The sequence below is a fragment of the Dipodomys merriami genome, unplaced genomic scaffold (genome assembly GCF_024711535.1).
Source record: "Dipodomys merriami isolate MVZ:Mamm:240054 unplaced genomic scaffold, mDipMer1.0.p SCAF_71, whole genome shotgun sequence".
NCBI lineage: Eukaryota > Metazoa > Chordata > Mammalia > Rodentia > Heteromyidae > Dipodomys > Dipodomys merriami.
Window position 1 is genome coordinate 5,798,257 of NW_027206302.1, and position 70,207 is coordinate 5,868,463.

Genomic DNA, 70,207 nt, shown 5'->3' on the forward strand with positions numbered 1-70,207 from the left:
ACACAAAAATTAAATTTAAAAGCACACTTCTGGAGACTCAGAGACACTGAGTATGCTCCCCAACAACTGAAGGGAAAACATCACTATCAGCTGTAGAATTCCATACCCAATTTACTCCCAGTATCTTCCTGTAAAAGCAGAGATCTCAGCCCTCTCAAACAGGAGAGCAAGCTTTCCTTTCATCGGTGTGATTTTCTGTTGGAATAAGTGGAAGGCATAGATGATGTAGGCTGGAGAATCGAGACCTATATTTCTAGCCATTTCAGAACAACACGATGGAGTTAAACCCAACAACTGTTATAATAAATGTATAACATTTCATAGCTTATAAATAATATCATTTGCCTCAAACAAGAGCCACTAGTTTTCCCTTTTTACTAGTTGCAGGTTTACTCCCCCCCAAAAAAAAAACTTTTCACAAGAGCAAACTGTAGAAATAAACATATTATATTTTTGTATGGAAGTATTCATATTTGTTCCCGTTACGTGTGAATTGCCCAGCACCACTCACATTGGGAATTAGGCTCAGCGTAGGGACTCGAACCCTTGTTCTCCCGGCATCCAATAGTACCTGGGCTTCCTCCAGAACCAAAGCCCCTAAGAAACCATGTATCAGAGGTTTGGGGTAAAAAGGAAACTCATGGGTGGCTGGCCCCGCCCCTCTCTGAAGCCCCGCCCCGGCCAAGAAGGGGTTTCCATGGTGACGGCAAACAAGGCCCTGACTGGAGGGGCCGCTGCTGGGCTGCTACCCCGGCTGCCGCCATGATCCCCCCAGCGGATTCCCTGCTGAAGTATGACACCCCAGTGTTGGTGAGCCGGAATACGGAAAAACGGAGCCCCAAGGTAAGGGCAACTCTCAGGAGGTTGACTCAGCCTGGAAGTTCCCATGCAGAGAGGTCGGGACCCTGAGGGTCGGGAATCTCAAGGGACAGGGATGGTAGTGACTGGCAGTAAAAGGAATTGCATCTGGGAAGGAGGGTGGAAGAATGATCTGAGAAGCCCGAATGTAAGTGTGACCCAGAGGACAGATATAGGTTGAAAGAGCTATCTCAGGGAGATGGATGGAGCTCTGCTGCTCACGGTAGTAGCCATGTCCATCAGATAGTGATTTTCCCATCACAAGAGGGGTGAGAGAGGAGGCCTAGACCACTCATGTCAGTGACATCTTTTTTTTTTTTTTTTGCGGGGGGGGGGGGCGGTTTGGAACCTGAGACCTTTCATAGCCTCCGTCAGCTCTGAGACATTTCTACTGGGAAGAAGAATGGGGAAAGTGGGAATGGGGAGGGATGGCAGAGGAGATGTGGAGCAATCCAGAGTGCCTCAACTATCATCTACCCTCAGCTGTGCCTTCCTCTCCTTAGGCTCGGCCACTGAAAGTCAGCCCTCAGCAGCCTGGACCCTCAGGCCCGGTCCCACAACCACCCAAGGCCAAGCTTGGAGCAACTTCCTGTGTCCCAGATCCTACCAAACAGGCAGAAGAAATCTTGAATGCCATCCTTCCACCAAGGTAAAAAAATAGGAGTAAGACTCAGGCTTTTGTGCTGGGTAGGTGGCTCAGTGGTAGAGTGCTTGCCTTGCATGCATGAGGCCCTGGGTTGGATTCCTCAGTACCACATAAGCAGAAAAAGCCAGAAGTGGCACTGTGGCTCAAGTGGTAGAGTGCTAACCTTGAGCTGAAATGCTGAGGGATAGCGCCCAGGCCTAGAGTTCAAGCCCCATGACTGAGATATATATATATATGTCCCACAACTGAGGAGTATGGGGAGAGACAGTCTGTCACTGTGCCTGGCTCTAATTTCCTCATAGTGTTCCCTAACTCCTGCAGGAGAAGCTTCAGTCTGCCCTTATTTTCTAATTGTCCTTAGCCAGACTCATGACTTTTGATGCCATCTATACACCGATGGTTCCCAAGTGTGTTTTTACAACACTACCCTCTCCTCTAAACTCCACTATAAATTCAATTTCTTCCTCATTGTCTTCTTCAAGATTTCCAACATTCTCAATGTGATGTGTATAAACTGAATCACAATGTTTTGTTTGTTCAACCAGCATGTCACACTATCTTTTGTCTTTTTCTAAGAGAACAGACCACCTTCACTGCTTCTTTTTTGTTATTGCTGTGTTTGTGTTTGTGTGTGTGTGTGTGTGTGTGTGTGTGTGTGTGTGTGTGTGTGTGTGTGTGTGTGTGTGTGTGTGTGTGTGTGTGTGTGTGTGTGTGGTACTAGGACTTGACTCAGGACCTTGTACTTTTCCAAGGCTAGTGTTCTACCACTTGAGCCAAACCTCCACTTCTAGCTTCTTGCTGGACAAATGGAGATAAGTCTCATGCACTTTACTTCCAGGCTGGCTTCAAACTTTGATCTTTCAGATCTCAGCCTCCTGAGTGGCTAAGATTACAGGCTTAAGCCACCAGTGCTTGGTAATTTTTTTTGGGGGGGAGGGGTCGGTTATGGGGGTTGAACTATGGGCCTGGGCGCTGTCCCTCAGCTCTTCAGCTCAAGGCTAGCACTCTACCACTTGAGACACAGTGCCACTTCTGGCTTTTTCTGTTTATGTGGTGTTGAGAAATCCAACCCAGGACCTCATGCATGCAAGGCAAGCACTCTACCACTCAGCCACCTTCCCAGCCCTGCTTGGTAATTTTTTGTCTCTTTTGGGGGTTATTTTTGTGCTGGTTCTGGGGCTAAAACTCAGAGACTGAGGACTGTCTGCTTTTTTGTTTAAGGCTAGTGCTCTACCACTTGGGCCACAGCTCTTCCAGCTTTATGATGAATTGGAGATTAAAGTGGTCTTTTCTGTCTGGAAGGCTTCAAACTGTATTCTTCAGATCCCAGCCTTTTGAGTAGCTAGGATTACAGGCCTGAGCTACTGGTGCCTGGCTTTATTTATTTATTTTTTCTTCTTTTTCTTGAGACAGGGTCTTGCCATGTGATTCAGGCTGATTTTAAACTCATAATCCTTTGGGTCTGACTCCTGAGTGCTAGAATCACAGGCATGTACCACCCTGACTATTCCTTTCATTGCTTTTGAATTCTCACACAATATTTCTTTTCCTTTAACAATTTTCTTTTACTCCAGCTTCATAGGATCTCCCAAGTCCATCTACCTAATTGTCCCCTGCCTCTGCCATCTTGTTCCTACTGTTTGCCACCTGCACTGCTGCAGTGGCTTCATGTTGGTAAACCCTGGTTCCACTCTGCTCCTGAACTCTGTCCTGAACACCTTAACCACAAGTCATATCAACAGACTCTAAAATGTAAAATCATAGCTGGGCACCAAGGGCTCAAACCTGTAATCCTAGCTACTCAGGAGGCTGAGATCTGAGGATCATGGCTCAAAGCCAGCCTGGATAAGAAATCCTGTTGCTGGGTGCCGATGGCTCATGCCTGTAATTCTAGCTATGCAGTAGGCTGAGATCTGAGGATCACAGTTGAAAGCCAGTCCAGACAGGAAAGTCTGTGAGACTCTTCAATTAATTACCAGAAAACCAAAAGTGGTGCTATGGCTCAAGTGCTGGAGTGCTAGTCTTAAGCTGAAGTGCTGAGGAACAGCACGTAGGCCCAGAATTCAAGCCCCACGACCAACCAAAAAAAAAAAAAAATCTGTGACACTCTTATCTCCAATTAACCACACACACACACACATACAAAAGCCAGAAGTGGAGCTGTGGCTCAAGTGGTAGAGTGCTAGCCTTGAACAAAAAAGCTCAGGAACAATGTCCAGGCCTTGAGTTCAAGCCCTAGAACCAGCAAAAAGAATAAAAATAAATATAATAGTAGTAATAGAATGCAGGCTGGGAATGTGGCTTAGTGGTAGAGCGCTTGCCTAGCATGCCTGAAGCCCTGGGTTCAATTCCTCAGTACCATATAAACAGAAAAAGCCAGACAGAAATGGTGTTGTGGCTCAAGTGGTAGAGTGCTAGCCTTGAGCAGAAGAAGCTCAGGGACAGTGCCCAGGCTCTGAGTTCAAGTCCCAGGACTGGCAAAAAAGTAATAATAATAATAATAATAATAAATAATAATGCAAAGTCCTTACAATGCCTAGAAGACATGACATGATGTGGCCTATGACCTATCCCTGCTCTCATCACTTTATCTTCCATCCTGTTCACTGTGCTAAAGCCAAAAGGGCCATCACACCATTTCTGAAACACCTTAATCACTTCAGGGCCTTGACAGTTACTGTTCTCATGTTCTCTTCTTTTCATTACCTGTGCAGGCATTGCTCATGTCCTTTCCTCTTTTAGAGCCCCTCTTTAACATGCTCCCTTGCCTGGCTTTATTTCTGCAGCCCTGTGTAGCACATGTGACCTTTATAAGGCTATGAAGTAGAGAAACCAGAAGTGAGTGTCATCTCTCAGATGGATGTCAAGGGAGGGGCTTGATTTGTCACTTGATTTCCTCCCATCAATAATAGCACAGAAGCTAGCTCCCTTGTCATTCTGGAACCTGGCATGGCTCTAGCATAATGTCCAAGACCCTCACTGCTCCTAACATACATGTGCTTCTTTCTGACATACCCAAGGTTTATGGTGTCTTGTGGGCCTTCTGTTCAGATCAAGCAGCAGGACTGTAAGTCCCTTCTCACCATGCTAGGAGAGTAAGATGTGGAATAGTGGTGGATTGGAGGACCTGTGGAAGATGACCTCACCCACCCAGCCCTGAGGTAGAGTCCCTGGGTGAGATAGCATAGTGGGTGTTACTTTGAAGCTCATACTCCAAGAGAGAGGGAGAGATTCTAAAGGGCTGGTAGCAGAGCTCTCACTCCTGCTCAGGCTAAGAGCTTTTCAGGCCCTCTGACATCTGTAAGTTTTCATTCTGCTCATTCTGGCTGTGTCTGTGCCACAGGGAGTGGGTGGAAGACACGCAGCTATGGATCCAGCAGGTGTCCAGCACCCCCAGCACCAGGATGGACGTGGTACACCTCCAGGAACAACTGGACCTGAAGCTGCAGCAGCGACAGGCCAGGGAGACAGGCATCTGCCCTGTCCGTAGAGAGCTCTACTCACAGTGTTTTGGTGAGTACTATACATCCTCCTGCCTCCTTCCCTTCTCCTTCAGCACAAATCCAAGCCCTGAGCACCCCTAAGTTGAAGCCCACCCCATCTCTGTCTGACTTACTCAGCAACTACTAAATGAGCCCTCTTCCCCTCCCAACCTCTCATACCAGTAGCCCATCTGACAGTCACTGTATTCTTGGAAACCTAGGTTCCTTATTCCTGAGCAGATATTTGGAGTAAGACAAGAACTTTCCACTTAAATCTTAATGTTTTCAAAGATTTCTATAATAAGCATGCACTTAAAAACAAAACAAAACAACTCTGGGCCTGGGTGCTGTCTCTCAGCTCTTCAGCTCAAGGCTAGGGCTCATGGGCTTTCCTGCCTGGGCTGGCTTTGAACTGTGATCCTCAGATCTCAGTCTCCTTAGTAGCTAGGATTATAGGTGTGAGCCACGGGCGCCCGGCCAATTGTATCATCTTTCGTCAGTTGTGGAGCTTGAACTCTGGCCCAGGGTGCTGTCCCTGAACTCTTCAGCTCAAGGCGAGCACTCTGCACTTGAGCCACAGTGCCACTTCCTTTTGCACTATTGCTTATTTTATTTTTTGTTGGTCATGGAGTTTGAACTCTGGGCTTGGGTGTTGTCCCTCACTCTTCAGTTTAGGCTAATGCTCTACCACTTGAGCCACAGCGCCACTTCCAGTTTTCTGGTGGCTGATTTGAAGATGAGAGTCTCACAGACTTTCCTGCTCGGGCTGGCTTTGAACCATGATCCTCAGATCTCAGCCTCCCAAGTAGCAAGTTATAGGCATGAGCCACTTGTGTCCAGCTTTGCAGTTAATTTTTAATCAGAAAAATTCATGTCCTATATATCCATTCATCCATCAACATTGGCCCTCAGTTAATCAACAGATACAAGAGATTTAAGAAGACGTGCTATCTTGAGTGCTGGTGCTAATGTGCCACTCAGTCCAGTCTTGCTGGCCTGTGGACTCTGATCTGCAAATCACCTCCAAGCTCCAGGGCAGATGAAGGCTTCCCTCAGCCTCAGCATGGGTGGGGTTTTCCCTCCAGATGTTTATAGAAAGATGGAGGCAAGATCTAGACCCTGGTTTCCAAATCAATCTGGCCAAAGGGACTGCTGTATTAAAATACCACCATATTCCCAATGAAAAGGTCAGATTTCTTTACTGGTATCTTGCTGGCTGTACTTCGAAATGCAGAGTTCAGTGGAGCTTCTGCATGACCAGGCTTCTTGGGGTATGGAATGTACTCTCCCTGAGACCTAAGGACACACCCAGAGCCCTTCCCAACAGGTAGGATGGTTTACAGTAGAAAATGTATACTTTCCTGCCCTCCATGTTCTCTGTTCTCCCCTTTGCACACTGGAAGATGAGCTGATCCGGGAGGTCACCATCAACTGTGCGGAGAGGGGGCTGCTGCTGCTCCGAGTCCGGGATGAGATCCGCATGACCATTGCTGCCTACCAGACCTTGTATGAGAGCAGCGTGGCATTTGGCATGAGGAAGGCCCTGCAGGCTGAACAGGGGAAATCAGACATGGAGAGGAAAGTGAGTGGGGTTCATCATGATCTATTGGCCCTGAGACTCTTCTGTCCCATCTCCTGGCCCGATTGTCCTTGCAGCACTGAATTCTGGCCTGTAGGCTGCTCTGGACCTGCACCACTTCAGTGAGGACTCTTGCTTTCACAGTCTAGCCTGGTGATCTTGTCTGAGGCCACTTTGTGCTGATCGCGGACCCCCCACTGGGTGGCAGTAGGTACTCTGACCATGTCTGGAGTTGGACAACTGTGTCCCAAGTCCTGTCCTCCCACCCCCAGGTCCTTACAACATCTTCCCACTTGGCAACTTCTCAGGATGACTGGGCATTTTGTCCTTAGATTGCAGATTTAGAGACGGAGAAGAGAGATCTGGAGAGGCAAGTGAATGAGCAGAAAGCTAAATGCGAGGCCACTGAGAAACGGGAGAGTGAGAGAAGACAGGTGGAGGAGAAGAAACACAATGAGGAGATTCAGTTCCTAAAGCGGACAAATCAGCAGCTGAAGGTAAATGGAGGAACAGGCCCCAGGTGGGAGGTACCCCGCCCTGCTTCTCAGGCTAGACCATTGGATCCAGTTTCACATATATATGGTTTTCATTTTTACTTTTGGGCATATTGGGGTTTGAACTTGGCACCTTGTGTTTGTTAAACAAGTGTTCTACTTGAGCCACTTCATAGCTCACTCAAGGCTTTAAATGGCCCACAGGCACTGCAGAGAGATAGGGAGACTGATTTGGGGCACAGGTGAGGGCTCATTCTCGAGTTCTCTGTCCCTCTGAACTGTGGAAGGGACTGTATTCTCAACTGTATTCCCCACCATGGCACTACACCCTGGCTCTCCAGTGGGCAGTTTCTAGAAGAGAGAATATTGAGAAGTGGAACGGTAGCGTATGTGGTGTAGAGTACCAACCTTGGGTGAAAAAAGCTAAGGGACAGTACTCAGGTTCAAGCCCCAGTACCAGCACACACAAAAAATGTGGAGCTAACACTCTTTAAAGCTGATCTTTGGAGCTTTCTTCCATGGGCCAGATCTCTAGTATTTTGAGGAAAATGCTCTATCACTGGCATCTACTGAAGCAGGACCCAAGGCAAAAGCAGGGAAGGCCAGATGGACGAGCAGGTGAGCAAGGAAGGCTCTTGAGAGGAAGAAACACTTGGGATCCTTTTCCAGGTGTGTAGTCAGAGGAACAGAGCTGTAGTTAGTTCTTCTGAGCTTCCTTGCTGGTGGCATGTTTTTATTCAACTGAGGCTTCTGCAGGGAGGACTGATCCACAGGTGTTCAGACCCCAGGCTTTTCAAAGGCTGAGCCTGGATTTGCATTCTCTTGCTCACAAATTTATGGCCCACTTATGATCAGCTGAAAAGTCAAGAGCCTGTGGTTCATGCCTGTAATACTAGCTACTCAGGAAGTTGAGAATTAAGTTTAAAGGCCAGACCAGGTAGGAAGTCCATGAGAATCTTATCTCCAAGTAACCACCAAAAGCCAGAATCGAAGCTATGGTTCCAGTAGTAAAATGCTGGCGTTGAGTAAAAAAACTAAGGGATGGCACCCAGGCCTTGAGTTCAAGCCCCAGTACCAGCACACACAGAGAAAAAGACTGAATAAGGCTCATGTCTGTAATCCTAGCTACTCAGAATGTTGAGATCTGAGGAGCATGGTTCAAAGACAGCCTGGGCAGGAGAGTTCATGAAACTCTCTTCTCCAGTTAACAAAACTGAAAGTGGTGCTGTGGCTCAAAGTGGCAGAGTGCTAGCCTTGAGACAAAAATCTCAGGAACAGCACCAAGGCTGTGAGCTCTAGCCCCAGGACCAAACAAAAAACAAACCATGGGGTCGAGGTCCAATCATCCATTTCAAAGTGTGAAGAATCCATTCTGGGGCTTGGTGAGGTGTGAACATTACTCTTCTAAATACACGGCCTATTTATGTTGAGCAGTTTTTCCCCTATGGCACTGGCCTTGCAGAAAGCTTACGTTCTTGGCCAGGCGCCGGTGGCTCACGCCTGTAATCCTAGCTACTCAGGAGGCTGAGATCTGAGGATCTCGGTTCAAAGCCAGCCCTGGCAGGAAAGACCCTGAGACTCCTATCTCCAATAAACCACTGGAAAACCGGAAGTAGAGCTGTAGCTCAAGTGGTAGAGCGCTCACCTTGAGCTGAAGAGCACAGGGACAGCGCCCAGGCCCAGAGTTCAAGCCCCATGACTGACAAAAAAAAAAAAGAAAGCTTAAGTTCTTGACATTGGCAGGCATAATGGCTCTCCAATCCCCAAAGTCTGACCATTTGAAAAAGGCAGCTTTGTATTAACCACTAGCAGATGACAGAGACTTTCTTGTTGCAGAAGAGTTTAACAGAAGCAAAAGTGACACATGTTCACAGCCAGATGTGACTGTTTACTCAACAGCCTCTGAAGCTGTTTTGCTATTTGCCACATGCCTTTATCTGCCACATTCTTCTGTCACAAGTCCCAGTTCCTCAGTTCCCCCTACAGTATCCACAACAAGAGCAAAGCTCAATACCTTAACATCTAACATTCAAAGACAACCTTGTAATCCCCAGGGTGAAGGATTCTTTACAAGTGAGTTATTTTTATTGGCTCAAAGCTGCACTGCAAATAAAGCACTGTTTGCAGTTCCTGAGACAGACCTACTTAAAGATCTGTCCACATACCCTGATAGTAAATTACTGCTCTGGCTGCCAGAGAAGCAGAGTAACTCCCAAGTGTCTTACGTACAAGATGGACAGCTCCCTGCTCACTGGTAGTAATTTTCTCTAATTGGGTGTCAAGTTGTCTTAGTGGCTGATAATTTGCTGTTTCCCAAAACTCTGGTCCCAAAAGAGCTCTCAGGATCCTGAACTAGCCAGCCAACTGTTTAACTTAACAGACATATTCAGGCCTAAAATCTGAGCAATGCAAAAAAACCACTATTTCAACAACTATTATTCAATTTCCTTTTCAGTGCTATTATACACTAAGCCATTAGTGTGGAAACTAGGTGCTCTTGTATCCCTAACCTAGCAAGACTATATGCCATACCAGAAGCCAGCTAATCTAGAAAATACAAAATTGGAAATTAAAGGACAAAGAACAATTGAGGATATCATTTGGAGTTTTCTTCCCAGACTTCTATCACCTTTTTAGCTATGTGCCAGGCTGCAAGCTTCAAGTATTAACAGAATTTGCTTTTGTTTTTCAGGCCCAACTGGAAGGCATTATCGCACCAAAGAAGTGATAATTTCCATATGGGTCTCAGTGAAAGCTACTACCCCACCACAGCTCTTTGTAATTAAAAGCTAGTTTCCTTAGTGAACAAGCCCTCCCCTCCTGAGATCATCACCTATGCATTTGTCAGAAGTCATGCTATTGCCCCAGTGTTGTAAAATCCCTCAGGTCTGGCAGCCAGGCTCCTAGTTGGACAAAGGAAAGTGGAGAACCCTGGTTCTAGTATTCAGCTCACAGCCACAATGGGGACTGTCAACTGAAATAGTAACTTAGGAGGCAACTGCTTTCCCATCAGCATTCTTTACCAGCCCCTTCTGGACAAAGAAACTGCTCCTGTCCCTCAAATGTTTGGTTCAATTCACCTTGTACTCTAACTTGGGTTCTCTGGCCTGTCCCTCCACTTTCATTCCTACTCTAAGGCAAGTTTTAATCTCATTTCCAAGCTGTGGTTATACTGTGTCAGCTTATCCCTATCTGCTGAGTAAACAAGATTTCGCGTGCCTCAATTTTCTTGCCTAGATTAGAAAGCAGCAGAACTCGTGGCTATATAAAAAGTAACTGCTGGCAATCAAAGTCCCAGTATTTTTGAGCTCTGCACCTCAGCTCCCCCAACCACAAATGCACTTGTATCTTGTTCTGCAAACTATCAAACCCTGATCTACACCCCCAATTAGCTGTTTTAATATACCATATCTCACATGCAGTTCTAATTACTAATTGTCAAGCTATACCCTGAAGACATCTTTTATAGACTGAGAGTAAATGAACAACTTATAACTTTATTCAGGGCAGGAAGCTGGGTGACACCCACCATTCACCAAGTTTTATTTAAGTACTGCTCTCAGCACTAAGCCAAAGCATTCCATTCAGATGGGATGCCTCAGACAGGCACTCAATATCCTCTGAAGAGGGGCAGAAGGCTCACTCCTTGGTAGAGCTTTGATGTCATCTTTCCTGTCCAGGGCTCCAAGGCTCTTTAGAAGAACTGATCCTACAGAAGAGCTGCTTTCTAAGTCAAGCATGGCCACCTCCCCCCCCCCCCCCCTTAATTCAAATTGGAAGGCACCACTTTAACCATAACCAGGTATCCTAAGGAACTTTAAGTGTTCACTAAAGTGACCTGCCTGTGCTGCCACCTTCTTGGGAAAGAACTCTTCTTTGAGATCTGCTGGTTCTATGACTTCCACAATAATGCAAGAACGTCCTAATGAGCCCACCTAACACGCTCAATGAACTGAGAAGTTACCAGAGCTTTCCCCTCATACTGTAAAGCCTAGTCCTGTGCGCATTTGTCCCAAACCTGTACTTGCAGCACAAAAGCAACAGCATTCTACAGACCACCTGTTTCTGTAGACATACTGGAAGGGTAGAGTCTCAAAGAACCCAGGACCATCTGAAGTCCCTGAAGTGCCATCGGACTGGATAGCAGACCTTAATGCTGAAGGCCTCTACCTTTGTTCTCAGTAGCACTGGTAATGGCTTCAAATTCCAAACCTCAGAACTAGTGCACTGTGGCCTTAGTAATAACAACAGAACATGAAGAAAATGAATATAATCTTTAATTGACTATTTTTGTATAAGTTAATAAAGAACTTTTTAGACGTTATTGCTTATGTCTGAATTTTTTGTGTTTGTGCTTCTGTCCCTCTGAGTCATTGCTCTTCTTCTTGTTCCTGTTTCTATTTTTCACATTGTGTGTTTCATAGTAGCGTACACCAACTCTTTTGGATCGTTGCTGTCGTTCTGCTCTCCTCCGCTGTAACGACAAAAAAAATGACAAGAAAAAAACTCCATCAAACACCAAAGCTATACACCTTAAGGGTCCTGTTTCTCACTTCTGCTTTATTTCCTGTGCATTTCCACCACAGCTGCTAGAAGCAGAGCTATAAAGGATCTGGTGGATCCTTCTACCAGATAGACTAGTTCTGAGATGAAATGCCTAGATAAATAAACATACCTCTAGATGTGTTTGTGCCACCTGCCCAGATGATACCCTTATAAGAGTTCTGCTAATCCACTGATGGGAGGAAAAATCTGATTATTGAGAGGTAGAGGAACTTGCTGCTTGGTTGAAGAAAGGCCACTGGGATGTGTCTTTGCTCTAGAGCCTTCCATCACTGTTCTCTGCTTCCTGTCCACTATGAGGTGAACAACTTTTCCCTAGCATATAATCCTGAAGCCATGATGTTCTGCTTAGTTCCTTAGCAACTAAGACTGAACCCACTGAAAATTGTGAGCCAAATTCATTTCTCTAAGTCATTCTAGGTATTTTGATCACAACTACACAAAGGGTTGCTGATACCCAATGGTTAAATCCTTTCTGCAGCATTCCTGACAAACTATTGCCCTCCCCAGAGGGGCTGCTACAGTTCCACACACATGCTACAAAGCTGCCCTTTATAGAGATCACTGATCTTGCCAACCTAGCCTGCTCTGTATTATCTTGCTGGGATGATGCAAGACAGCTCTTCCAGCCAATAGGCCTATGTTTGAAATCAGTGCTCAGGAATTCCTGAAATATAAGATGTGTACTTAAGGACTCTTGTCCAGTGAGCCACTCCCTGATCCAATTTTAAGTAACTTCAACCAGGTCATGGGATTCCTGGGATCCAGCTACAGGGCATATTTGTTTCAGAAAGAGTAGGTCTTGAGAACTAGACTTCTATTTCCTATATGTAGCTCTTATTAATCAAAAAACGTACTTCCTTTGATGTCACTGTCCTCTGAGTTTTATTTGAAGGTTCATCTTCCCTCTGTGCCTTCCGCTTTCTTCCCTTTTTGGTGGGTGCTAGACACACAAAAAACAAAACAAAACATTCATAAGGGGAAAAAAAAGCAAACAAAGGTCTTTCAAAATTTGAGTCTTACAGGGAGAAAAAGGCTAATAATAGGCCAGCAGAAAAGAGGAAGGCCAGGATGAATACAGTGGGTAAGGAAAGCAAAGAGCAAGTAGGATACTGGGAGGGAACCAGGTCAACACAGACCTTTTGGGTCATGGCAGTTCATTCTTGTGTCAGATAAATACACTCTTGCTATGGAAGCTGTAAGTAAAATTAAGGGAGTGAAAAATACATGAAACACACCCTACCCCACTTTGATTAGACTCTCTTTAGCTTCTTAAGATTAATCCTGTTACTAATGTTAAGCTAGGGGCTAGTGGCTCACTTCTGTAATCCTAGCTGCTCAGGAGGCTGAGTCTATGGATTCTGGTTAGAAGCCAGTCTCAACAGGAGAGTATGAGACTCATCTCCAATTAAGCACCAGAAAAAGACTGAAAGTAAAGCTGTGGTTCAAGTGGTAGAACACCAGTCTTGAACTCAAAAGCTCAAGGGCAGTGCCCAGGCCCCAAGTCCAAGCCTTAAGACCAGCACAAAAAAATAAATGATGAAGCCCCAGTGGCTCATGCCTGTAATCCTAGCTACTCAGGAGGTTGTGATCTGAGGATCACAGTTCAAAAGCTAGCTGGGCAGGAAAGTCGGTGAAACATCTCCAATTAACCACCAGAAAACAAAAAGTGGCGCTGTGGCTCAAGTGGTAGAGCGTTTGCCTTGAGCTGAACAGCTCAGGGATAGAGCCCAGACCCAGAGTTCAAGCCCCACAACCACCACCAACAACAAAAGATAATGATAATAAAAGCAAAGTTCCAGAACTGCCAATTTAATACCAACAGATATGCAGGTTGAAAAATAATCTAATTTATATGCTGAGGAACAGGGAAATCAGCCAGATAGAATATTATATGGAGGACAGTAGAGTTAATTTGGAAATTTAAACTCAGGCTTCCAAAAATCCTAAACATGCAAATTATTCTAAATAAATAATCTTCACCTGTATCATCCACATCTTCTTCAAATGTTCTTTGTTGTTCAGGTGTTTTCTTTTGTTCTTCATATTTTGCAAAAATCTTTTCACTTAACCCTTTGGGAATTCTGGAAGAGAAAGGCAAAGTAACCATGCTGCCTACCATTCCTCTCAACTGCCCAAATCAGGCAATTGAGAGATAGATACACATTCCCTTAAAAAACTTTTCTTAGCTCACACCTATAATTCTAGCTACTCTGGAGGCTGAGATCTGAGAATCACAGTTCAAAGCCAGCCAGGGCAGGAAAAGTCCCTTAGACTACCAACAATTAACTACCAAAAAACCCAGAAGTGAGGGGCTGGGAAGGTAGCTCAGTGGTACAGTGCTTGCCTCACCTGCAGGAGGCCCTGGGTTCAATTCCTCAGTACCACATAAGAAGAAAATGCCGGAAGTGGCGCTGCGGCCCAAGTGGTAGAGCGCTAGCCCTGAGCTGAAGAGCTAAGGGACAGCTCAGAGTTCAGGCCCCAGGCAAAAAAAAAAAAAAAGCCAGAAGTGAGACCAGCACCAGTGGCTCACACCTGTAATCTAGCTACTTAAAAGGCTGAGATCATAGGATCCAGGTTCAAAGCTAGCCCGGGTAGGAAAGTCCATGAGACTCTTGTCTCCTATTAGCCATCAGAAAATGGGAAGGGGAGCTGTAGCTCAAAGTGGCAGAGCACTAGCCTTCAATGAAAGAGCTCAAGAGACAGTACTGAGGCCCCAAACTCAAGTCCTAGGACCAACACACAAACATGAGACAATGCCCAGGACTAGTCTCCCCACCCCCAGCCTACAAGTCTCCCTCCACTCTTTGTTTATTAGCACCCAAGGAAGAAATCAATATCCAGTATTTTGTGAAGCTCCCTAGACATTTCTACAATTCTGGATGACTAAGTTTCACATACTTTTAGTAACTGAATGTGACAAAATTTAATTTTTTTAAATGTTAATGACTACATCCACCATAAAAATATTGTGCAGGTTGGCTATGTAGCTCAGGGATAAGAGTACTGGACTAGCATGCTTGAGGCCCTAGGTACTATCCTAAGCAATACAAAACAAAGCAAGGCACAGATTAGATTGAGTATGGAGATCAGATTGGGCAAGAAATTAGCAAGACTACGTCAAAAACAATGCTGGGCCCTGGTGGCTCACTCCTTTAATCCTAGCTACTCAGGAGGCTGAGATCTCACGATTGAGTTTCAAAGGCAACCAGGGCAGAAAAGTCCAGTGAGACTCTTATCTCCAATTAACTACCACAAAACTGGAAGTGGTGCTGTGGCTCAAAGTGGTAGTGCTAGCCTTAAGCAAAAAAGCTCAGGGGGAGCTGGGCGCCGGGGGCTCACGCCTGTTATCCTAGCTACTCAGGAGGCTGAGATCTGAGGATTGTGGTTCAAAGCCAGCCCATGCAACAAAGTCTGAAACTCTTATCTCCAATAAACCACCAGAAAACGGGAAGTGGTGCTGTAGCTCAAGGGGTAGAGTAGTCACCTTGAGCTAAAGAGCAGAGGGACAGCGCTCAGGCCCACAGTTCAAACCCCATGACCGACAAAAAAAAGTGTCAGGGGGAACTGGTGCTATGGATCAAAATAAAGTGGTAGAGCACTAGCCTTGAGCAAAAAGGCTCGGAGAGACATGAGGCAGGAGTTTAAACCCCACAACCAACAACATAACAAAAGGTTAGAAAAGACTGAAGAACTGCTCTTAATTAAAAAAAAAAAAAAAAAAGCAGTTCAGGGACAGTGTCAGGCTGAGTTCAAGCCCTAACACCTATAAAAAACAAAACCAAAGGGCTGGAAGGTGGCTCAGTGGTAGAGCGCTTGCCTTGCATGCCTGAGGCCCTGGGTTTGATTCCTCAGCATCACATAAGCAAAAGGTAAAAAAGCCGGAAGTGGCGCTGTGGCTCAAGTGGTAGAGTGCTAGCCTTAAGCTGAAGAGCTAAGGGACAGCGCCCAGGCCCAGAGTTCATGCCCCACGACCGGACCCAAAAAAAAAACAACAAAACAAAACAAAAAATATTAGAGATCCTATATGAAATAATAAAGTAAAACAAAGGACTAGAAGTATGGTTCAGCCTAGCAAGCTTGACGCTCTGATTCAAACACTAGTACTCAAAAACAATGACAACAAAAACACTCATTTTACTAGCAAGTTTTGGGCAAAGAAATGAAAAAATTGCAATTCATTAGATGGAAAGCTATTACCTGACTGCTGAAAACTTTTTAGCTTTGGCTTTATTTAAAAACTTCTGGTATTTAGCAATCTTATCGTCCAGGGCTCTAATCACTGCTTTGGTGTCATTTCCCACTGGCTCTCCTGGGGACTCCTGGAGAGCTCCTTCCTCCACCTCCTCCTCCTCGTCTATTGCTGGCTCCTGCTCCTCCTCATCAGAAGAAAAGCTCTCCAGCTCTTCTTCTATGTCTGATATCTCCACAGGAGCCAGGTCATCCCCAGAAAACTGAGGCACGACGTTGATTTTGCCAAAGTTCTGGCGAACCCGGGCCAAAATCTGCTGCATCTCTGAGTTGGCATCACAAGGACTGTCCTCTTCTTTTTCTTTCTCAATGACAGGCTCTTTGCTTTCTGCAGGTTCCTCTTCTTGAATGTTCTGGGAAGCATCTGTGACAACTTCCAAGGATGAGGAGGGTGGAGGCTATTGAGGCCCAAAGGAGGGTTTGAGTAGGAAGAGAAATGGAATCAGAAAACGAAAATTCAGTCTGGTACTTAACAAGGGGTTACTTCTGAATAATGTCATAATACTCATATCCTTTGGGAAATTCCAAGGATTTTAGGAGCTTTGTATGGGGACAAAGACTGTACATATTTGATACACCAACAGCCAAGTACGTGATGTCAGAAATCCTGCACTTGAAGAAACTAACTCAATGAGAGGTGGTGCGGTATGGTGGGGACTCTGAGGAGTCCTGTTAGTATTTTATATATATCTTCATGACGAGAGGCAAAAGCCATCCTAATCCCTTTGCCACAAAGGGGGCAGAGAGCACCCCAAAATGTGCCTGGGACATCCAGAGTACTGAGAAATCACTGGCTAAAGAGGGGTGACATGGGGAGCTAGTATGATGGGAAGCCACTCAGGGAGGTTTTTTTTTGGTCATGGGGCTTGAACTCTGGGCCTGGGCGCTGTCCCTCAGCTCTTCAGATCAATGCGAGCACTCTACCACTTGAGCTACAGCTCCACATCTGGTTTTCTGGTGTTTATTGGAGATAGGAGTCTCACGGACTTTCCTGCTAGGGCTGGCTTGAACCGCGATCCTCACATCTCAGCCTCCTGAGTAGCTAGGATTACAGGCGTAAGCCACCAGCTCAGGGAGTTTTAATGAACAACTGGACCCAAGTTTAGTGGTCTACACAACTCTTGGAAGCATTATTCTGTCCCTTACTCTGTCATTGTCTTTTTTTTTTTTGTCGGTCGTGGGGCTTGAACTCTGGGCTTGGGCGCTGTCCCTGTGCTCTTCAGCTCAAGGCTAGCAGGCTAGCGCTCTACCACTTGAGCCACAGCGCCACTTCCGGCTTTTCTTTTTGCTTATGTGGTGCTGAGGAATCAAACCCAGGACCTTATGCATGCAAGGCAAGCGCTCTACCACTGAGCCACCTTCCCAGCCCCCCTAGATATCTTAACTAAGGCATGACCTCCAGTCCCACCTCAGACCTCTTGAGGAGAAGAGGGGCTGGAGACTGAGCTCAATCACCAATGGCTACTCATATATTAAAGCCTCCATAAAAATCTCCCCTTAGGGCTGGAAATGTGACTTAGAGTGCTTGCTAGCATTCATGAAGCCCTGACTCAATTCCTCAGTACCACATAAAACAGAAGAAATCAGAAGTGGCGCTAAGGCTCAAGTGGTGGAGTGGTAGCCCTGAGCACAGAGAGGCTCAGGGACGGTGTCCAGGCCCTGAGTTCAAGCCCCAGTACTGGCCAAAAAAAAATTCCAAAAAACAAAAAACTAACCATAATAGGGTTTGCAATTCCAGGTTAGTGACAATATTTGTGGGCTGGGAGGTAGGCATACCCAGAAAGTAATCAGAAGCTACTGGCTCTTACATATGCCTTGTCCTGGCTGTTCTCCATTCCTTGCCCTGGGCATTGGCTTTCATTTGGCTATTTCTGCCCTTTGTCTTTTATTGCAAACTGGCTATTACTACTATTGTTATTATTTTAAATTATTGATGGTCCTAGGGCTTGAACTCTGGGCCTGGGTGCTGTCCCTGAGCTTCTTTTTGCTTAAGGCAAGTGCTCTATCACTTGAGCCACAGTGCCACTTCTGGTTTTTTTTAGTAGTTTATAACTCCCCTCGCCCCCCTCCCCCTTCCTCCCCCCTCCCCCAACAGGAATGTACATGCAGTGGGGCAGGGGATCTTGCCTGCTCTGCCATTGGAATACCTCCAGTACCCATAGAGTCTGGCACATAGCAAATGCTCTATGCATAGTTGCTGAATGAATATACCACCAACTGACTGACTTCACCTACACTGAAAAGGAAGACCTGTTCTGCTTGGCTGGCTGTGGTTTTATAGGGAAGAGAAAGGGGAAAGGATTTGATTAACATCAATTTCAAGCTTTTTTTTTTTTTTTTTTTTGCCAGTCAGGGCCCAGGCTCTGTCCCTAAGCCTCTCTGTGCTCAAGGCTAGTGCTCTATCACATAAGCCACAGCACGATTTCTGGCTTTTTCTGTTTATGTGGTACTGAGGAATTGAACCCAGGGCTTTATGCATGCTAGGCAAGCAGTCTACCACTAAGCCACATTCCCAGCCCCCATGTTAAAAAATTTAATGCTGAGGAAAATACTCAAATGCAAACACCCCACTACAGTTGCAAATCTGGAAATGGATTCCTATATGAAGGGCTAGGGTATGGCTCAAGTGGTAAGAGCAAGGCCCCGAGTTTAAAACCTGTCAGAAAAAATTATATGAACGCAAATGATATTGGCACAGTACAAAACTTGAAGCCATCTCTTGAGACTTGGCCCTAGAAAGAGAAAAGCCAAGTGCTACTGTTATGCCCTGGGACAGTCACTTCTGTGAAAGGGGAAAAAGGGACAACTGAGACCCTTCCTGACCAGTGGATGAGCTCCAAACCCAAGACCACTTTCCTGGAGCACCAACTACATGCTCTACTTCCCCATTTGAGCACACCTTTCTTGAGGGCAAGGGCCGTTACTCATTCCCTTGTTCCTATGCTGCACCCATAGTTAGTTCTAATATAAGCTTATTCAATAAATTAATCTTGGCAGTGCCTTTGTTCTCCACATGTAAGAAAAGACTGTCAAGAAGACCCTTACACTTAAAAAGCGCCATCTTTTCCCAAGGTGATATCTAAGCTGATGTCTGATGTATTTCTGCTTCTTAGTCCAATGCTCCCAAAAGTAATGAAGGTAGCAGTCCAGGAGGACACACAGCTAAAATATTACCACAAAGCAAGAAAGAAGATGCTCTACAGAGGGATGCAATCAAAAGTTACATTCCGGTGACCATGATTTCCAGTTCTTACCTGAAGGGAAGTGGGTGGCTCTGCACTGGGAGGCTTGACAAAGAAAGGTATCCGGCCCCTCTGCCAGTCATTGAGAACCATCTTACCCACAGTCTGCAAGTCAGGATCTCCACCCTGAAATGTTAGGAAATATTCTCAATTAACTTTCAGTATTTTAGTTGTCCTAGGTGCTCAACATCATTCACCTGCCAAGTTTCCCATTGCTTACATACCTCCTTCTACAACAACCTGCAGTTTATACAACATCCACTCTCCATGGACCCTGGCTCACCTTTAGTAATTTCCCAGTGCGGAAAGCTAGCTTCTCAAGAAAATCTTCAGCATTCTCCCAAGAATCAATCTTGTATGTCTTGCTAATATATTCTGGCTTTGCTCGTTCAAGAACAGCACCAATGTGATCTTCAGGAGTCTTAATTTTCTCAACTTGAACCTAGATGGTAATAGAAATCTGCAAACTATGTTGTGGTCTCGGGAAGTTCTGGTGCTCTTTGTAAGGCCAAATGAGTTTCAATATCACAGAGTGAGTGGAGCCTGGCAGAAGAAGCCTGCCTCTGGGGTGGCCAGACATGGTGGTCTGCAAGAACCACTGACCACAGACAAGGAGTCCAGAACTCCAGCTAACCACAAATTGGCTGTGTGGCTTCCACAAGAAGCATGGGCTTAAAACAATTTGTGTTACCCATTTGTAGAAATGGTTAAAATCCTGCCAATCTCAGGACACAAATACTGAGAAAGTTTAAGAACAGAGGAGGGGAATATGCACAGAATGTGTGGCCAGAGGCATGGTTATGTTTAAGGGGAACCATTTAAAGTTTCTGGCATATTCAGAAACAAGCAAGGAAATGACTGGGTTCCAAAATGACTCAACCCATAAACCCACGGAGATGAATGATCACTAAGCATCAACAGGCCCTGTTCTCCTCTGGATCCTGTGTGTAAACTACACACTGTATTGTGGGGTGACAGTGACCATATCTGTCTATGGTCCCACAACCTCCAGGTAGACAAAGTGGGAAGGAGGCTTCCTTGTTCAGCATCATGTTCCCCAGTTTCACTAGACAAGTTGATCCAAAACTGCCTTCCCAACAAGAAACAAAGGTCTTCGAGGATCCAACCCCCCAACTTCCTCTACCAAAGAAGGCAGGCAGAGGCTATTATGACCAAATACTCACAACTCCTTTCAGGACGATGTCTGTCTCTGAGTCCTCAGAGGGGTAAACCACACCTGGACAATCGATCAGGAATATCCGACGCATCAAGGTAATATATTGCCAAACCTGGAACATAAAATTCTAAGTCAGAGACATCCTGAGTCTAACACTTCAAATTCCGGAAGCTATGGTTGAAGTTAGAGCACAAAAGGGAGTGCTTGAAGAAAAGCATTCTGCTAAGTGATCCAGCTTAAGAACATACCTCTCTATACCATATAAACTAGTTTCTATCAGGCTAAGTGTCTAAGAATAAATCAAACAGCATTTCCACTTAGGATTGCACAGTAACAAAAGTGGCCTCTAAAATTACTTTTGGAAGCACAGTACTATTTTCTCTTTGCTTCTAGAGAGAATCATACTGTTCCCCTGGAGAACATTCTGTGTTCTAGGTACTGACCCCTCAATGATCAGAATCTATTCTGGGTGTCTTTTCTTAGCCTAGGCATTAAATATTCCTGTTAGTTTTGTCCATCAAAGTAGAAGGCTGGAATGACAACTTAAAATAGCCTTAAATCTGAATGTCATCCATTAAATTGCGTAGGAATCAAATAGTATACAAAGCACTCTTACCTAAGTGAGTAGAGCTGGATGTGAGTGGCTCAATCCTATAATCCTAACTACTCAGGACAAGGCTCAAGGCTGAGATCTGAGGATAGTGGTGTGGAAGCACCCAGGCAGACAAATCTGCAAGGTTCTTATATCCAGTTACCAGCAAAAAGCTAGAATCCGCTGGGTATTTGTGGCTCATGCCTGTAATTCTACCTACTCAGGAGGCTGAGATCTGAGGATTGTGGTTTGAAGCCAGCCCAGGCAGAAAAGTCTATGAGACTCTGATCTCCAATTAACCACTCAAAAACTAGAAGTGGAGTTGTGGCTCAAAGTAGTAGAGTGCTAGTCTTGGAAAAAAAAAAAAAAAAAAAAAAAGAAGGCTCAGGGATAGTGCCTAGGTCCTGAGTTCAAGCCCAAGAACTGACACCAAAAACAAAACAAAAACTGCATGTGTTAAACAATCACCCTCCATTAAATAAATATGCAGGAGAATTCTGTAAGCCAGACATACCTTTGTTTCACCTGCAATGGGAGCCACACTGCAGACTTTCTTGGAGCGCAATGTATTTATCACAGAGCTCTTGCCTACATTTGGATAGCCAATGAACCCCACACTGATCTGTTTCTTGTCCGTGTGCAACTGTGCAAAGAGAATACATATCACATACAAATACACATGAATATTATTCCTTACGGCGACGAACTGTGTTACTTTGCTAATATAAACACAGCAAAAGTGTTGACAGAACTTAATATGAAGCTTAAGACACACTGGTTACATAGCTTGAGCTTGCACATACATGCTTGTTAAGTTAGAGGCCAATCATTTCCTTAGTCATTCACATAAAAAACATCGTTGTTTGAAGATTAACTGCATGTAGGTCAAGAAAAAAGAAGGCACAGTGCCTCACTCCTACAATCTGTTACTTGAGAGACAGATTGGGAGGATAATGGTTCCAGCTTGAGTAGGAAGTTTCAGAGACTATTGCAACAATAAGCTACACATGGTAGGGTGTAGGGTGTAGTTAAGAGAATGGTAGTTTGAGGCTAGACCCAGGCAATAAGCATGAGACCCTACCTGAAAAATAATTAAAACAAAGAGGGCTGAAGTATAGCTCAAGAGGTACAGTCCCTATCTAGCAAGCATGAGGCTGACCAACTTCAGTACTGTCAAAATACCAAACAAAAAGAAACAAAGGAAGAAACAGCTTGTTAATTGCCAATTTACAGTATCATCACTTACTGCTGCAACACATTCAGAGACAAAAAACCTTAACAGATTCACTCACTGACAGCCTATGACTTGTCTCTCTCCCTCCCTCTCGTTCTCTTTTTTTTTTTTTTTGCCAGTCCTGGGGCTTGCTGAAGGCTGGCACTCTACCACTTGAGCCACACTGCCACTTCTGGCTTTTTCTGTTTATGTGGTAATGAGGAATTGAACCCAGGGCTTCCTGCATGCTAAAGAAAGCACTTTACCTCTAAGCCATATTTCCAGCCCTCTCCTTTTCTTTACATAGTACAGTTCATATTTACACTGCTGAAAAGAAGCATCAAGAAAAGAAAAGACACCTCAAATGTTAAAACTCCTGGGAAAAAGTCTCAACCTTTTTTTTTTTTTTTTTGTCTGTTGCAGGGCCTGGAAGCTGTCCTTGAGCTCTTTTTGCTCAAGGCTAGCACTCTTACCACTTTAAGCCACAGGTCCCCTTCCAGTTTTCTGGTGGTTAACTGGAGGTAAGAGTCTCAGACTTTCCTGGCCGGGCTGGCTCTGAACCTCAAATCCTCAAATCTCAGCTTCCTGAGTAGCTAGGATTACAGGTCTGAGCCATCAGTGTCCAGTAGGTCTTAACCTTTTAATAACACTCAATTACTTGGGAGGCTGAGGCAAAAAGATCCTTTGAGTCTAAAAGTTTGGAGTCATCCTGAGCAACACAGAAGAGAGCTAGAAAGAGAACAATCTTCTAACTAAAAGGGGTGGACTAAATGTGCACACATGTGCTGACCTCACTCACCAAATGCCACAAGAAAGACAATTGTAGGAATCACACACTTAAACCAGTAGAATGAAACACAGGAAACCAAAGAACAATGTAAAGAAACAAAGACAACAAAATACAAGAAGCTAAAAAGTATCACCTAAAGCCAGGCAATGATGGCTCACAATGATAATCCTACCTACTCTGGAGGCTGAGATCTGAGGATTGCAGCTTAAAATCAGCTTGGGCAGGAAAGTCTGTAAGACTCTTACACCAATTAAACACCACAAAAACCAGAAGTGAGTTGTGATTCAAGTAGTAGAGTGCTAGCCTTGAGGAAAAAAGCTTAGAGACAGTGCCTGAACCCTGAGTTCAAGTCCCAGGACTGACCAAAAAAAAAAAAGTACCATCTACTTGGCCACTACATAGTATGACTGCAAACATGAAAACATTGAAAATCCTGTAAAACGCCAAATCAAACCTGGGGAACTGGTGGGAGGACAAAAAGACTGGTGACCAGTCTGCCAAAGTAGCTGTTCCTCCCCTTCCCCTCAGCACTGGCACACAGTTATCTTCTATTCTCACAGAACCCTGGCATCCAGCTTACAGACCCCGAGTTGAAACTGGAAGATTCTTTTCTGGAGAATCATAGACCAAGAGGAAAAAAAAAATTAACTATAGTCAAAAACTATCTACAGTGTCCTACAACAAAATATTTGGTTCTCTATCTAATCACCATTACAGTGAAAGCTACTATTCACCACAGCCTAGTCCTCCCCCTCCCAACATATATGTTGTTTCCCACACCTCCCTTTTGAGATAGTTTCTCTATGTAGTCCATGCTGGCCTTGAGTTCATTATCCTCAACCTCCCAAGTGCTAGGTATACCATCATACTGGCTCTTTTTGGGAACTTTTTTTTTTTCCAGGATGTAAGTGTCCAGACATGTCTTGAACTCCTGAGCTCAGTCAATCCTCCTGCTTTGACTTCCAAATAAATGGGACTACAGGTCTATGCCTGTGTCCAGTGTAGTATCTTATTTTAAAATATGAATGGAAGATTAAGACAACCACAAATATAAAGTGTTACTGTAACAGAAAAGTCAGAAAAAAACAAAGCAAGCCAGGTGCCAGTGGCTCATGCCTATAATCCTAGCTACTCAGGAGGCTGAGATCTGAGGATCATGGTTCAAAGCCAACCAGGGCAGGAAAGTCCGTGAGACTCTATTTCCAGTTAACCACCAGAAAACAGGAAGTGGCACTGTGGCTAAAGTGGTAGAGCACTAGCCTTGAGCTAAAGTGCTCATGGACAGTGCCCAGGTATAGAGTTCAAGCCCTGTTGACTGACCAAAAAAAGAAAAAAAAGAAAGAAAAACCAAAGCAAGTTGGAAGTAAAAGAGGCAATGTTGGGAGAGAGAAAATAATGCATCTATAAAGTAAGATGAGAAGGGGTCAGAAAGTAAGGTTTTAAACAAGAGCTCTCAAAAGTTGAAGAGTATGTGGTTGAGCCTGCAAAGTAGACCAAAATGTCATATATGCTCCAAAACATATACAATTTAAAACTTAAATCAGGAGGTAAAACCCAGATTCCTCAAAGGAAAAACAGATGACAAAGGGCAAAAAGCAAACTTCAAAGAACTACACAGTATCAGAGTGTAAGTTCCACTGAATGCCTAGCTCATACTAGTAAAAAGACCCACCAGGCACAGTAATAAACAGGAATTAAAAAAAAAAAAATCCCAGCCACAAAAGATGAGGAGTCAGAATGGCCTCCGATTTCTCAACAGCAAAAGGAACCAGAAGACAGTGCAGTAGTGCCTTTACTGTTCTATTTATTTTACCTCATAGGGTTGTAAGATAAAATAAAGATGTTTTCAGAATGCAAGGTCTCTTAAACTGTTTTTTCTAAGCCCATCACAAGGAAGGAGTAATCTGGTGCTGGTGACTCATATCAATAATCCTAGCTCCCCAAGAGACTGAGATCTGAAGGGTATCAGTTTGAAGCCAGCTAGGCAGAAAGGTCTGCAAGACTCCATATCCAAAATAACCAGCAAAAAGCTGGGCTGGACATGTGACTCATGTGACAGAGTACCAACAAGGCTCTGAGTTAAAACCCCGGTACTGGCAAAATTTAAAAAATGAAGGGAGGATAAGTAAAAGGACAAGAAATCTCAGAAGTCAGATTTATAGCAGGCCTGGGAACAGCCAGTTCCTACTGGAGAGAGGGAAAAGTGCTGACTACCAGAGTGGACTACCTACTATACTCAGAAATTCTCAAGGTTCCCACTCTACCAGAGTATCTGCAGGCATATCAGTGGTATAGACACAAACAAAACAGAGAAAAGTGCAAGTAGAGGCATGGCCAAATGACAGAGCACCACCCATGAGTGAAAAAACTAAAAGAGAACACAAAGCCCTGACCCTGAGTTCAAGCTCAACTATACATAGAGTCTCAAAACAAGTAAATTAAGTCCAGGAAAAAAAAAAAAAAGCTTCTATCAGAAAGGAATCCACTCAAACTGAGTTGATCAACTGTGACTAGTGTTTCAGTCATAATAATATGAATTCTAAATCACACAGTCCAACACTGTTGTCTGTAGACAAAGTAAATGAAGAATGTGTGGAAGGAGGACTGTAAGAAACATAGCCCTGTCCAGGGTACAAGAGGCCTTCAATTCTAACCTCTCATACCAAAACAATAGTGAAAACCATAATCCTCATTCTACAGAGGAAATTAAAATTGGGAGGAGGGACAGGAGAGACCAAGAAATCAATAAATTAAATATTAATTATAGAGGCTTGAAGCTAGCCTGGGCTTCAATAGAATATCTTTTTTTTTTTTGCTGGTCCTGGGGCTTGAACTCGGCCTGGGCACTATCCCTGAGCCTCTTTGTGCTCAAGGCTAGTAGTCTACCTCTTGAACCACAGCGCCACTTCTGGCTTCTTCTGAGTAGTTTGTTGGAGATAAGAGTTTCACAGGGCCTTTTCTGCCTGGGCTGGCTTCGAACTGTGATCCTCAGATCTCAGTGTCCTGAGTAGCTAGGATTACAGGCGTGAGCCACTGGCACCCAGCTAGATTTTTATCTTTAGCAAAAAGCTCGAAGTAGAGGTATAGCTCAAGTGGTAGATCACCAATCTTTTTTTTTTTTTTTGGGGGGGGGGGGTTCTGGTCGTGGGGCCTGAACTCTGGGCCTGGGTGCTGTCCCTCAGCTCTTCAGCTCAAGGCTAGTGCTCTACCACTTGAGCGACAGCACCACTTCCGACTTTTTTCTTTTTGCTTATGTGGTGCTGAGGAATCAAACCCAGGGCCTCAGGCATGCAAGGCATGCACTCTACCACTGAGCCACCTTCCCAGCCTAGAGCGCCAATCTTGAGCATAAGTATGTACTAACAACATGGAAAGAAACACTAGAAATGATAGCTAAGAGTCACAAGTATTTGCTTCTCGGCAGTGGAGAACAGGAAAAAAGTAATAAAAACAAATAGAAAATTACAGTTACAGAGAATGGATCAGTGAGGACATGCTTGAGGATGGGCAGCAAGGCCCTCTCTGGGCTGAGAGATGAAAACTGCATGGGCCCTGAGGGTGAAGGAGCCTGGCAGGCCTGAAAACCAACAGTGAGGCACAGGAAGTGTGAGGAAGGCAGCCAGCCTCAGGCAGAGGGTGGAATTCTGTCTAGGATGTGGCAGAAAAGGAAGCAACTCTGGTCTAGGACGGTGGCAAAGAATGATGAGGAAACACTCCATAATCCCTCATAATCCAGAGGCAGAGTTTTTTACATCACTAGAACACATACTGAGTTGGACATAAAGTCATCTGGTGACAAGACCAGTGGCTCTCATACAAACTCTCAGCTATACAACTCCAGAAGCAGCAGCTGAGGTCTTCATACCTTCCCAAACTGCCGTAGAAGCTGAATGAATGCTCCTTTGCCAAAGGGATTAGTAAGACTTGCATGGAAAGCAAGTGTTGGGTATTCTTGGGAGAGAACAGCAACCCATCGTTTCTAAAGGGAGAGAACAAAACATGCTAGTAAATTGTACTTCCTTAGTTACGATATACAGAAAAATCAGAGCTAGAATTACTGTATTGTGTTTCAAATATAGTTATGTAAGGAAAAATGTTATTTATAATTCCTTGAAATATTCTTTTTTTGGGGGGTCTGGTCGTGGGGCCTGAACTCTGGGCCCCATGCTGTCCCTTAGCTCTTCAGCTCAAGGATAGCACTCTACCACTTTAGCCACAGTGCCACTTCCGGCTTTTTTCTTTTTGCTTATGTGGTGCTGAGGAATCGAACCCAGGGCCTCATGCATGCAAGGCAAGCGCTCTACCACTGAGCCACCTTCCCAGTCCCCTTGAAATATTCTTTCAAGTATGACAATGCTTGTTTTTTTGTCTGAGAAATACTGCAAAACAGTATTTCCCAAGTGCCTGCACTGCTACTACAATGGAACACAATGTGTGCTGCAGGACAGCAGCTGCAGCAGCTGCCTATCTGAGGGCACATCACTGGTCCTGCAGGGGTCCTGCAGCTGCCCTGTAACACAGCATGCTATCAGAGGAAGAAGGGCGTCCCTATCTTATCAATGGAGCATGCTGCAGTTATGTTTTCATTAAGAATTCTGCAGTGACTAGAAACCACTTCAGAAGCACAGCACTTCAATTTCTAGGAACCATGAAACATTAATACATATCTCAAGTCTACTTGAGCTAGAAGTGGCCTTTATCATTTGTTTTGAATTAGCTCTGTACTTACTGTTGCCCAGGTTGGAACAAGGTCACATTTGTTGAGCACAAAAATGAGGTGTTTCCAGGGTTTTTCCTTTTTCAAGTAAGCTTCAATGTGAGGGGAACGGGTACCCATTGGATCTCTAGCATCAAGAACTTGAACTACAACATCTGAAGAGTCTATTACCTGCAAATTTAAAGAGATAGAAATAGTTTGCTATAATACATACAAAATCCAAGAAGGACAACCTGTAAGGGAATCTGGGCAAACAGTATTTAGAAACTGCACAGCAGCTTTTTCTCTTCTTCTATCCCCTGTCTCTCCATGTCTCCATCTCTCACGGGTCCACAGTTTGCTCTCCCCCCAATAAACTTTTTTTCTGCCTGAACCATGTGGTGCTTTCTTTTCTAGTGAACCTTACATCTAGTGCCAAAATCTAGGAGCTATCACTCGGGTGGGGAGAGTCAGGAGCCAATAGATCCCTTCCTCCCTCTTCTCTTTCTGAGGGTTAATCTGCCTCCTTGACCATCCCTCCTGAAACCAAACTGCTGGAAGATGGTTGAACCCCATCTTGGACTTCTTTCCTTTGCCATTGCTGGATACACACCCACCACACTATCTCCTCTCTACATCTGGTGACATTCTTGAGGCCCAAAAGGAACCCTTCACCACAAAACACAGCCTGAAGATCATACAGTCATCCTACTAAGTCTCCAAACTTCTTTTCCCTTCTATTTATCTTTATCCCAAACTCTAACCTGTTCTGGGCTTTGAATAACTGTGTGTTTAAATATCTGATCTTTGAAATAACGCTTGAAATATTCTCTTACCAACTATGTCTAAATAAGTAAATAAACACCTAAAAAAACCCAAACTGTACTGCAGCCTGTGAGGAGAGTAGGTATAGTCAATATCAACCCCAGTTATCAGAATTCAGGTTTTTTTTTTCATCCTATAAATATTTAAAACTTGTCCTTTTGTGTGTGCCAGTCTTGGGGTCTGGGTGCTGCCCCTGATCTTTTGTGCTCAAGGCTAGCATTCTACCACCTTAGCCACAGCTCTACTTCTGGCTTTTTTTGGTGGTTAATTGAAAATAAAAGTTTCATGGTGGGCTGGGAAATTGGCTCAGTGGTAAAATGCTTGCCTCACATGCATGAGGCCCTAGCTTCTATTCCTCAGCACCCCATAAGCAGAAAAAGCAGAAAATGGTGCTGTGGCTCAAGTGGTAGAATGCTAGCCTTGAGTTGAAGAGCTGAGGAACAGCGCCCAGGCCAAGAGTTCAGGCCCCATATCCAACAACAACAACAATAATCTCATGGACTTTCCTGTCTGGATTGGCTTCAATGAGTGATCCTCAGATATCCTCCTGAGTAGCTAAATTTACGGAGGTGATATAAACGACCAGCACCCAGCAAACTCACCCAATTTTTTTATTTTTTAATTTAATTAATTTATTTATTTTGGGTCCGGTCGTGGGTCCTGAACTCTGGGCCTGGGCGCTGTCCCTCAGCTCTTCAGCTCAAGGCTAGCGCTCTACCACTTGAGCCACAATGCCACTTCCAGCTTTTTTCTTTTTGCTTATGTGGTGCTAAGGAATCAAACCCAGGGCCTCAGGCATGCAAGGCAAGCGCTCTACCACTGAGCCACCTTCCCAGCCCCAAACTCACTAAATTTTAAATACAAAAACTAACCACTAATAGCTAGGTGCCGGTGGCTCACACCCTAGTAATCCTAGCTACTCAGGAGGTTGAGATCTGAGGATTAGGGTTCAAAGCCAGCCTGGGCAGGAAAGTCTATGAGATTCTTATTTCCAATTAACCATCAGAAAACCAGATGTGTTGCTGTGGCTCAAAATGGTAGAGCTCTAGCCTTGAGCTTTAAAAAAGGTCAGGGACAGTGCCTAGGTCCTGAGTTCAAGTCCTATGACAAACAAAAACAAAAACGTAAAAACAAAAAAAACCCCTCAACTTACTGAGTTAGCTCTTTACTTGTTAACTACTAAATATTATAGATTTTTTGTATTTCACAAAAAACATATATATATAGAGAGAGAGACACACACACACACACACATATATGTGTATATAGTTTAGTTTCTCTATTACTATACTGTTTAGTTACATGATACTTGAAGAAGGTCTTTCTTCCTAACAATATTATTCTCACAGAGATCTCAGCCAGTTAAGTATCAGATCAGGACTCAGGATGAGAGCACTGAGCAAAGTATCAACTTTTCTAGACATTCACTCTTACTTACAAAGAAAGGTGGGCAGGACTAAATAGCTTAGTAATTCTCATGAGGCTCTAAGTAAAATAAATGGTAATCTAAAGAAATACTGGACAGCAAAATATTTAGTGTATATAGGTAGCTGCCATTCTTATGCAGGTAATCTTAAATACAGTCCCCGAGAATAATGGCAGTATGTGTGGCTGCTTAATCCTGGTTTCTTTCTGGAGGGAAGAGGATGAACATGTAGCAGAGCCTGTACTTCATGTGACAGGGTGTCAATCTATCAAAATCAGGTGCTCACAAAAATCATGAAAGCCAAAGGAACTGAGAATGGAAGAATCTTACCTTGTAGAGCTCACCCCATATTCTTTTGGACTGTCCCTTTTTATATATCTCCTCTTGGGCTTCATTTCTAAATAAGAAAGCATTCAAAATGAGCTACAGAAGCACCATCAATATGAAAACAATGCTTACAATAGAATACTATCCAGCTTCAAAAAGAAGGCATACTCTAATCCACATTACAATTATAGATAAACCTTGAATACATTGTACAAAGTAAAACAGCCAATAGAAAACGACACATTTTGTTTCCACTTGTATGAGGTACCAAGACAAGTTATGCTCACAAAACAAAGTAAGAATGGTAGTTATGAAGGACTGAGGAAGGGAGGAATGGGATTGGCATTTAATGGGTGCAGACTTTAAGTTTGGGATGATGAGAAGTTCTGGAGGTAGACACTGGTAAAGGTTGTACAACAGTATAATTGTACTTAAAACCACTCAACTGTATACTTAAAATGGTTATAGTGGTAGATTTTGACCATATGTAGTTATCTGTAGTCTACCACAATTAAAAAAAAATAAGTGGGGGGAAACACAGCTGTAGTGTCACAGTGAATTATGAAATGGTACAAACAGGACCATAATTACAAAGTACATTTCAGTTCCATGTGAAGTAAATGAGCTTTTTTCTGGTAAGTTCAAATCTGTTTATTCTGATAAGGCTTAGAATCTATTTATCTGAGGAAAATAAAAAGCCTTTTTTTTTTCTTTTTGCCAGTTCTGGGGCTTAAACTCAGTGCCTGGGTACTGTCCCTGAGCTTGTTTTGCTCAAGGCTAAGACTCTTATCAATTAAGCCACAGCTCCACATCCAACTTTTTCTTTTTTGTAGTTAATTGGAGATAAATAACCTTGGACATGGGCTGGAGGTGGCTCAGTGGTAGAGCGCTTGCCTTGCATGCCTGAGGCCCTGGGTTTGATTCCTCAGCACCACATAAGCAAAAAGAAAAAAGCCAGAAGTGGTGCTGTGGCTCAAGTGGTAGAGCACTAGCCTTGAGCTGAAGAGCTGAGGGACAGCGCCCAAGCCCAGAGTTCAGGCCCTACGACTGGACCCCCCCCCCCCCCCCCAACAAAAAGAACCTTGGACATGACAGGCACTGGCGACTCATGTCTGTAATCGTAGCTACTTAGGAGGCTGAGATCTGAGGATCACAGTTCAAAGCCAGCCCAGGCAGAAAAGTCTGTGAGATTGTTATCTCCATTTAACTACCAGAAAACTAGAAGTGGTCCTGTGGTTCAAAGTGGTAAAGTGCTAACCTTGAGCAAAAAGAACTCAGGGACAGTGCCCAGGCTCTGAATTCAAGTTTCACGACCCACCAAAAAACAAAGAACCTCAGACTTTCCTGACTGGGCTGGCTTCAAATAGTTTGTTTTCCCCTATTACCTCCTGTATCTTTTGGAGGAGGGAAAATTTTAAATCACTAGAAGATGACAGATGACAGAGCCAACTGGAAAATCCAAATACTTTTTTTTTTTTGTTGGTCATGGGACCTGAACTCTGGGCCTGGGCACTGTCCCTCAGCTCTTCAGCTCAAGGCTAGCACTTTGCCACTTGAGCCACAGTGCCACTTCCAGGCTTTTTCTGCTTATGTGGTACTGAGGAGTCGAACCCAGGGCCTCATGTATGCAAGGCAAGCACTCTACCACTGAGCCACCTTCCCAGCCCCAAATCCAAATCATTTTAAGAATAAATGAGCCTGCTCTTTCCTTCTGCTTAGCCTCAAATGGTTTGGCATTATCTTTAGCAGGCCCCAAGCTTGGGGTAAACTGGCAAAAGAAATGAGGTGACATTACCACACCACTGGAAAAGGGACACAACCTCAACTTCAGTTAAAAGACATCTCTCCAGCCCTGCCCAAGGAAGCTAAGCTGGTAAACCCTCCCTATAGGGCAACAGGACAGCTGCCCGTCAATAATAAATAAGGAAGTGGTGCTGTGGCTCAAGTGGTAGAGCAATCGTCTTGAACTGAAGAGCTGAAGGACAGTGCCCAGGCCCAGAGTTCAAGCCCCACGACTAACAACAACAAAAAAACACAAGCATAACCTTTGACACCATGGTTTGCCATACAGAATATCGTTGGGGAATATATAAAAGTGAGGAAAATTCAGTCACACTGATGATTCACCCTATGGGAGAACTATAAATAGCCTATTAAACATTCTATTATTGTTGACTGATATGGGAATTATTCTTTTTTGGGGGGAGTAGGGGAAAGAACTCAGAGCCTTGCGCATGTGCTCTACAACCAAGCTTCTCCCCTAAACCTTGGGGTTTTTACTTTTTCTAGAACTGGGCCTTCTGCCAGTGAGGCACATACTCTATCACTTGACCACTTGCTGCCCCCACTTTCCTGTTAGCTGTTATTCCCTCCCTCCCTCCCCACTTTCTCTCTGATAGTTTTACTTTTACAAGATAACAGGAATCAGACATAGGTAGTGATAATAATGGTTGTACAACATTATGAGTCTTTTCTTTTTTGTTAACAGTATTGGGTCTTAAACTCAGAGCCTGGGTGCTATCCCTTAGCATTTTTTTTTTTTTTTTTTTGCTTAAGGCTGATAGTCTACCATTTGAGCCACAGTTCCACTTCCAGCTTTTTGGTAATCAGAGATAAGAATCTCACAGACTTTTCTGCCCCAGCTGGCTTCCAACCATGATCCTCTGACCCCTGCCTCCTTTGTAGCTGAGATTAAAGGTATGAGTCATCAGCACCCAGATTCAATCTTTATACATTCTAAAGTTGTGTTATTTTATTTTTTTTTGGGTCCGGTCATGGGGCCTGAACTCTGGGCCTGGGCGCTGTCCCTCAGCTCTTCAGCTCAAGGCTAGCACTCTACCACTTGAGCCACAGCGCCACTTCCAGCTTTTTTCTTTTTGCTTATGTGGTGCTGAGGAATCGAACTCAGGGCATCATGCATGCAAGGCAAGAGCTCTACCACTGAGCCACCTTCCCAGCTCCAAGTTGTGTTATTTTCAAGACAGGGTCTCTGTTTACACCTGAGTCTACCTGGACTGCTATCCTTCTATTTGTGCTCTTCCCTGCATCACTGGGACATACCACCACCATCACGGGTATATACCACCACACATGGCCACTGTGTTTTCCCTTATCTTGGAAAGACAGGTATGTGTTACCATGATCAACCACTGGTAAATGGAGATTCACAAATCTTTGAGGGTGGGGGGGTGGCTGCTGGCAAACTGAAAAGTCCTAACCTCAGTTTCCCAGGTAGCTAGGATCACAATACTGAACTACTACGCCTAATCCTCAAGCAATTTTTTTTTCTTTTTTTGGGGGGTCCGGTCGTGGGGCCTGATCTCTGGGCTTGGTACTGTCCCTCAGCTCTTCAGCTCAAGGCTAGCACTCTACCACTTGAGCCACAGCGCCACTTCCAGATTTTTTCTTTTTGCTTATGTGGTGCTGAGGAATTGAACCCAGGGCCTCGAGCATGCAAGGCAAGCGCTCTACCACTAAGCCACCTTCCCAGCCCCCAAGCAATTATTTTTATAAGCCAAGGAATTGCTATGTAGACAAGGCTGCCCTCAAATTCAGGCTCATTCTTGCCTCAACCTTCAAGTTCTGGGATTACAGGAACATATCACAACATCTGACATATATTCGTAATAATTTAGGAAAACATATAAAATTAAAAAGCGTTTGGTTGGGAACCAGTGGCTCATGCCTATAACCCTGGCTACTTAGGTGGCTTGTACTATGGATCTCAGTTCAAAGCCAACCAAGGCAGAAAAGTCTGTGATAATATTAACTCTAATTAACCACCAAAGTAGAAGTGAAGCTATGGTTCAAGTGGTAGAGTCACCAGACTTGAGCAAAAAAGCCTAGGCACAGTACCCAGGCTAAGTTCAAGCTCTAGTACTGGCACCAAAAAAAAAGTTAAAAGTAGGCTTAAGGTATTGTAGTTGTAAAGAAAATATGAATGTAAAAACATATCTAGCAGAGTCAGGTACCCGTGGCTCTGGTCTATAATATTAACTACTCAGGAGTCTGACACCTAGAAGATCATGGTTTGAAGCCAGCCTAAGAACAAGAGTCTCCATCTCCCATTAGCCAGCAAAAAAACTGGGCTGGAGAAATGGCTCAAGTAACAGAGTAGCAGTGAAAAAAAGCTGAAGAAGAAATGATGAGACCAAACAAACTTCAAAAGCATACCTCACACCAGTGTCCTCAGTTACCAAATCGCGATCTTTGCCCTGGTCATAGCTCTCTGTGGACATTTCAGCGTTTTCTATAAGAGACTGCATATCACTTGCTAATAAATTGGGCCGCTTTCTCTGTGACTTGGGTCCAAATGTAGTTTCAAAACTTTCAGTATCAAGAATGTGCACCTTTGAGTTCTAAAGGGAAAGAATTACAGATAAAACTAAGGAAAGAACAGAGAAAAAAAGAATGCTAATAAAACCACCTGCTCTACCCACATTAAAATCTGTTTAAGAACATGGATTCAGTCTGGCTGCAAATTAGATATGTCTATTTAAATAACACACTTGTTCTTCTATTCTGAAGCATTATAAGTTTCCTGGGAGAAATGCAAAACTAATACAAATAAAGCAAATATGAAAAGTTGTATGGTATTTGCCAAAAACTGTTTTATTTCATTTATCATAAATTTTAGTCAAATGCAATTAAGGCTACAATGATGAAAATTAACTTATCTTTTTTGACCATTTTTTTGAGCTTTCATGTAAGTGCATAAAATTCGCCAAATTCACAGATTTTGTCAAGGGCAATCATACTCAAATTTATGTTTTTTTAAACCAACTGTAAATGCCAACTTTTTCTTGGAAGTCCATTTCTTTCATGGCTAAAAGGAATTGCTTGTTTTTTAAGATGCATTTTAGTTTCAGATAACATTTTCCCTAATTTAGGTAACATTTTTATTAAATGCACATGGAAAGACTTCAGATGAAAGACATCTAGTGAAGTCCAAAAGAATAGGTTAGATGTGATAAAAGAAACTTGATAGTAACTAGAACTTGATGTGCCTGTAAAGGAATTACAGGCATAGGAATTCTTGAAGCAGGATAAAAGTCAAAGTTTGAGTTAGCATCTATCACGTAACAGATTGTTAAGAAGCGGCAGAGAATCTCATTTAAAAAAAAAAAAAGAATCACTCTCCCTCAGTACAAGCTCCCTTGTAAGTAGACTGTTACAAAACTTGGGGTAGGATTGAGCCTCAAAGCTTCGAGCTTTTAATTCATCTCTCTTTGACTTCTAAGGCTCTTTAAACTTCTACTGTTTGTTCTTCCTTTGGTTTTCCTTGCTAGCTTCCAAGTAAGGGAACATCCTCAAACAAAGACTAACATTTTCCATGGGAACTAGGTTCTAAAGTCAAGTACAATCAAATTTATCCTTAAAAATCTTATACCTATGAAATATAGTATATTTAATTTTGTGTATATGCTGAAACTAATTAATGTTCAAATGTACATCAAGTTACACTACTTTTACCATACTGCTACATAATTCTAATATACAAAGAGCTAAATGTGCAAAAGTTAAAGCATATCTGATTTGACTCTCCTGTTCAGAATCATCTTGTAGTTAGATCTCCTGATATCACACTAAAACAAGTAAGCTTTTGAGGTCAAAGCAGAAAATCCATCAATTATTTGAAACTTTCATTGCAACAAATTATAAGATGACTGTGGTAAATACAGGCCCTCCATTCTACCTATCAGCTATTTAAGCACTAGATTTTAGGAGCACCAAATAACTGGAACAAAACAATAAATCCATAATAGAACCTCTCTGTTCTTCCCAGAAACAGGATTCAATAGTTGGTTAGAAGATGGCTTTAGGGAGAAATGACAAAGAGAACAAGGGAAATGAGCAACTTGTCTGTGGTTCATGAATTACACTCATGTGTTTCCCTGAAAGAAAACAGTCACTCCACTAATAGGTGCCATTCTTCTAGTCCATCATAAAACAAAACATAATTGACAAAACCTGAGGCAATAACCAGGCCCTGGCTTTTATTTTGTTCTCCAAGTAAACACTTTTCTTTGAACTGTTTAATCCATGTATGCATGTCAATGTTTTCCTCTCCTCCTTATACTGGAACTGAAGCTTATGTACTGGCTACATTTCTGGGAATTATTATTCAATGCAAGTAAAAATGTGCAGAGAAACATTAGGCGATTTCTTTGTTCTATTCGAAGCTCATTCTACTCCATCCAGATCCAGTTCTCATTGTACTTCAAACTTCAGCAATCAACAACTGTCTGAACAGCACCCTTCCTTTCCTTCAGCTGAAAAGAATCTCCAAGGATCTCATCAAAGCCAGGGAAGAACAAAACACCAAAGGACTCCTTCCATTTCAATCCTAATGCTACATCTCTCTGTAGTCTGATGGAATTACCACTTAAAACAAGTCTGCCTACCAACATAAAAAAAGGGCTGGGGATGTAGTTCGCTTGCCAGACATGTACAAGACCCAGTGTTCAATTCCCAGTACTGCAAGGAAGAAACTAAAATTACTACCAGTTTACTGTCAACTTAAGTCTTTATGAGGAAGTATGCTATGTGTTTACTGTGGGCCAAATGCTTTACAGAAGTTTCATCTGTATCCACACAGGAAGCCAATTTGTCTTTACAGGCAGGAAAGTTAATGCTCACGTGGAGAAACCTAACTAAGGATACTGAAGAGACTGAGCAAGGTCCCATTCCAAACTCTAAATTTCAATCTAGTATGCCACTGTAGCTGTATGGCAAAACTCAATTCTTACTAAAACTGAGATCCTACCAATGGTGAAAAGAGAAAAGTCTCAGAAGAAAAAGCCAAAAAAGTTACAGAGGTATCTCCAGGAAGTTTGTCTATGCAATTCAATTCCATCACCAGGATATCCTACATCTTACATGAGGCTGGATCCGATCATGGAGAAGAGACATTGGTAACTTGCTTTGCTTCATGACAACTTTATATGGATCCTTCATAACTTTATCCATTTCCTCTTGAAACTTTTGTAATGATGACTGCTTTATCACACGTGTGTTTCCTGTTTTACAAGTAAAAACATTGCTACTTAATAGCTTGGATTCACTCACCTCTGCATCCATTCTACCTGACCCTCATCCACCCAATCAATTATATATCATTCCGTGTAGCTGTTTTCAAACATGAGTGGGAAAAAAAAAATCTAACACCCTCCCCAGCACTCAATCACAATGAGTGCACATCCACCAACCTCAACACACACAAGTATTGATAGTTTTCCAAGCCCATTTCCTGACTAGATGAAATTGAAAAAAAAAAAAAAAATCACTGAATGGAAATTAAGATCTGACAAATGTCCTGATTTTTGTTAGTTTTGGCAAAGAAATCTGGAGCCAATCATAGCTGATTGGTTTGTATAGATAGGAGCCTTGACACTCAGAAACTCCTCATAGTTGTAATTTTTAGGACTATGAGGGACTGAAGAATCTATAAACCACTAAATTTATTGTAAAGAAAACAGAACAAAGCTCTGAAACACTATGTGGTGAACCCCTTATAACTAAAATATCTAGAAGGAAGTACTCAATTAAACAGCAGTGCAGCACAAATGTAAACATTGGGGCTGATGACATTTACACAATACTATTTGCTAGCTTTTTTCACGTATTTAATTAACTGACACAACAGTCCTGTGAGATGATACTATTCTTTCTGGGGTTTTGAACTTAGGGTTTCATGCTTGCTTAAGTAGACAGGTGCTCTACCACCGGAGCGAGGCCATCTGGCTTTATTTTTCAGATAAAAATCTCGTTTTTGCCTGGGCCAAGCTCAGGCTGATTGCCTCCAATCTATGCCTACACATATCTTGGATTGTAGATATACTTACACACCAGACTTAAGATGAGGTCTTGTTAAACCTCTTGCTCAGGCTGGCCTCAAAATGCGATCTCATGATGGTACTACTACTCTTACTCCCATCTTTTAGAGATTACAAAGACTGATGGATAGACTTAATAAACAGTCACATAGTTGGCAGAACTTGATTTCAGATTCAGGCTCTATGAAGCTGGGAAGGTGGCTCAGTGGTAGAGTGCTTGCCTTGCATGCATGAAGCCCTGGGTTCGATTCCTCAGCACCACATAAGCAGAAAATGCCAGAAGTGGTGTTATGGCTCAAGTCATAGAGCGCCTGCCTTGAGCTGAAGAGCTGAGAGACAGTGTACAGGCCCAGAGTTCAGGCCCATGATGACCACCACCAAAACCAAATTCAGGCTCTATGGATCTGAAGTTTTGGTACTTATTAGCTATGCTGAATGCCCCTCTATACCATGTTATAGACTTTTTTTTTGGGGGGGGGTTCGGTTGTGGGGCCTGAACTCTGGGTCTGGGCGCTGTCCCTCAGCTCTTCAGCTCAAGGCTAGTATTCTACCACTTGAGCCACAGCGCCACTTCCGGCTTTTTTCTTTTTGCTTATGTGGTGCTGAGGAATTGAACCCAGGGCCTCAGGCATGCAAGGCAAGCACTCTACCACTGAGCCACCTTCCCAGCCCCACATTTTTCTTTTGTGATGGCAAAAACTGAACTTTATGCCTACATGGCAATGCTCTTCTATTGAGCTCCATCTCCAGCTCCTCCTGTGAGAGGTATAAAAGATGAAAAGTGATTACTATCTCTCTCCAGGCACAGAGTCAAATACTAGGCAAATAGTGACCACCAACCACCTTATTAAGAGCCAATTAAAGTCTGAATGGGAGAGTTTCCAAAGGAAGATGTGCCCTGAGACTGAAGATACTTCTTATTCATACCTGGAAAAGCCAAAAACTGGGATCCACTCTGCTGCAAGCCAAAAGAAGGGCTAGACTGCAAAGCCACTTATCAGACAGTGCAACCAGAAAGTGAGAGGTGAGAGTTCCAAGATTTATGAATGTTAGTCATTAAGAACAGCTTTACCTGCTTAAGTGGTAAGAAGGCTCACAATTAAGAATTAGGGATGGGCACCGGTGGGTACCTACTTACTCAGGAGGTTGAGATCTGAGGATCATGGTTCAAAGCCAGCCAGGGCAAGAAAAGCCATTAAACTCATCTCCAATAAACCACCAGAAAACCAGAAGTGGTGCTGTTGCTCAAGTGGTAGAGTGCTAACCTTGAGTTAAAGAGCTGAGGGACAGCGCCCAGGCCCAAAGTTCAAGCCCCATGACCGACCCAAAAAAATAGAAAGTATTTCTGAAATTCACCACTAGTCTCAGCACTTGTTTCCCACTGCAAGGATTTCTTATCCTTTTCTCATACAATCTTTGACAGTTTGACCAACCAAAAACGTCTGCTTTTTAGGTATTTACACACTCTATCCTTTTCCACACAACATACATTTTACAAAACAAAGAAACAGGTGACAATACTCACCAAACCATTTAATATTTGGCTCTACTCGTGCCACTGTGCCAGAAGCCACTGTTGACTGATACTGCAGAGGCTTAATCACTTTACCGCGACTGTTTCTAAATTGAGGAAATAACAGATTTGGGTTGACAACAGAAGAAAGGCAACAACAGCAAAGTTTGGCTTGCAGAATACCCTTTCCATCAAAAAGACTTTTTTTTTTAGGTTTTAAATGATCATGAAACACAGCTTTTGGTAAACAAAAAGCACTTCTACATTTGAAACAGATTACCCAAAAAGACATTTAACCTCTTGCAACAGACCACGTAATGATTTCTGCTAGATGAATAACAATGCTGTTTAAAAATCCACTTACTGTTTGTTTGCTTTTTTAAAAAAAAGTCACATACTTGAGTCTTTTGGGTAAATTAGTTGAGGGCTGGCTTAAATGAATTTCAAGTAGAGAGTGATTTATCCTGGAACTCGAAATTCTAAAACAAGGGACTGGGAAGGTGACTCAGTGGTAGAGCACTTGCCTTGCATGCATGAGGCCCTGGGTTCGATTCCTCAGCACCACATAAGCAAAAAGAAAAAAGCCGGAAGTGGCGCTGTGGTTCAAGTGGTAGAGCACTAGCCTTGAGCTGAAGAGCTGAGGACAGTGCCCAGACCCAGAGTTTAGGCCCCATGACCAGACCCCCCCACAAAAAAAATTCTAAAACAAATGGCAAAGTAGGTGAACAAGAGAGATTAAATTTACTGATGTTTTTGTTTAAGACACATCTTTTAGAAGAGATAATTTAATTACCAAACAAATCTAGACCAGCTAGCAAAATGTCACACTCAGAAAGTCCCTAGAGCAGATGCTGCCTCAGTAGAACTCAAGAGTTTCTGAGTGCCACAATTCTGTGATTTAAAGCCTGACTCAAGAAAACAGGTTTTGGGTTTTTTTTTAAAGGGTGGGGGGCATCTTTCATAAATAATCCTGCATTTTTTTTTTGTTATTTCTATCTGATAGTAATTACCTCTGAAATTTAATTATCCCTTGGTGGAGACTAGTCTATAAGGAACAAAATGTCTACCTTGGGAAGCATGAAACAATCACCATTTCACCATCCAGACCTATGCCTTTAACCAGGAATCAATGATTTATCACAATGCTCATGTAAAATGGTATTTGAAAATATACTATTCCTATTTGGGGTCAATGGGGTTTGGGAACATTAGAAACTTACAAGGTTTCAGTTCAAAGTCAAGGACAGTATCATAAAGAAAGGAGAAAGGGGTAAGGAAGACAATGCCCAATGCTCACCTGCGCTCCTTTTGCCTGTACATGTTCAGGCGCCGGATTGTGGCCCGGTCTCTCATGTTTTGGCCTCCTGCTCCCTGTACTCGATCTAGGAATAACAGTAGTTGACAGTATACTACTAAATAATCAAAAGCGTAAGTATGACAGCTTAAAATGCATCTTTCTAGACTAGGCAAGTCTAGAAAATTTCTGCTCCAATAAATTACTACTACTGGAGTTATGTCTTGGCTAATTCAATCTATAACTCCAAAAGGACTGGGTTTAACAATGATGACTGCTAATTTGCCCACATTGCAGACATCATCTCATTTAATCCATATGATAGTCATAGAGAGATACATTATTCTCATGCTGAAGGCCAAGAAATCAAGGCATAGTACTCAGGCATTTCACCTATAGTGAAACACCTACTAATTGTCAGAGCCAGAATTAGAACACAAAAGCATGTGACCACCATCTAGGTTATTAACCATGTAGGTACTTACTTTCTTGTCTCAGTTTATCAAATGCTGAGTGTCAGGTGCATGCACTATGTTATAATACAAACATGTTCTTAATTTCTTAAGTGAATAAGTTAAAATTAGTAGCAATTTTTGCCTTGTCAGAGACAAACAACAAGGCAAATAAATAAGCAATGTATTTTTAGCTAGCTTCTCCTATCACCTATATGTACCTGAAGTACTGGCAGCTTTACTAAGAAAAGCCACTTTTCCTATTTTGGTTCAGTCTCTTTACCAGTAAAAAATCACAATCTTTGAAGGCCTCTTTGGGTCCAGTATTCTGAGATTCCAGGATACTCTAACTGGATTATTCGTCCAGGGGAAACATCTGACATGTGTTGTCGTTTAAAAACAACAACAACAACAAGAACAACCAACGCTCTAAACCATAAAGTTTTATTACCTAAACTCAAATGAAAGAGACTACCCCAAAGCCCATCTTGTTCACCCTGGTGGTGGAAACTCGGCAAAACATGTTCTCATCTGCGAAAACACCTGTATCGAAAATGATCGTTATCTAGCGGCATAATTCCACGGGACAAATCTGCAAATCTTTTTCCCCACTTAACTGGCCAAAAGCTAAGGTGGCAAGAAGGTATGGTCAAAGTATGAAAGGCCTCCTAGCTGGGCCTAATGTTTTTGGGTTTTGTTTTTTATATAGGGTCTCACTACGTAGCCCAGGCTGGCTTCGAACTCAGCTTCCCAAGGGCTGGGAGTACAGTCCTAAGCCACTTTTAAACTGATTTACTGTATCTCAGTGGCTGGGCCTCCAAGGCTGCCAACGAGTTCACCTCTCCCCAACTTGAGGCCAGGAGACTCCCACCTTGACCCGCCGGGCGTTCAGCTGTCGGACCCCCTGGGTGCCCCTGGGGGCGGTGGCGGGACGCGGGAGGGCAGAACAGCCGCCCACGTGACTCGCTTTCCCCCTCCCCTCCCCATCCCGGAGCAGCGCCGCCAGGTGCACCCCCCCAACACACCCCGGCCCCTTCAGCTCCCCCCTCCCCGCCACGCTTCCGCCAGGCCCCCACCCTCCGCCAGCCCCGTCCACCATTACCCGGGTTTGTGCTGGCCTTGGAAGGGTTTATGGTGCTCCGTCCTTTGTACTTGGGCTTCACCATCTTGCCGACGTAACCAGGGCAGTCCCGACTTAGACTTTGGATAAACGAGTTCCGAACTTGCTAGGCCCAGCCGAAGTCACCCGCGTGAACCACGCACGACTACTTCGGCGGAGATACGTCACTTCCGTTCGCACCAATGCCCGCCCCCATTCGACTTCCTGTGAACGCGCAGCGCGCTCCGTGACACTCTAGGCTCTGGCTCCGCCCCTGGAGCTTTGACGTCATTCAGACTCGAGCTCCGCCCCCTCCAACCATAGCAACCGCCAAGCGGCCTCTCCATAGCAACCTTCTAGTTACCCCGACAAGCGGCTCAGAACTCCAGATTAAAAAGCCTCTCTTCAGACCAGTGGCTCAGATTTATCTTCTGAGTTTGTCCTTTAACGCTTCCAAGAATGATGGAGCTTAAAACCTTAAGCTTGAAGTGTAGCTCGGTAGTAAAGTAAAGCACTTGCTTAGAATGCCCAAGGCCCTAGATTTGCTAGGAAAAGAAAAAAAGACCTCTAATGGTCAGATGGCTTATCATCTGAGAGAGGGGAAGGAGGGAGAGAAAGAAAGAGAGGGGCCAAACTCCTTGCCACGCCCTACAGAATTCTTGAGATAACTCATACCTCCTGATCACTCCCTGAATCTTTTCACTGGGTTCTTCAGTTCCCCCCTCAAATGTCATTTATTGGTAAGATATAAGAATTAGCAAATAAAAATGCAGGACATCTAGTTAAATTGGAATTCCAGGTAAAGAATGAATACATTTTCTAGAATAAGCTAATTCCAAATAAAAATTGTTCATTGTTCATCTGTAATTTTCAAATCGAAAATTTGTCCTGTTTTTTTTTTTAAATCTGGCAACACTTTCTTTTGGAAGAAATCTTTCCTGTCTCATATGTCTAAGTTAACTACCTTCTGAAGTTATTCGGTTACATACTTCTGCTTTACTGACTCAAGGGTACTTAGCACTAGCTGAATGGATCTTATCTACAAGCAAATTGACTTGTTTCCTCAAAACTAGAATGCAGACAACTTACAATTTTTTTTAACTGTCTGTAAAGCTCAGAATAAACACCTAAACTAAAACAAAGACTTCTTAACTACTCATTGAATAAATAAAAAAGAATAGAAAGACTGGGAGCATGGCTGAAGTGGTAGAGTACTAGCCAAGCAAGTGTGAGGCTCTGAGTTCAATCTCTAGAATTACCAAAAAAGAAGACAAGGAAATGTCTCTTGAACTGAGGACAAAGAAGAGCAATTAGACACAGCAATTTCTGTTCCTATAAGCAAAAATAAATCCTCTAGATGTCAACATTTCATCAAGAACCCTCCCTCTGCTGTGGTAGTTCATGTTGTTTAGAAGTGACCATCATCATGCCCCTGGGATAAGCCAGAATACAGGGGAGAAAGTGTGGATTTGTGCAGTGTAACACAAGTCAAAAACAAACAACTGGAGCTGGGCACTGGTGGCTGACGCCTGTAATCCTAGCAATTCAAAGCCAACCTGGGCAGGAAAGTCCGTGAAACTCTTATCTCCAACTCTTATCCAGAAAACCTGAAGTGCCACTGTGGCTTAAGTGGTAGAGCACTCCCCTTGAAGAGCTGAGGGACAGTGCCCAGGCCCAGAGTTCAAGCCCCCCCCCCCCCCGACTGACGAAAAAAAATTGTTATAAAGTGAGATTCTCTAGTTGGAGTCATGACTAAACATTTCTCTGAATTTGAAGCTAAGAAACCCACAAAATACTCTTTCTAGACCCAAAGCAGGCCATGTCCTAGAGGAGAGCTGGATGTTCTTTCTCCCTCCTAATCTTTGCTTTGATTGCCCTGGAAGCAAGTGTTATGAGATTAAACACAATCTTACTAGAAAGGCCCTACCCTGACTTGTGTGTAAAGGAACTCAGAGAGCTAATGGGAGAAGGCATGAGTTTAGTGACAATCTAAAATATCTCCTTTTGCTCAACACTGTCCCTTTGACTCCCAAATGAGGGTGCAATATCCTCCTCAAAGAGAGAAGATTAGGTTAATGTGTTTCTGCTGCTTCAACTTGGTGCAAACCAGAATAAACACAAATGGCAAGAATCAGCCCATGAGCTCATGCAGGCTTTGATCAGAGACATAATTTCATTATGAAATTTTGAATCAAGCTGTTGTGAAGTCTTGCCAAAGAGTTTCATTTTCCCAGATGATATGGCGGGTTGTTTCTCTCCTGTTCACATACTTTGCATTGATCATCCAAACTTCCCATCTATTTTTACAATCTGACCTATGGACTTTTTTTTACAACAGAACTGGCCATCCTGACAACTACTCTCAGTCCTACTGGGAGATTGAGATAGATCTAGCTCAAATTACTGGTTTGGTTTTTTTAGCTTTGCTTCCCACCATTGTAACTACAGTGACTATTTTTCACTCTTTTTCTGATGTCATAGCAACCAGCGGAGGCAAGACACCTCCAGGCCTATAATTCCTCAGCCTTAAAACAGACAGAATAATTTAACTACCCTGAAAGCTTGCAATATGCTTACATGAGTTATGGTATACAAAGCCTCACAGAAAGCTGCACACCATGCAGATGGAGTTTTTCTTTTTTGCTCCAGACTCTGGGTGAGCGTCTCATCCCAGTACAATCTTGCTACTAGTAACCACAGGCCTGTGTGAATGGGAAGAGCCTGACAGGATCTAGTTAGAAATAGTTCTTGATTCCAACAATCTTGTGTCATATCCCAGACTGATGTGTTCACAGGAAGCACTTTCACCCTCCATCTGTAACAACTTGTCTTTGGGGTCAGATAGGCAAATGGCAGCTGTTTCTTTTTTCTTTTGTTTCTTTTTTTTTCCTTTCCTTTTTCTCTTTCTTTTCTTTTCTTTTGGTAGTGGGGCTTGAAGTGTGGGCCTGGGCACTGTCTGAGCTCTTCAGCTCAAGGCGAGCACTCTAAAACTTGAGCTACAGTGCCACTTCTGGTTTTCTGGTGGTTAATTGGAGAAAAGAGTCTTACAGACTTTCCTGCCCAGGTTGGCTTTGAACTGCAATTCTCACATCTCAGCCTTCTGAGTAGCTAGGATTATAGGCATGAGCCACTGGCACTGGGCTGGCAGCTGTTTCTAACATAGAATTTTTTTTTCCTTTTGGTGATGGTGGTGGTGGGGCCTGAACTTTGGGCCTGGGCACTGTCCTTCAGCCCTTTATCTCAAGGATAGCACTTGACCACTTGAGCCACAGCACCACTTCTGGCTTTTTCTGCTTATGTGGTGCTGAGGAATCAAACCCAGGGCCTCGTGCATGCAAGGCAAGCACTCTACCATTGAGCTACCTTCCCAGCCCCTGAACATAGCATTTTGTTTGTTTGTTTGTTTTGTTGGTCTTGGGGCTTGAACTCTGGGCTTGGGCTCTATCCCTCAGCTGTTCAGCTCAAGGGGAGCACTCTACCACTTAAGCCACAGTGCCACTTCCGGTTTTCTAGTGGTTTATTGGAGACAAGAGTCTCACAGACTTTCCTGCCCAGGCTGGCTTTGAACTGTGATCCTCAGATCTCAGCCTCCTGAATAGCTAGGATTACAGGTGTGAGCCACAGGTACCCGGCTTCTTTATCTATCTTACATCCTCTCATTTTTTCCCCCAGCAGAGCAAGGGTGAAGAAGACTGCAGTGGGATCTAACACTCTCTGAAAATATATATGTCTTGGCTCTGTCCCAATTGTCTCGATATTTATGCTGCAGCCAGAGGGTCGTTATCCTTTGGCAATGCTCCATCATAAGGCCATTAGTCCTTAATTAGTGCCAGCTTGTTGGCTTATGCTTTCCCAGTTGAACTGCAGGAGATTCCCTATATTTTCTCCCCTTGGGTCTGTTCTCTGACAAGTCCAGGATGCATTGACCCTTGTCTTCCTGGACCAAGAGTTAGACTCTGGAATGGATGCTGCTGAATGCAAAACAGTCCTAGTCCTCAAGCAGAAGGCTCTGGACCCTGCAAGAATAGAGATAGTTGCAGGATTGTCTTGTTTTGCTTCATTTATAGAAAATGAAATGAGTCTTTGGAAATACAGCCTCAAGAATTTGCCAGCAAATATGAGAAAAGTAAAGTGTGTTAAGGCTTCAGGGCACTGGTGGCTCACATCTGTAACCCTAGCTACTCAGGAGTCTAAGATCTGAGAATCAAGGTTAAAAACCAGCCCAGAAAAATTTGTGAGACTTTTATCTCCAACTAACTATGAAAAGCCAGTAGTAGCTGGGTGCTGATGGCTCACACCTGTAATAAGAGATATGAGGATTAAAAGCCTGCCTGGGCAGGAAAGTCCATGAGACTCTTATTAATTAACCACCAGAAAACCAGAAATGGTAGAGCACTTGCCTTGAGCTGAAGAGCTAAGGGACAGCACCCAGGCCTAGAGTTCAAGCCCCATGACAAAAAACAAACAAACAAAACAATAACAACCCAGTAGTGGAAATGAGGCTCAAGTGGTAGAGTACAAGCCTTGAGTGAAAACACTAAGGGACAGGAAGAAGAAAAGAAGGAAGGAAGAAAGGAAGACAGGAAGGAAGGAAGGAAGGAAGGAAGGAAGGAAGGAAGGAAGGAAGGAAGGAAAGAAAGAAGGCAGGCAGGAAGGAAGGAAGGAAGAAGAAGAAAAGAAGGAAGAGCTGGGCACTGGTAGCTCATGCCTGTAATCCTAGCTTCTCAGGAGGCTAAGATCTGAGGATTGTAGTTCAGAGCCAGCCCAGGCAGGAAAATCTGTGAGACTTGTAGTTAACCACCAGAAAACCAGAAGTGGAGCTGTGATTCAAAGTGGTAGAGGGCTAGCCTTGAGCGGAAGAGCTCAGGGACAGCGTTCAGGCCCTGAGTTCAAGCCCTGAAGCCCAATGATAGAAGAAAAAGAAAGAGAGGAAGAGAGGAAGAGAGAAAGAAAGAGAGAAAGAGAGAAAGGAAGGAAGGAAGGAAGGAAGGAAGGAAGGAAGGAAGGAAGGAAAAAAGAAAGGGAAAGAAAGGAAAAGAAAGAGAAAGAAAGGAGGAAAGAAGGCAGGTAGGCTTAACTGACCAAATTGCCTTCAGTTATCAGTCGATGATGCCTAGGAAATTCTGGGGTAAGGACTGTAGCAAGCTGATGGGAAGTGACTGAGAGATTCATCTCTGAGAAGCCTCAGAAATCTCTCTCACGGATAATGTAGCTGGTTATCACTTGTAGGTGGAAAAATATAGTCTTTATTGGTATTGGCATCTGTGTCATTGCTGGGGAAAGAGCTCTTCAAAGGATTCCTAGGTTAAGCTTTGAAAATATAACCAGCAGTGTTTTGCTTCTTCCTATCATTGGATCCCTATAGTCCTCAGAAGAATCTGCTTAAAAAAAATCTGAGATGCACTTTTATGGAATGCTGTTAGTGCCCTCTAATTTTCAGCCTGGTTTAGAGAATTCAAAGCTGCTGGCTACATCCTGAGAAATGGATCCAGAACACACACTAATGTGGGAATTTAAAGCATAATTCCAAATTGTAGATAATTGTTTAAGCTCCAAGGAGGCTGGAGGGTCCATATTAAGTCATCTTTCCAGTATCCGTGTGTGTGTGTGTGTGTGTGTGTGTGTGTGTGTGTGTGTGTGTGTGTGTTTTAACTACACTTGATAGCTATCTGTCCAGTGATCCTTTTGCTTTTTAAGCCGTTAGACTAAATCTTTGTGTAACTCTTTACCCTCTCATCTCCTACCCACCTCCTCCTTTTCCTTAGGAAAACAGTCCTTAAAAAATGTTAACCAAGTCCCTTGGATTGTTTCCAGAAGTATAATGTCACGTTCAAGGATCTGAAAAGTAGGGCTGGGGAGTTGTAGCTCAAGTTTGGAGAGTTCTTGCTTAGCTTTTGCAAAACCCTGGGCTTAAGCCCCAGTATCACAAAAAAAAAAAAAAATATATATATATATATCAGAAAAAGTCTGCTCTTAAAACAATGTGTCATGCCTGTAATCCTAGCTACTCAGGAGGCTGAGATCTGAGGATCATGGTTTAAAGCCAGCCCGAGCAGGAGAGACCCTGAGACTCCTATCTCCAATAAAAACCACCAGAAAACCTGAAGTGGCGCTGTAGCTCAAGTCGTAGAGCACTCGCCTTGAGCTGAAGAGCTGAGGGACAGTGCCCAGGCCAGAGTTCAAGCCCCATGACTGACAAAAAAAAAAAAAAAAAAGAACAAAAAAAAAAACAAAAAAAACCAATGTGTCAGCCAGGCACCTGTGGCACACACCTGTAATCCTAGCTACTCAGGAGGCTGAGATCTGAGTATTGAGGTTCAAAGCCAGCCCTGGCAGGAAAGACCGTGAGACTCCTACCTTCAGTAAACTACCAGAAAACTGGAAGTGGCACTATGGCTCAAGTGGTAGAGTGCTATCCTTGAGCTGAAGAGCTCAGCAACAGTGCCCAGACCAGAGTTCAAGCCCCATGACTGACAAAACAAACAAACAACAACAACAACAAATAAACCAGTATGTCATAGGGCATTCTATCTAGCCAGTGTTATCGTAAGGGCAGCTTGTACATAGCAAGACCTGAGATTTCCCTCCACCTCTCCATCCATCTTGATCCCTCCCTTGCTCAATGCCAACTGGGAATAAAATCTTATTTCCAAAATAGGGACTTAGTGGGGCTGGGAAGGTGGCTTAGTGGTAGAGTGCTTGCCTTGCATGCATGAGGCCATGGGTTCAATTCCTCAGCAGAAAAAGCCAGAAGTGGCCCTGGGCTCAAATGGTTGAGCTGAAGAGTTGAGGGACAGCACCCAGGCCCAGAGTTCAGGCCATGTGATTGACCTAAAAAAAAAAAAAAGGACTTAGGTCAACGTCTTGGAAGAAAGGTAGTGAATACCTTCTTCACAGCAGAAGTGGTTGAAACTTTATTTGTGTGTAAAAAAAAAAAAACCACCCTGATTAGAAAAAAACAGAAATCTCTAGTTTCCTCTTCTTTGGGAAAAGCAGTCTTTCCAATATCCTGTGCCACCTGGATGGAGAAATCTTCACTTTAGATGTCTGTTTAAGAGATTAGAGAGTTGCCACTTTTAATTTCTTTTCTTTTTCAGTACTTCTAGGGTTGAAGCTTAGACCCTCCTACTTGTAAGGCAGGCAATCTTCCATGTAAGCCACCTGACCCAGCCCCAAGACAGTTGTCCCTTTAGCTTCTAGCTAGAGCCGAGCAACTGTCTGAGAGGTCTTACCATTGTACCCAGGACTTGAGACTTAAGTTTCTGCTGTGCTCTCTGTTTCCTACATCATCAATGCCCAAGAAAAACAGGATCCAAACTAAGTAGATCATGTTCCAGCATAAGGGTAGGCAAAACAGATAGCCCATTGAGCAAATCCTACCAGCTGCCTATTTTAATATGGTCCTAAAGCTAAGGATGGGCTCTACAGTTTCAAAGGGTCAAAAATAAAAGTAAGCTGAGTGCCAGTGGCTCATACCTGTCAATCAAGAGCTACTCAAGAAGCTGAGATCTGAGGCTCATCATCTGAAGACAGCCCAGGAAGACAAATTCAAGAGATTCTTTTTTTTTGGGGGGGGGGGTCCGGTTGTGGAGCTTGAACTCTGGGCCTGGGCGCTGTCCCTCAGCTCTTCAGCTCAAAGCTAGCGCTCTACCACTATGAGCCACAGCGCCACTTCTGGCTTTTTTCTTTTTGCTTATGTGGTGCTGAGGAATCGAACCCAGGGCCTCAGGCATGCAAGGCAAGCGTTCTACCACTGAGCCACCTTCCCAGCCCCAAATTCAAGAGATTCGTATTCTTGTCTCCAACCAGTGAAAAGCTGAAAGTAGAGATATGGATCAAGTAGTAGAGCACTAGCCTTGAGTAAAAACATCTAAGGAAGAATGTAAGGCCCTAAGTTCAAGCCCCAGTACCAGCAAATAAAAGTAAAACGTTTTATGACATATAAAAGTGATATAAAATTTAAATAAAGTTTATTGGAACACAACCATGCCATTTATTTATACATAAGTTTTGGCTGATTTTGCCCAATCAGGGAGAGATGGATTGCTCCAAAAGACAACAACATTTGGACTGCAAAGCCTTTATAAAATATTTACTTCCTGGCCCTTTAAAGAAAAAAGCTTGTTCGCTATTCCCATCCAAGGGCTCCGGTGGTGTTCTGTACATTGACTGGGCATGTAACTGACTCCTCGATAACTATCTAGCTGCCATTGCCCTCTGAGAATGTACATTGCCTATCTTAATATTGACATTCCATTTTATTTCTGCCCTTGGCATTCAAACCATCACTACACCACCTTCCATTAGTGGGCCAGCAGGGGGCGCTCTCCCGAGGTTTAAATTGCATATGGAGAGAGAAGAAAGAGTCTGTACCAGACTACAAATACAAATCAGGTCTTGGGGGAGGTACATGGAAAGGGACATGCCAGATGCTGTTTGATCCTGAAGAAGAAGGGGGCTTCACGTGGAATCTCAAATAGGCTCTTGACAGCTGGGCACTAGTGACTCACGCCTTCAGTTCTAGCTATTCTGAAGGCTGAGATCTGCGGATTACAGTTGGAAGCCACCTCAAACAGGAAAAATTCATGAGACTCGTATCTCCAATTAACCACCAAAAAGCTAGAAGTAGAGCTGTGGGTCAAGTGCCAAGCACTAGCCTTGAGCAATAAAGCTGAAAGACAGCACCCAGCCACTGAGTTCAAGCCCCAGTACTGGTACACACACACACACACACACACACACACACACACACACACACACACACACACACACACACACACACACACACACACACACACACACCACACTCTTTACTAATCTCTATGAGACCAACATTAGTGTCAAGGCTTAAAACCAAGAGAAGGGGAGAGCTGAGCTCCTCTGCCCAACGTGGTCCTGAGGCATTGAGGTGGACAGCTTTGGCAGCCACCCTCCTCTCCCCCCCCCCACCCAGACAGCTGCTGGGGCATGACACTGGGCCACACGTGGAAGCCATGGTATTGGCTGGGCAGCCATGAGCAGTGGATGCTGATGAGGGGCTGGAATAGAGAGGTAGAACCTGGTGGAAACCACTGTGGGCCCAATGGCTTTGTTTACAATCATATATAATCCAACCCCTAGAATACTTCTTTCAGCAAATGAGTAAAATGCTGCATAGATTGGGTGTCATGGCACTCACGTGGGGAAAGGGACATACCAGATGTGAGTTTTAGCACTAGCTAGTGGTAACCAAGCTGCTGGTGTTCCAATCCTAACCTCAGTGTTCATCAGCTGTGTGCCCTTGGTCACCCTGTTTTCTTTTTTGGTCACCTTTTTTTCTTTTCATTTCTTTTTTACTTTTTTCTTTGTCAGTCGTGGGGCTTGAACTCTGGGCTTGGGTGCTGTCTCTGGGCTCTTCAGCTCAAGACAAGCGCTGTACTACTTGAACCACAGTGCCACTTCCAGTTTTCTACTGGTTTATTGGAAACAAGAGTCTCAGACTTTCCTGCCCAGGCTGGCTTTGAACTGCAATCCTCAGATCTCAGCCTTCTGAGTAGCTGGGATTACAGGTGTGAGCCAATGGCACCCAGCTCATTTTTTTATATATCAGTTATTTGGAAAATAGGCATCCAACCCTCCCCCCCGCCCCCTCCCCCCCCCCCCCCCCCCCCCGGCCCAGGGCTGAACTGAGGGTAAACTGAAGCATTGCACACAAAGGGGTTTAAGTGGCTGCAAGTGCTGTATAAATGTTTCCATTGTGTTTCCAGCTGGATCCATATACCCTGGGAGATGTGGGAAAGGGCAGGGACTGTAGAATGACTATAGAACCAACACTCAGCTGAAGGGCACAGATATAGATGTTATAAAGGTGAACAGATGGTGATAAAAGTGATAATGGGGGCTGGGAACATGGCTTAGCAGTAGAGTACATGCATGAAACCCTGGGTTCGATTCCTCAGTACACATAAACAGAAAAAGCTAGAAGTGGCACTGTGGCACAAGTGGTAGAGTGCTAGCCTTGAGCAAAAAGAAGCATTAGGGACAGTGCTCAGGCCCCTGAGTTCAAGCCCCAAGACTGGAAAAAAAGTGATGGAAATACAGAGAGGGAGCCAGACCTATATTTCTAGCTATACAGGAGGCTGAGATCTGAGGGTCAAGGTTTGAAACCAGCTGGGCAGGAAAGCCTGGGAGACTCTTAGCTCCAGTTAACTATCAAAAAGCTGGAAGTGGAACTGTGGCCAATGGGCAGAGCACCAGATTTAAGTTAAAAAACAAAACTAAACTAAACTAAGGAACAGCGCTCTGGATGAGTTCAAGTCGCAGTACCAGCATACAGACACAGACACACAGACACACACAGAAAGAAAAAGAGATGCAGAGGGAGCCTTGGAGGGCTGCTTCACAGGGGACACTAATTTGCACTAGGTAATGAGTGTTGGTGGAAGTATAGGGAAACACTGCAGGGGAGGAAGCAGCAGGTCCAACAGCACTGAAATATGGCAGTCCCTTAGTCCAGGGGACTCAGGAATAATTCTGAGCATAGGAGTGGATGGGACAGGGATGGAGGTAGTGGCGATGTCCCTGAAATCTAGGTTGTCATAATCAATAGTATCTGAATCAAGGCCGGCTTGCCTTTGCTCCAGTGTTCCAATGATCTTTGATTTAGCTCTTATTTTTCCTCCCAGAAAGAAAAATAAGTATCATCAATAACTATCATCTCCAGGGAAAAATAAGAAAAGACAGAAACCATTCAAGGTGAAACTTCTTTCATCCATTTACTTCCCCCCCATTCATTCACCATTTAGCCTGTGGTAGTAAAAATCAGAAGCCATTGGTCAAATATGGGGAAATTTGGACTGGGCATGTCATAGCCACGAAGAACTTGAAACTACACATCACAAGGAAAGCAGGAAAAAGCAGACAAAAGGTAGTATTCATGGGGCTGGAAAGTGTAAAGACTCTCCTGGAGAGCAGAGAAGTCCAACTCAGCCAGTCTGGAGAGGGATCAGATGGATCTGAGGATGAAATAGTTTGGGGGTGAGGTGGGGGGAAGATAGGAAAGGAAGGTAGGAGAGAGAAAGGAAGGAAGGAAGGAAGGAAGGAAGGAAGGAAGGAAGGAAGGAAGGAAGGAAGGAAGGAAGGAAAGAAGTAAGGAAGGAGGAGGGAGGGAGGAAGGAAAGAAGGAAGGAAGGAAGGGAGGAAGGAAGGAAGGAAGGAAGGAAGGAAGAAAGGAAGAAAGAAGCAAGAAGGAGGGAGGGAAGGAGGGAGGAAGGAAAGAAGGAAGGAAGGAAAGAGAGAGAGAAAGAAAGAAAAGAAGAAAGAAAGAAAGAAAGAAAGAAAGAAAGAAGGAAAGAAAGAAAGAAAAGAGAGAGAGAAAGGGAAAAGAAGGGAAACTGGAGAAGGGTAAACCATGGGAATGCAGTGAGAATGTGTTTGTGAGAAATCGAGATGCAATGTCTGTGGACATTTTGTTGGTTTGGTGGCAGGAAAAGAATTGTAAATATGCATGGTAGGCAAATACCTCGTACAATAAAATATCTTATGAGAATGAATGTGAGGGCATGAGAGAAATCAAACACAGTCTATCGGCAATGATCCTGCCCTTGGGAAAGAGGCCAAGTGTATATTCAGGGCAGTTGTTGCCAGACTCTTCAAGCCCTGGGGGCATATGGGAGGTCTAAGCCAGATGGGTAATGTGTATCTTGACCTGGCACAAGCAACTTTTGATTAGACTTTTCCATCCAGAGTAGCTGGTGGGAGGGAGGTGCAGCCACCCTCCTACAAATGAGCTCACCTTGAGATGATAGGACAGGATGAGGAGTCTATTCTGATGCCTACAGAGAGGTGGCCTCAGTTTCAGGTAGTCCCAGGGACTTCCTGAATGCCACCAGGCTAAATGAGTCAAGGGCAGTCTGGGATCCTTCAGAAAGTATAATGCAAAGCAGGCATAGTTATCTTCATATAGAGTCATCAGAGACAAATTTAAGGAGAGATGTTCAGATTAAAATGTGTTTTTTGGGGGGTATACTGGTTGGTGGCTCATGCTTGCCATCCTAGCTATTCAGAAGGCTGAGCTCTGAGGACTGTGGTTTGAAGCCATCGAAGTCTGTGAGATTTTTATTTCCAATTGACCAGCAAAAAGCTGGAGTGGAGAGAGTGACTCAGTGGTTGAGCAAAAAAAAAAAAAAAGCAATGTCAGAGCATGAGATCCTGAGTCTAAGCCCCAGCACTGATACACCAACAAAACAATGTTGAGGCCTACAACAATCATCCTTCATGAGCCTTCCCATCCCTTGACTTTGGTCAAATCCTCTCCCTTCATGCCCCCCAACATGATACGGTGTGTCATAGCTCTGTTCCATGGATATCTTTGCCCACCCTGAGGCAGGCCCGGGGCCACCTGAGCTACTGGCTATCATCTCAGCCTTTTTCCACCTGCCTTGCTCTAGCCCTCAGTCCTTGAAGGAATCCTTCTCATGGCCCTGGGATTGTGACACCATGATTGTTACCAGTTTAGCCAAGAGAGTCTTCTAGGGCTGGCCTGCCTGGAAAAGCACTTCTGCTGTTCCTTGAGCTGCCAATTCTCTTGACAGGCTTGGATCTGGTCTGGCTGCTCCAGTATCACCTAGCTCCCTCCTCTGCCCCCCAACCCTCTGCTCTCCCTCCTCCTGTCCCCTGCCCTAAGGCTGTCAGTTTATTCCTTTTGGAGATGAACTCATTGTTGACTTTAACTCACTTCGATGTTTCCCAGGGAAGCATGCTGGCAGGAGGCCCACCCTGCTCCTTGAAGAAGACATCCAGGCCAGGGCCAAGATCGATTGTGCCAGGGGCCTTGGAACTGCCAAAAATGCCTCCCATTTTATGGACGGGTCTGGCTCAAACTGAAGACGTTCCAAGTATTCAATCAGCAGCCCACCGTCCATATTGGGTTGCAGTAGGAGCCCTCCAGAGCCAACCCTTTCAGAAGACAAAACTCAGCTGGAGAAAAGAGCTAGCTTTCTCCATGGACCAGGCTGATGTTCAACAGATGGTAAAAAATGCATCCTAATATTAATAGTTCTTCATCAAAGGCTGGTAGTTGCTGGGAGCTAGCCTGAGGGGGCAATTAGGGACTAGGTTCTGCGCTCTTTTCCACAGCAGAGTGAATCTAGTCAGCAATCCATCTCACCCACCTCCCTGCACCAAGCTCCAGGAGAGAACAGGCGAGGGAGGAACCATTTTTCACATACTTTCTCTTTCAAAATGTAGCCTTGTTTCGCAATTTTCTACTTAAGTACTGGAAGGCTCCAGGGTATAACCCAAGTCACCTTTTCCAGCCATTGGCTGGAATCTCTTATCCTCATCAACAACAACCTAGTAGGCTTAGGGTGTCAGAGAAAGGTAGAGGCCCAGAATATTGGCTCTACCAGCATCCATGCTAGAGGCCCCTCAACCAAGTCTTGGGTCAAGAAAGGTCTGTTTATTCTTCCCTCTGTGTTGTCTCTTTCCCTTGGAGGAACCAGCAGGTGTGCCACACAAAGCAGGTGCACCCAGCCCTGGTATGCTCATGTCTTAGCATCCCCTGAGGCATCTAGTCTTCAGATCTCTTCTCTGCTATAACTGGGCTTTTGTTTTTGTTCGCTTTGACCAGCCGTATGGATAGTATCCTTGCCATCTTCAATGAATCCATTTAGTCCCTCAAGATGGAACCTGTTTTCTCTGGTTGTTTTTCTCCTGCCTTAGCACCATTCAATAAGCTTTCCACCTGTTGCCCATTTAAATCTTGTCGGGTTCATAGCTGGAGGGGTCAGAGGCAGAAAGCCAGTACTTGGGGGCCTGGCCGTGTGTCAGGGGCTTGTAACAGATCCCAACGAAGCTAACCCTTTCCCTAAATTCTCTCTCAGTCCTCTTAAACCAAACCAAACAAAGCAGAAAGGGGAAAAATCCCCACTTAAAAAAATCCAAGAACAACAAATCCAGAAAACACAACCTCATCACCTAAAACAATGAAAGGAAAAACAAATTCATGCTCTGGAGAATCAGTCTGAAACATACCAGAGCTGGAACTGGGTAAGGTGGCCAGAAATGTGCTTGTCTGAGCAAGGCTGTGAGTCTGCAGAGGAAAAAGCTAACATTTTCCAAATAACGATGTGGTATACAATAACAACCAAGTACAATCACATGCTGTTGTTGCCTTAACCTGGAAGAGAAGTGGAAAACCCTGAATCTTAGTATATATAGACTCCACCTCTCCAGAACTCATTCATCCCTAAAAAGTACTAAGTGTGAAAACCAACTCTGGTCCCTTTTCTTCTTCTTGGTCTTGGCCTCAGGTGGGATGTTTTTAGGGCTATAAGAATTGCCCCTCTTTTTTTCCTCCCATGTCTCCCCATTTACAACACAGACCAGGCACAGGGCCTGGGCTGAGCTGTATATAGGGTAGGTTACTCTGCTTCCTCTTTCTATACAGTCAGGTGTAAGAACACAGCCTGTGGTAAGCACCCAGAGGCCTTGCCCCTCCTTTTGAGACTCATATTACCCTCCAGTTCAGCATAGGACAATGTGGGAAGACAAGAGTAGGTAGGCCCAGGGATCTCTGTATTGAGGGATGCCTGAGATCACACCTTAGAAAGTTTCAGGGTACCAGAATCAGGATTCCCCCCTGGTCAGTATCTATGTAGATGTGGAAGCTGAGGTGTGGCACGGGCATCTGTGGGCTGCTCAGAGCTTCAAGAGAAGCTCAAGGCAGTCATGTGAAGAAGCTAGAAGTACTGGAAGAGCAGGAAGCTTATAGAATGAGGGGTGGGCAAATATCCTGGAGACAGATTCACAGATTCACATCCTTTATGTCTGGGTGGGGCCTAGGCGTTAGTATTGTGTGTGTGTGTGTGTGTGTGTGTGTGTGTGTGTGTGTGTGTGAGAGAGAGAGAGAGAGAGAGAGACAGACAGACAGACAGACAGACAGACAGACAGACAGACAGACAGACAGAAAGACAGACAGACTTGGGGCTTTGTTTCAGGGCCTGAGCTCTGTCCCTGAGCTTTAATGCTCAAGGCTAGTATTCAACTAGTATTCTACTAGTATTCCACTACCAGGTTTTTAGTGGTTAATTGTAGAGTCTCACACACATGCCTGTCTGGGCTGGCTTCGAATTGTCATCCTCAGATCTCAGCCTCCTGAGTAGCTAGGATTACAGGTGTGAGCCACCAGCACCTGGTTTTAAGCTTTAGTGTTGTCAACAAGTTCCCAGATGAGGCTGGCCCATGGCCATAGTTGGGATAATCTAAGGATCTGGAAGATTGGAATAATTTAGAACCTAAGGTGTCAAGGCATATATGGACTGAGAAATGGCAACAGAGGGAGATAAAAAGACAAAGGGATATGGTGCACACAAGGAGAACAGAGATTGTGATGGGAACAGAAAAAGAAGGGAGAGCAAATGAGAAGGCAGTGATGATAGAGAGGGCCAAGAGAGGACAAAAGCCAAGGTGGAAGACTGCTGGGGACAGAGAATCTGGCAAAGACACAGTGAAGGTCAGAGAGATGATGCAAGGTAGAGAGAGGCTGGGGCAGGCTGGGGCAGGGGGGGGTGAGAGCCCGGGGGCGGGGTGGAGCTTGTGATCACCCATCTCCAGCACGAGCTCTGAATCCTGACTAGCAGTGAGTGGAGATGGGACCTGTGGAATGGCAGGTATACAGACCCATGATCTTCACTTTGACTCTGCAGAGATGGCTCTCTATAGAAAAATCTTCCACTATGGATTTCCTCCTTTCTCCTGTGTCTTTAACCTTTCCCTTCATTGGACCCTTCCCAGAAAGCCTGAAACATGTTTAATAATTTCTGGCCCCAAAACATAAAATGAGGCATGGTGATTCATGCCTGTTATCCCAGCTACTTTGGATACAGAAATTAGAAGGGTCATAGTCCAAGGCTATCCTTGACAAAACGTTGGTGAGCCAGGCACCAGTGGCTCTGTAATCTGAGATATGAAGATCGTGGTTCAAAGCCAGCCTGGGCAGGAAAGTCCAGGAGACTCTGATCTCCAATTAACCATCAGAAAACCAAAAGTGGCACTGTGGCTCAACTGGTAGAGTGATAGTCTTGAGCACATTTTGGTGAGCTTCCATTCCAATGAATAAGTTGGGCCTAGGTGTGTGTAGGGGGGTGGTAAATGTCTGTGGACCTAGATACAATGGAGGCTGTAAGCAGGAAGACTGTAGTCTAAGGCCATATCCATCAAAACTGTGAGACCCTACCTGAAAAATAACTAAGCTACAAAAAGGGGGAGAGGTGAATAGAGGTGTGGCTCAAGTGATAGAGCACTTGGCAAACATGAGATCCTGAGTTCAAACCCCAGGATCATCAAGTAGCAGCAACTCACTCATGTCTTTTTTTAGCCTCTTTGGTATTTTTCTCCCCTTTTCCTCAGCAAAACTTTCAAAAAGGCTGGGAATGTGGCTTAGAGGTAGTGCTTGCCTAGCATGCAGGAAGCCGTGGATTTAATTTCTCAGTACCACATAAACAGAAAAAGCCAGAAGTAGTGCTGTGCTTAAGTGGTAGAGTGCTAGCCTTGAGCAAAAGAAGCTCAGGGACAGTGCTCAAGCTCTGAGTTCAAAGCCACAGGATTGAACACACACACACACACACACACACACACACACACACACACACACACACACACACACACACACACACACACACACACACACACACACACACACACACCACAACACACACAAACTTCCTAAAAGAATTGTCTGCTTCCACTCCTCCCCTAAATAGCATTGGGTAAAGTGTGAGCAGGCTGAGTCCTAAGCTCATCAGTGATTCTCCCCCCCACCCCTTTAGTTATCCTCTTCTTCTTCCAAGCCCACACCTCTTTCCTTTTTCTTTTTCTTTTTACTCTTTCTCTTTCTTCTCTCCTTCCTTCACTTCCTCCTCTTCCTTCTTTTCCTCCTTTTTTAGTGTAGGTTACTGGGGCTTGAACTCAGGGCCCAGGCACTGTTCCTTAGCTTTTTTTTTTTTCTTAAGGCTGGCACCCTACCACTTGAGCTACAGCTCCACTTCTGGCTTTTTGCTGGTTAATTGGAGAAAAGTATCTTGTGGATTTTCCTGCCCAGGCTGTCTTTGAACCATGGTTTTCAGCCTCCTGAGTAGCTAGGATTACAGGTGTGGGACACAGCTGAGTGATTTCTTTCTTTCTTTCTTTCTTTCTTTCTTTCTTTCTTTCTTTCTTTCTTTCTTTCTTTCTTTCTTTCTCTCTCTCTCTCTCTCTTTCTTTCTTTCTTCTTTCTTTCCTTTTTTTTTTCTGGTTAGTTGTGGGGCTTGAATTCTGGGCCTGTCACGGTCACTGTCCTTGAGCTCTTTAGCTCATGGCTAGTGCTCTACCACTTGAGCCACAGCACCACTTCCAATTTTCTGATGGTTAATTGGAGATGAGAGTCTCATGGACTTTTCTGCTAGGGCTGGCTTTGAACCACAATCCTCAGATCTCAGCCTTCTCAGTAACTAGGATTATAGGCAGGAGCCATGGGAGCCCAGCTTCTGAGTGATTTCCATACCTATGTGTTCTCTGGTACAGTGCCCCACCCTCTAATGCCCTGTGGTTAGATCTGTCAGTGTTCTGTGCATCATCTCCACCAGCATGTCTCTAAGGCACTTCAAACTCAACATGGTCAAAGTCAAGTTTCTATTCTTCCTTTTCCCTTACTGGTCTTCCTCACAGGCTTCCCTTCTGGGCATACAGCTCCATCACCTGTCTGTGTTTGAGACAGAATGGTTTTGTCCTTGACGCCTCCACTTCCCTGCACCTTTCATTCCCAGAGTATCACCCAACTCATCCAGCATTATTCTCCGAATACCTTTGACTCCTTCCACTTCCCTCCAATTCCACAGCTCCCACTCTAGGCTAAGCTTCCAACATGCCTCCCTGCTGGACCACAGCAACAGCGTCCAGAGCAGTCTCCATTCACCCTGTCTTTCCTGTTACAGACAACAGGATCTTTGGAAAATGCAAGTTTTTTCATGTTAATCTACTACTTATCACCTTTCAGCACCTTCCTGGGCTTGGAGAATAAAGGCTCCAGAAGACTTTTTCTGAAATCATCTCACTTCACTTTTTTTTTTGGGGGGGGGGGTGTCCCAGTCATGGGCCTGAACTCTGGGCCTGGGCGCTGTCCCTCAGCTCTTCAGCTCAAGGCTAGCACTCTACCACTTGAGCCACAGCGCCACTTCCGGCTTTTTCTTATTTTTTTTGCTTATGTGGTGCTGAGGAATCGAACCCAGGACCTCATGCATGCAAGGCAAGCACTCTACCACTGAGCCACCTTCCCAGCCCCTCACTTTACTTTTTCTCCAAGTCTTCCACCTCTATTCTTTCCTTTCCTTCAATACCACTCTTTTTGCCACAGGATATTAATATATGTTGTGTCTCCTATGCGAGACTGTGCTGTCCTAGGCAGGGCCCACCAGATACCTGCAGATACTGAGCACTTGAAATATGGTCCCCATGCAACTGAAGAACTGAAATTTTAAGTTGTGTAATTTTAATTGACTAAATTTAAAATACCCAGTTCCTGGGAACCTTACTCTTAAAACAATTGGAGTATGTACATTTCCACTTCAATCTTAATTTGTAAGAAGTCAAAATAGAGATCAAATATTTCTGGTGAAATTTTGGCATCCAAATTAAGTTATGCTCAAAGAATAGTGAAGTTGTTTTTTTTTTGCCAGTCCCGGGACTTGAATTCAGGGCCTGGGTGCTGTCCTTAAGCTTTTTTGTTAAAGGCTAGTGCTCTACCACTTGAGCCACTGGAACACTTCTGGCTTTTTGGGGTTATTGGAGATAAGAAGTATTTCATGGATTTTATTTTGAACTATGATTTGTTGATCTCAGCCTCCTGAGTAGCTAGGATTATAGGCATGAGCCACTGGTGTCTCACTCCGACTTTTGTATTTATTTTTATTTTTTTGGGGGGGGGTCCGACTTTTTTTTTAATGCAAAAGATTTCTCTAAAAATATTTTATTTTTTTGTTGGTCATGGGGCTTGAACTCTGGGCGCTGTCCCTCAGCTCTTTAGCTCAAGGGGAGCACTCTACCACTTGAGCTACAGCGCCACTTCCAGTTTGTTGGTTTTTTTTTTTTCTAGTGGTTTATTGGAGACAGGAGTCTCACAGTCTTTCCTTCCCAGGCTGGCTTTGAACTGTGATCCTCAGATCTCAGCCTCCTGAGTAGCTAGGATTGCAGGCGTGAGCCACCGGCGCCCGGCTCTAAAAATATTTATAACACACACATATATATGAGATCTGGAATGATATATGTATACCTGTATGTATATATATATATATATATGTATACATATATATGTATATGTATATATGTATCTATTATGTGTGTCTGTCCAGGCTGGCTTTGAATAGTGATTATCAGATCTCAACCTCCTGATTAGCTAGGATTATAGATTTGAGCCACTGGCACCTGACCTCTAATGATAATTTGTTAAGATAATATTTTGCATGTACTTGGTTAGCTAAATTGTAGCTACTAGGGAAATTTAAATTATGTATGTGGCTCATATACTTCTATTGGACACACTTGTCTAAAGTGTCAACCATCCAGTCTTGATCTTAAATCTTTCTACTTAGCTTTCAGAGCTTGGCTCAAATATCACCTCCTCTGAGAAGTCTCCTGGAGATTAATTCAATCTATTTCACCATGGCTACACATGTGTGCCAGAATTTGCCTGACAGGACTTCATTCATCTGCAATTATGCATGTGTTCCTATAATCATGTGATACACACCTGTCTCTCCTGCTGATCTCTAAGCTCCAAGAAGACAAGGCCACAAATGGCTCCCTGCTGGATACCAACTACCTCATTCACAGCCTGGTAGGTGGACAGTTGCCAGTGGACACCAGAATGTCACAAAAAAAATCATTCCAGGGCTGGGAAGTTGGCTCCGTGGTAGAGCGCTTGCCTTGCATGCCTGAGGCCCTGGGTTCGATTCCTCAGCACCACATAAGAAAAAAGCTGGAAGTGGTGCTGTGGCTCAAGTGGTAGAGTGCTAGCCTTGAGCTGAAGAGCTGAGGGACAGCGCCCAGGCCCAGAGTTCAGGCCCCACTACCGGACCCAAAAAAAAAAATCATTCCACTCACTCCCTTACCTTAGAGTGGGACTGTTCCCAACTATCTCCAAGAACACTCCCTTCCCCTAGGACTGTCCCCATAGCCATAGCATAGCCCTTCTGTAGATATTCTACTCATCCTTTTTCTTTGGGTGGGGTGGTACTGAGGTTTAAACTCAAGACCTTGTACTTACTAGAAAGGTTCTCTAGCATTTGAGCCTTGTCCCCATAGCCCCTTTTATTTATTTTTAAATAGGGTCTCTTGTTTATGAAATCTTACTATTTTTGCTTCCCACAGAGCTGGAATGACAGACAGGCATATACTACCATGCTCAGCTTTTATTGGTTGAGATGAAGTCTTGCCAACTTTTTGCCCAGGCTGGCTTGAACTGCAGTCCTTCCCATCTCAATGTCCTGAGGAGCTGCGATTAAAACTATGATGTCTAGCTGAATGGTCCTCCATCAGAGCTGGCTTGGTCCCCTGACTCCTGCTGAGAGGTAATTAGGACAGTGTTCCTTTTTTTTTGGGGGGGGGAGGTCTGGTCCTTGGGCCTGAACTCTGGCCCTGGGAGCTGTCCCTCAGCTCTTCAGTTCAAGGCTAGCGCGCTACCACTTGAGCCACAGTGCCACTTCCGGCTTTTTTCATTTTTGCTTATGTGGTGCTGAGGAATCAAACCCAGACCCTCAGTCATGCAAGGCAAGCGCTCTACCACTGAGCCACCTTCCCAGCCCAGGACAGTGTTCCTTGAGCTTGGCTGTGCACATGAACTCCTGAAACCTTGTTCAGATGCAGCCTATGGTTCAACAGGTCTAGGATGGGACTGAGATTCTCACTCCTAACAAGCTGCTTTGTGGCCCACCATATTCTGAGTAACCAGAATGCAGAGAGTCTGCTTGTCACTCTCAGGGTATTCCTAAAGTTTTCTTCCTGTGCTGTAACAGAGGCTATGTGGGTTTCTTGAAATTTGGCCCTCCCCTCCCCCCGCCCCTCATTTTTTTGCTATTACTAGTGCTTGAACTCAGGGTCTGGACACTGTCCCTTAGCTTTTTTGCTCAAGGCTAGCTAGCACTCTACCACTTGGGTTATACTTCCTCCACTTCTGGCTGTTTAGAGTTTAATTGGACTTTCCTGCTGGGCTGGAATTATAAACCTTAGATCTCAACCTCCATAGTAGCTAGCATTCAACTCTTGTCACTTCTTACTCCAAGGAAAAGAATGATACCTGTGACTACTGAGGCTGTGGGGTTTTTTTCTTTTCTTTTTAATTTGAAATAAACTTTAAGCAGTTTTCTGAGTCAGGTCAGGCCTGATGATGTGTCATGGATGTGTAACAATTCTCTCCAATGATCAAGTCACAACGCTGGGCATGCTGCACTGGGGTAGGAGAAAGGCCACTCTTCTGAAGTCCTAGAGCTTTGGCTCTTGTCTGCCACACTCAGTAGATGCAATCTCAGCAGTTCTTCCAGAAAGTTCCACTCTGTAACATTGAGATTTGAGTGCTGGGAAATATTCTGTTATGTCCACTGGAACCATAATAAATCAAGTGAGTATGTATGTATGCCTGGATGTGTCTCCTGGTGGTGGTGTGTGTGTATGTGTGTGTGCGTGCGCAAGTGCACTCACAATGCATGTACACACACACATTTGGGTATCATTGTGTGTGTGTATGTATGCGTGGATAGAGTGTATATGTATGAGCTGCTCTGACACTCCAGTTCTGGAAAGCGTTCATGATGCAGAGCAGAGCTGGGCTCTTCTGCATGGGCCAGGCTGGACACAGTGCCTAGGTGGGCCCTGCAGATGTGGGTGGTCCTGCCGTCCCTGGTTGTGGCTGTGGCTTCCCCTTGCGTCTCCGAGAACCCAGGCCTGCCTTCTTGTTCTCCTTCCTGGCCAGGTTTCTGTTGGCATTCTCCCTCCGGCCCTGGCCTCCCTTCCTCCTCTCTTGCCCTGCAACAGTACCAACAGCAAGAAGAATCAACAAAATGATGAACAGAAATGCTGTATCTCCACAACCTCCTCCTACTGAGATATAGTCAGGAGCTGGGGAGGGAGGCTGTGGGGAGGTGGCCAGTAGCAGCTTTGAGGACCCTAAGCCTGAGTCCTGAGAGAGGGTTTCAAGAATCTTTTCACTTCTTCCTCCTCAGTTTATACCACACTGCCTCCTTCTCCTCATTCTTTTTTTGGTCCAGCTTGGGGCTTGAACTCAGGGCCTAGGTGCTGTTTCTGAGCTATTTTGGTCCAGGCTAGTGTTCTATCACTTTGAGCCACAGTTCTATTTCCAGTTTTCTGGTGGTTAATTGGAGATAAGAGTCTCACAGACTTTATTGCCTGGGTTGGCTCCAAACCGAGATCCTCAGATCTCAGCCTCCTGAGTAGCTAGGATTACAGGCGTGAGCCACTAGTGTCCTGGCTTCTTCCTCATTCTTTTTCAGACCTCAGATTCCCTAAGGGCCAAGAGCACTTTCCAGTGTAGCTCACAAGACAGGTATGATGGTCCTCACCCCATCCCCCACTGGCCACCTCTGGGCACAGATAAGGAGCAGCAGGCCTCTTCACAGATGCTTGAATCCCTATTTGTCTCTGGGGCTGAGCCCCTCCGCATCTGACGGAGGGCCCTGGCAGTGTGAATAGCACCCAGACATGGGAAAAGTGCAGCACACTGCTCTCAGGCCGCCACCCCCCTTTCCCCTCCCCCCCTGCCCCCTCCCCCCCCCCCCCCCCCCCCGTTTGACAGCATGGGACTAAGTGGAGCTCTGTCTATTTGACCTTGCCTTGGGCAAGGGGCAAGACAAAAGCAACTGGGCTCAAGGGGGGCAGAGGCTGCAGCTCACCCTCAGGACACGGCGTCCTCCGTACTGTGCACCTGCGCGTCTCCTTGGTGTCAGAGCAGGTGGCGTGGTCCCCCCCAGGAGCGTGGAGTACCCTGCGCGTCCGCTCCTCAGAGCCCTTCCGGAAACCACAGAGCTTCTTCTTCTTGGAGCAGGGGCCCCATGGGGACCACTCGCTCATTTCACATTGTGCTGGCACAAAGAGAGGGAGAAGGGAAGTAGAAAGAGGAGAGGGCTCTCCTGGCCTAGAGTTCCCCAAGGGAGCCTCACATACTTGCTCACTGTCTGGGCCTTAGACTAGAAATTTCTTTTGGTGCTGGTCCTGGGGCTTGAAATTAGGACCTGGGTGCTGTCCCTGAGTTTGTTTGTTTCTTTTTCTTCCTTCCTTCCTTCCTTCCTTCCTTCCTTCCTTCCTTCCTTCCTTTCTTTCTTTCTTTCTTTCTCTCTCTTTCTTTCTTTCCTTCTTCCTTCTTTCTTTTCTTTTATTTTTTGTTGCTCATGGGGCTTGAACTCTGGGCCTGGGCACTGTTCCTCAGCTCTTTAGCACAAGCTCTTAGCCTTGAGCTACCACTTGAGCCACAGTACCACTTCCAGTTTTCTGGTAGACTATTGGAGGTAAGAATCTCACGGGATGGGGCTAGAAAGGTGGCTCAGTGGTAGAGTGCTTGCCTTGCATGTTTGAGGTCCTGGGTTCAATTCCTCAGCACCACATAAGCAGAAAAAGCTGGAAGTGGTGCTGTGCACAAATGGTAGAGCGCTAGCCCTGCACTGAAGAGCTGAGGAACAGTGCCCAGGCCCAGAGTTCAAGTCCAACAACTGACAAAAAAAAAAAAAAAAAAAAAGAATCTCATGGGAGCTGGACACTGGTGGCTCACGCCTATAATCCTAGCTACTCAGGAGGCTGAGAGCTGAGGATCACAATTCAAAGCCAGCCTGAGCAGAAAAGTCCGTGAGACCCTGATCTCCAATAAACCACTAGAAAACCAGAAGTGGCACTGTGGCTCAAGAGGTAGAGCGTTTGCCTTGAGGTGAAGAGCGCAGGGACAGCACCCAGGCCCAGAGTTCAAGCCCTATGACCAACATGGGCTGGCTTTGAACTACAATCCTCGTATCTCAGGCTTCTGAGTAACTAGTATTACAGGCATGAGCCACTAACGCCTAGCTTGTCCCTAAGTTTCTTTTTGTTCAAGGCTAGCACTCTACCACTTGAACCACAGCTCTAATTCTGAGTGGGTTTTGAGAGTTAATTGGAGATAAGTCTCATGGATTTTTCTGCCTGGGCTGGCTTTGAGCCATAATCCCCAGATCTCAGCTAGGATTATAGGTATGGGCCACTGGTGCCTGGCTTCAGGTTGGAACCTCTCTAACCTGGAAGGCCCAAAGCCTCAGAAAAATCCCAGGAGGTATGCATGTGATGGGAAGCTTTCTCTATAAAGTGCCCTACTCACCACTCTGCCCTGTACATGTGCACCCCATGGTGCTTACCAGGACTGCTGCACTCCAGGGTGCCATTGGCCGGGGTGGAGCCCTCGGGACAGGAAGGATAGCAGCGGCCTTTGTGCAAGTACAGGCCTTCCTGGCACTTGGTGCAGAAGTTGTGGCTGAAGCAGGCCTCGCAGTGCTCGATCTTGCATTCTGAGGAACAGGACTAGACTTGGGTCTGGCCCAGTTCAGGGTGGCCATGACCTCTTATCTCCAGCCCCAATGCCCACCCATCCACCAGATCTTGACCCAGAGGATTTGTTGTTGTTATTGTTGTTGTCAGTTGTGGGGCTTGAACTCAGGGCCTGGGTGCTGTCCCTGAGCTATTTTGCTCAAGCTAGAGTTCTACCAACCGAGCCATAGCTCTACTTCCAGTTTTCTGGTGGTTAATCGGAGATAAGAGCCTCACAGGCTTTCTTGGCTTTGAACCGTGATCCTCAGATCTCAGTCTCCTGAGTAGCTAGGATTACAGGAGTGAGTCACCAGTGTCCAGCTTGATCCAAAGCTTTGACTACTGGAGTCTTCAGAGAAGAGAAAAGGGTAGGGGCAAGCAGGTGAAGGGGCTACTCTTGAGGGCTGTCTGGGAATCTTGCTACCACCAGCAAATACAAACCCAAATCCAGTCCCAGGCTCAGGAACTCAAGGTGAGGCCCAACTGAGACAGTTTCAGAGGAAGAGAGAGAGAGAGAGAGAGAAAGAGAGAGAGAGAGAGAGAGAGAGAGAGAGAGAGAGAGAGAGAGAGAGAGAGAGTACGAACTCTGGGTTTGGGGTGGGAGAGCAGAATTTCAGCATATCACAGCATCCCAGGGCCCCTAACCACAGAAGAACTGAGTCTCCAGAGAGCAGCACCTTTCCCCTAGTACTGAGCATCAACCACAACCCAATTCTCATTCCCTTCCTGCCTAGGGCAGAAAGAATCTGTTTGGAGGAGCGAGAGCAAACCTAGGGCAAATTCCTCTCCCAGTTCAAGGCTGAGTTCCAGGAACCCCCTTGGTTGGACTCTCAGGTTCCTCCCTGCCTCCCTCCTGCCAGTTCCCTCCTTTGGGGGAGCTGGGCTATGCAGGGCTTGGCTGAGCACGGGCAGGCCTTCTACCATCTCTCCCTTCCCAGAGTACAGGCAAAGCTGGTAACTCCCAGTCTTTGGCACTTTAAGCCCAGGCTCTCAGGCTCTCAAGCACGGGCACAGCCAAGAACCCTTTTCCTCCAACACCCTTAAGACCAAAAGGGCAACTCCTAGGTTTACCTCTATCGTCTCAACTCTGATCCTCCCCTTCCCTGCAGTCTAATCTCAGCCTTATGATGTTTTCTGATTTCTGACTGGGCTTGGTTGCCAGTAAAATAAAAACCAAAATAATAACAGCAACTACCATTTACTGCGTGTCAGCCACCAAGAGCTTTATAGGTGTGTTCTCACAGCATTCTCCCTAGTGAGAGGAACTCATATTCCCATTTTGGAGATGGGTGTTGAGAGGCTGAGACCACCTCCAGGTAATACAATGGACTAGTAGCCAAGTTGGGATCAGAGCCCAGTCAGCAAAGTTTAGCTCCACCGATTCCTCTCTGGGCTTCTCCCTCCAAAGCTCGTGGTGAGGCCCCACTGGCCCGAGATTTGCCAGGGTTTCATATACCCCCAAGCACTGAGCGGCTGGAGGAGCGCTGACACCAGTCACCTGGGTGAGATCGTGGTATGTCTCTAGGCATGGCCCAGAGACACAGTTACAGAGGTGAGGTGAGGACAGGGCAGCATGTGCCTTGGGGTCTGTAGAACTGTAATGGAGTGGAAAGCAAAGCCCAAAGACTGGGGGTAGGGGTGGGGTGGGGAGAGTGTTCCTGCCCAGATTTGGACTTCCGTGGATCTGATAGAGGGCTTCTGGGGGAAGTGAGGTGGGGGCATCTCAGAAGCACCTTTGTGGCTGCAACGCAGAGGGAGGGTTGGGGAACCACATCAGGGCTGGAGGACAGGTGGCCAGGCTACTGCCTTGGTCTAGCTGGGAGGTGTCAGAGGCCTGGGTAAGACAATGGCTATGAGGATGGAAGGGAAGTGGAGCAGCCACATTTGGTTTTGGCTGGGTGGGCGAAAGGAGCATGGCACCTATGAGAGGTTGGCAATCAGGTCTGTAGCTTGAGTGACAAGTTGGGACACTGGAGTCACCCATGGGACTAGAAGCATGTGTACATCCGGCAGGTAGTGATGGAATTCCAGTTTGGATACAATTGGAAGCAGGGGGAGGGTTGTCCCGAGAGCTATCTGGCCAATGGTACAATATTTGAATCAAGAACTTTGTCTCAAATGGACTATACAACTTGTGGATAGGATGGGAGGTCAAAACTGGGAGAGAGTAAGGGAAGTGGTGACACTGTCCAGAAAGAAATGTACTCATGGGCTGGGTGCCAGTGGCTCACACCTTTAATTCCTAGCTACTCAGAGAGTAAGATCTGAGGATCATGGTTTAAAGCCAGCCCAGGCAGGAAAGTCCATGAGACTCTTATCTCCAACAAACCATCAGAAAACCGGAAGTGGCACTGTAGCTCAAAGTGGTAAAGCACTAGGCTTGAGTGAAAGAGCTCAGGGATAGAGCCCAGGCCCTAAGATCAAGCCCCAGCAATGACACTGCCCCTTCCCCTCAAAAAAGAAATGCACTCATTACCTGACTTATATAACTATAACCATTCTGTACATTTTCTTAACATTAAAAACAAAAAAAGAACTTCATGTCTATCCTCACTGGCCACCAACAGTTCACAGCACTCCCGCCACAAATCTGTACCACCTCCACCCCCATTTGACACCCTTCTCTAGCCCTGCCCACACTCACTGATGCACTTGTTCATGTCGGGGTTGCGGGCATCGAAGTATCCAGGGGGACAGGACGGCAAGCAGACGCCCACCTGGCGGATGTCGTTCCTCTCCAGCAGGATGAAGAGCTTGGGCGAGCACTTGAGGCAGCCGTTGACCTCGGAGCAGAGCTCACAGCCTTTGGTACAGGCCTGGCTTCCCTCTGCACTGACTGCAGGTACAACATGGGTGAGGAGGTGGCTGCAGGGGAGGGCCCTCTCCCCAGGCTCCACAAGAAGGGGGGTTTCATTGTATAGAGGGTATGTGTGCAGGTCAGGCTGGCATCTCTCAGGGATGGATGAAAGGAGTGTGTGTGTGTGTACTAGGGCTTGAACTTAGGGCCTGGGCACTGTCCCTTAGCTTTTTCATTCAATGCTTCAGCAGAGCGGACTCAAGCTCAGGCTACAGATCTCACTGGACCTGGAGCCACGCTCCCTGTCTGTAAGTCTGAGTACAATAATGCATCACCTGTGTCCCTTTCTACTCAGAAAGAAGGAGGCGAAGATGTGTCCCCTAGATGGCTGACTGGAGGCGTGTATGCTCCAGGGCTGACTTCTGATTCCAGAGCAGAAGAGGAAGCATTAAGGAAAGCAGTTGAGACAAGAAAGGAGAGTAACAAGCA

General features: G+C 44.8%; 3 protein-coding genes and 1 non-coding gene across 6 annotated transcripts in view; 1 reads left to right on the forward strand and 3 right to left on the reverse strand.

Annotated features, from left to right (window-relative positions):
* The first annotated feature begins 705 nt into the window (after nt 1-705).
* On the forward strand, nt 706-11,383 carry Dnali1 (dynein axonemal light intermediate chain 1). The gene is made up of 6 exons (XM_070008903.1): nt 706-843; nt 1,362-1,507; nt 4,848-5,017; nt 6,390-6,568; nt 6,898-7,062; nt 9,752-11,383. The coding sequence occupies exons 1-6, from the start codon at nt 763-765 to the stop codon at nt 9,785-9,787; spliced, it is 777 nt and encodes a 258-aa protein (XP_069865004.1). The 5' UTR covers nt 706-762; the 3' UTR covers nt 9,788-11,383.
* Gnl2 (G protein nucleolar 2) lies at nt 11,315-42,544 on the reverse strand. Of its 2 annotated transcripts, XM_070008901.1 has the most exons (17): nt 42,358-42,544; nt 40,807-40,891; nt 39,522-39,616; nt 37,041-37,180; nt 34,335-34,519; nt 30,165-30,231; nt 27,617-27,775; nt 26,753-26,866; nt 21,399-21,527; nt 20,300-20,404; nt 19,399-19,557; nt 19,128-19,241; nt 15,823-16,271; nt 13,606-13,706; nt 12,762-12,818; nt 12,480-12,565; nt 11,315-11,533 (listed from the first exon to the last, which is right to left on the reverse strand). In XM_070008901.1, exons 1-17 carry the CDS (start codon nt 42,419-42,421, stop codon nt 11,381-11,383), a joined length of 2,262 nt encoding a protein of 753 aa, XP_069865002.1. In that variant the 5' UTR covers nt 42,422-42,544; the 3' UTR covers nt 11,315-11,380. The 2 variants fall into 2 exon arrangements, with proteins under 2 accessions (XP_069865002.1, XP_069865003.1); XM_070008902.1 differs by lacking the exon at nt 12,762-12,818.
* A 14,147-nt stretch (nt 42,545-56,691) lies between these two features.
* On the reverse strand, nt 56,692-56,823 carry LOC138818091 (small nucleolar RNA SNORA51). Its single transcript, XR_011368973.1, has one exon. It is a non-coding gene; the product is annotated as a small nucleolar RNA SNORA51 (small nucleolar RNA).
* Nucleotides 56,824-63,467: 6,644 nt separating this feature from the next.
* Rspo1 (R-spondin 1) overlaps nt 63,468-70,207 on the reverse strand; it is a 21,289-nt gene continuing 14,549 nt past the window's right edge. For both annotated transcript variants that reach the window (XM_070008961.1, XM_070008960.1), the window contains 4 exons: nt 69,566-69,757; nt 66,753-66,902; nt 65,271-65,459; nt 63,468-64,386 (listed from right to left, as the gene is read on the reverse strand). In XM_070008961.1, the coding sequence (XP_069865062.1) occupies nt 64,223-64,386; nt 65,271-65,459; nt 66,753-66,902; nt 69,566-69,757 (695 nt within the window). In that variant the 3' untranslated portion in view covers nt 63,468-64,222. The remainder of the gene's footprint in view (nt 64,387-65,270; nt 65,460-66,752; nt 66,903-69,565; nt 69,758-70,207) is intronic.

What these genes read in the sequence shown, in the direction of transcription:
- Dnali1 (XM_070008903.1), top strand. Translation starts at nt 763, where the DNA reads ATGATCCCCCCAGCGGATTCCCTGCTGAAGTATGACACCCCAGTGTTG. An exon ending in AATGCCATCCTTCCACCAAG is followed by an intron (nt 1,508 to 4,847) that starts GTAAAAAAATAG and finishes TCTGTGCCACAG; the next exon opens with GGAGTGGGTGGAAGACACGC. An exon ending in GCTCTACTCACAGTGTTTTG is followed by an intron (nt 5,018 to 6,389) that starts GTGAGTACTATA and finishes GCACACTGGAAG; the next exon opens with ATGAGCTGATCCGGGAGGTC.
- Gnl2 (XM_070008901.1), bottom strand. Translation starts at nt 42,421, where the DNA reads ATGGTGAAGCCCAAGTACAAAGGACGGAGCACCATAAACCCTTCCAAG. An exon ending in ACTGAGGACACTGGTGTGAG is followed by an intron (nt 30,232 to 34,334) that starts GTATGCTTTTGA and finishes TTTCTTATTTAG; the next exon opens with AAATGAAGCCCAAGAGGAGA. An exon ending in GGACAGTGACATCAAAGGAA is followed by an intron (nt 11,534 to 12,479) that starts GTACGTTTTTTG and finishes TTGTCGTTACAG; the next exon opens with CGGAGGAGAGCAGAACGACA.